Below are 67295 nucleotides of genomic sequence, written 5' to 3' on the forward strand. Positions count from 1 at the left end.
ATTACAGCACGCCTGCTGTTGTGGAAGTCATCTGAAGGTCTTCTTCACATCTCTCTCCCTCATTAGCCGCCGCGTCCACGAGCCCGGCAGATCGCCGTCACCCCAACAGTTCGCTGCACAGCATTTAGCGGACGCTCCGCTCCAGCGGCCGCCTCCGCCATTATTACTCCACCGGCTGCGCCCGCTGCACAGCTGGAGCGTGGCGAGGCCGGCCAACCGGTGTTATTAGGAGAGCAGCAGGACACCAACAGGGTTATTGCAACCCCCCCTCCTCCTCCCACAAGGAATCTACACATCTCCTGTGTTTGAGATTTCCTTCACTTGTTGCGCTTGACAACATTTAATATCTTTGTACCAGACTCTTTATAAATACAGACATGGTCACAAAAGAATAACGGCTAGAGGTTTGTTCTGAGCGAGACGAGGCCGTGTTTGCACGTCTCCTGGTGTGTGGTAAGACGTCAGGTGTTTGATTGAGACACACTTTATTTGAAATAGGCTGTGTGATGGATAATTGGGGACATCGGAGCTGTCAGCATTAAGTCGATCGACAGGAAACTATAATCGCGACCGTCAATATAATCAGATTTCAGCTTCTCCTCAGTGAGGATCGGATGCTTGTAAAAAGCCAAGAAAGCTTGAATATCTTTGGGTTTGGACTGTAGGTTAGTGGGAAACTGAAATGTTTTTCTAATAATTATACAGAGTCTTACATTTATAGACAAAAGACAAAACAATGATTTGAGCAGAGACTGAAGTGTTCAGTCAGTTGATTCTCAGTGGCATCCAGTGGAAGATAAAGTAACACTGTCTCCAAACCGTCTCATCGCAGCATCAACAAATGTCTATTGATTCATCTTCCACAGGCCAGAAACTACACTCACAAAGAAGCACGACTGCAGCGAGTTTCCAGACTCTCCAGTCTCTCTATACGTCTGCACACATTGATTTCCCGGCTCGAACAAGTTGTGTTCTTTTACAGTTTGCTGATCATGAAATCATTTGATGGTTCTGGTTTAGTTCCCCGTGGTTCTCTGTGTACCGCTTCAGAGGGCCGGTTCACTCTGGTTCTTCATCAATGAATGCAAAAAAAACTCTTTTGTGTGGGGAAAAAAAAGGATTCAAAGACGGACATTCACCAGACCAGCATGTAATGAGTTCAAATATATCTCACTTCTGGATCAAATTTAGTTTGGAATGACGCGATCCTTATTCTGTCCCTGATGACGCTGCATTGTGAACAACAAATGTATGTTGGAAACGGCAGCTAACGCTAATTAGCGCTCCTCCCGAAAGCGGAAGGGAAGCTGCATTGAGTTTAATTAAGATGCATTCATGCTCCATTAAGTAAAACAGAGTATTGCGATAAGATGAATTGTAACTGTATAATGATGTGTTCAATTATAATGTTTTAAATGTAGTTTGGCGAGGAACCTGAGATACTTCATACAGCAATATGAAATATAGATTACAGGGAGAATTATCACTTGTTTAACTTTGTGGAGTTACTGTTTTTTGTATTTAAACCAATAGATTAATTTATTTAAAGGTGCTAGGTTAAAATTCAGATTATTAATATAACAGAAAACTGCTATTGTCTATAAAAAGATATAGTGCAGTCATGTCTACCTGAGGAGAGCAAGAAGTTATTAATTATATAATTATTATTATATTACATCCACTGTTGCTGCTATTTTTTGTAGTTATAACTTTTTCATCATGCCTACTGCTATTATAATTACATGAATAACGTCTGTTATATTCATTGAATGTGTTTTAATTGTGTTACGTTCTTCATTCTGTACACATGACATCATCTGATAGAGGGATCCTCTTCTGTGGATTTTCTTTCTAGCTAATCCAAGATAACGCTGTTAGCTCTGTTAGCACTGTTTCCTTTGTTAGCATCGTTAGCTGTTAGCCGCTGACTCCGTGAGAGCCGTGTGGAGGCAATCCCTCAAACGTTGATATGATATGCTCTGAACTTGACTTAAACCACCCACAAAAAAAGAAGAAATAAAAGTCTGTATTTCATTTTGAATATGTAAATTTGCATTTCAGGTATTCAAATACAGATTCAAATTATTCATGAGTCATTGCCTGCTGCATCTTTAAACTCCGGTATCCGTGCCGGCCCGCTGGTTGAGCCCTGACACAGAGGGCAGTAACAGCTTCAGTGGATCATTCAGCCGTGAACGCGTGGAAGAGGTCTGTTTGTGTGCTGGCTGCGTCCGCGGGCTGAGAAGTCACGCTTCATGCGAGGACGACAGCGCTGCCACTTACGTGACTCAGCGTCATGTTGTGATATTACACCACAGTGATGTTTACCATAATTATGGACACGGCCGCGATGCGCCGCCGCGCGAGGCCCCCGAGGTGGATCAGCACACCTCACACCCTCCACAAGGTCAACTGGGAGATGGAACAAAGGATCCCAGTGGTTTCCCCGAATGCAATTGATTACTTTTAGACGATCATTAATGCGCCGCTGTAAACTAATACAGCCGCGTGTGCACGCTGTGCACGCATGCTCCTGTGTCACTCATCTCATGAAAAGTGGTTTGCGTGTTCACGGGTCTGATTTCCTCTCCCACAGTTCTGGCTGTGAACCTCTGACCCTCAGCATAATAGTAATAATAAAAATAGGGCTCTCAGGTGTCACACGTTAAGCGTGACTGTCACTCATTACGGTCTTAAGTCCCGCCCTCCCGCCACACATCGTATTTCTCACGCTGAAATAAAACTCCAGGCTATTTAACGTGCCGCAGCGCGCAGACATGAGCTGGCCGCGCTGCCCTCACCGCGGAGGAATCAAGCACGGCTCCCTCGAGTCCTCTGGAGTTCTGCCGTGAGGTGCCACTCATCAGCCATTAAAAAAGAGAAATGGGCTACACGGATAGCCAATCAGAAAAGCGTGTCTGTTGCATCCGGGTAAGATGTGATGACAGGCGGGACTGGAGCTGTCCGGCAGCGCGTATTTATCCTCGGCGGCGGCGGCGTTGCCCCTGCAACGACTCCCGGGATCAGATGTCACTCTTGCCTGTCTTTAAAACTTGAGCCCTGTAATAATAATAATAACTTTATTTGTATAGCACTTTTAAAAACAGAGATTACAAAGTGCTTTCACAGATTTGCAAAGCATAAAAGACCATACCATGAAAGCATCGAACACAACCAAACCAAACAAATAGCCAAAAAGAAAAGTAGCGAACAAACAAATATATGAAATATACAAACACAACCATGGGGACGAAAGGACTGCACTATAGATCATAAAAAATAAGAACATAAAAGGACGACATCACTTAAAGCTATTGTATAAAAATGGAAGAAGTGATTTAAAAGAAGTTATAGATCCTGTCTTTTCTCCTCCGGCAGGTTGTTGCACCGTCGAGGGGCCCTGATGGCTGAAGCCCGGTCACCCTTTGATTCAGAGATGACGTGTTGTGTTCACCGTCTCCACGCCAGCCTTAAACACAGACAACATACACACAGATTACACAGATTACACAGATTACACAGCGGCAGAACTAAAGTGCTGATGTGTGCGGCAGAATAATAATATACAGGCAAGGCAAGTTTATTTGTGTAGCACATTTCAACAACAAGGAGATTCAAAGTGTCAAATAAAACCATTAAAAGCACAACAGGGTTCAGATTTAAAAACAGCTAAGAAAAAAGAAAAAATAATAATAATATTTGCAGTGCACTTAAAGAAATAAAATGCAGTAGTGAGATGCAGCAATTAGTTTAACAATCAATTCTCTGATTATTTGTAGAGCACTTTTCAAACTGGAAGCACAAAGTGTTTCCATAAACAGGAAAATTATTATTATTAATAATAATAATAATAATCATAATAATAATAATAATGTGTATCAGGAAAATATAAACATGTTGAATTTTTTATTTGCTACTATGAAATTTCCGATTTCCAAGTTGTCTGGAACTTAAATGAAATACAATATGTACTTCTACTTGTGCGTCCTCATCAGTGTTAGTATCTATCAAGTGCACACAAAAGAACACACATGGCCTCTTCATCGATTAGATGATATTAATATAATATCCTCAGCGCCTCAGAGGACGTTGCCGGCGCTCAGACGTTTCGCGTCCTGACTTGAAACAGCGTTTCCTTTCCGGTTGAAGGAGCGATCGCTCCACTGAACGCCGCTGATGGGACCAACGCCGCCGTCGTGCCGGGTGCCCGACCTCTCCTCTCCACGCTTCAAACCCCAACACGACCAGGATGCTGTCGCATGGAAATGACGTTGGGTCCCCCCGGCAAACGGTTTTCCATGTCTATTATTGTTTTATCTTAATTATAATCTTATGATGTAAATTAATCCTGAAATTAACGCTAATTAATTTGGGAATATGCAGCTTTAAAAGACAATATCAACTGATTCAATGCAGGACCTGCCTCTTTGTTCATTTGAGGTGATAATGGGCTTCAGGGATGGGTGTCGTTGGGATTTTATCAATATTATACTTATCGATTATGATCGGTTCAGCACCTTATTGAAAGTCTCAGCCGGGTCCATTCCATTATCCAAACCGCTTATCATATTTAGGGTCATGGGGTCGCTGCAGCTGATCCCAGCTGACACTGGGTGAAGGCTGGGTTAACCTGGAGAGGTCAGCGGTTCACCTCAGGACTCATTAGTGCTGCGCTCACACCAGAAGCAGAGTGAACTATAGAGGCGCGAGTAGATTACATGCAAAGTCACAGGATGCAAATGGTTGCGAAAAAGCTAATTTCACACCGGGTAGCAAGCGCCGCATGGCTTCAGCCAATCAGCGGTGAGAAGTTCCCCTCGTCATCATCACCGCCGTCCTGTCGTTGCTGAATCAAACCGTTGCCGGTCCGTCTGAAGTAGCGCCGGTAGCGGCCGTCATTCAGACGCTGTTGTGGGACTACGGATAACATTATGAACCCAGACAAGATGGAGGGCGCGAGTAACATTCGCAACGTTTCAGCATTAGAGACAGCCAACCATTAGAGACAGACAACCATTAGAGACAGACAACCATTAGAGACAGACAACCATTAGAGACAGACAACCATTAGAGACAGACAACCATTAGAGACAGACAACCATTAGAGACAGACAACCATTAGAGACAGACAACCATTCACGCCGACGGGCATCTACAGTCCAATGAACCTGAGCTGCACTCTTAGTGGGGTTTTTTGATTATTTTGTGAGACAAAAATACATATTAATTTTAACTGCCATAAATATTATTTATGTTATTTTATAATCTTATTTTCATGTTTTCTACTTGTTACTTGAATATTGATTTGTTTACACGTAGGAACTATCTTTTCTGTTTATGTTGTACTGGGACGCATTTCTTTGTTACACAATCCTGAGGACACATGTAGCGGTAAACGGTTTTCAGTACTCTGCTAACGAATGTAAGACAAGTGTTAATCTTCCAAGTATTTCCAAGTATTTTTGTTTGCCAATTTGGACTCAATTTCCCTCTAGTTGTGTGCAGCCAGCGAGGTACGTTTTGTCAAGTTGGTAATTTGTCTCGCACATTTACGTGTTTTAGTTCATCGTGTCAAGTGAAAGCTAACTTGTTTTGTATGTGAAATGTATGTTTAAACAGTTCGACGGTGGATGGTGGATTGAGGATGGTGGCGTTACAAGTCGAAGAATAAATCCATCAGGAGCAGAGAACTATGGCCTCGTGTATTTCCTGGAGGGGAGTTATTTTAATGAATAAAAGAATGGACAGTGCTACATTGTTCTTCGATGTAAACGAATAGTCTTTCTTCAGCAGCAATACCAGAAGATCCCAAATCGTTAAAGACTGGCATTATTTTTTCACCTGAGTCTGTTCTTGCTCTCCAACTCCTCAGGGCAGCGCTGACGTTACCTGTAGAGGACGAGGACAGACGGCTGCTGCACCAACAGGAGATACTGAGCATGTCAGCTCTCCTGACATGCTCAGAGGTTGAACATCTCACTCCGTGACTTCTGGAGCACCGATACCAGAACCGTGTCACTTTTTACTGAATTAGAACCGGCTCCCCGTTCAGAACTGGGCTTTAGGGGCATCCCGAGCTTCAATGGCACATATTGCGCAACCCAGTAAGCGATCACAAAGCAGCAGTAAGAACTCATCGGTTATCACTGATGTCTGTCAGACAGGCTTCACAAAGACACACAGAGACATTTTGGACAATACAGAAAAGCAACGCAAGTAAAGCAAAAAGTAAAGAGCAGTTTCTAAAATCTACTTCGATGTTTCCTAGCAACAAGACAGTTCATCATGACAAAAAGTTGAGAAAGCCCTGCAGCGCTGTCACCTGTAAGAGTTGCTCACGAGCTGTATCATTATCTGATTCCAAAACAAATGAAAACAAACAGCGGCCTGTGACCTTTGGCCTTTGTTTGGTCGGCGTGGGAGTGAGATGGGTTCCCTCCTCTCGGCGCAGAAGCCGGCAGCCGAAGTGTCGTTCACTCTCTCAAAGAGAGCGAGCTGCTTGTCAACACACTCCCTTTCTGCCTTTCGGTGTCTCCCGGATGCTCGGCGGCGAGCCGGCCGACTGTGACGAACCCGTCTCTGACTCCGGCTTTCACAGAGCTCTATTCAACCAGCGTCGAGTATGTGCACACCACGCGGCTCCTCATTCACACGCTGAAAGAGGTCGTAATGAAAAGAAGTCGTCAGCGAAAAGAGGAACGACTCATTCATGCGACTGATGAATCCATGTTCGTTAGCGTATGTCATCTCAATCATTGTGCACCTGCTCCATTTTTTCCCTTTTTTTATTCTCCCTTTTTCCCCATTTAGCTTGAAATATTTCATTTTCAGAATTTGTTTGGCAATTTTTTGACAAATTCCAGATGACTAAACCCCCAAAGAGACCCCAATAACTTGACATGCGTTAATAAACCCAATTTGAAAAATAAAGAGGCCTTTCTGGCTCGAGGATCACATCCCTGTCAGGCAGCTCTTCTCGAGGAATAGAGCTGTTCTTTCTCACAGACCATCGATCCGTGAGGGGAGAGGGGGATCAGGTTTCCTCTTCACCGCTGTGCATTTCCTGGCCACGTATGAAGCAATTTCCATAAATGCAATTTGGGAATTAGTTGAAAGGTCCGCTGACGCTTGTGAATCCCATTTAGCTTTTAATGGAAGCCTCCACCGCAAACCCAACACTCAACACGAGCAGAGTGCGACTTCATCCGGGGAGACACATGCAACCTGAAGGGTAAGGTCAGGGGCCAACATGTTGCACAGTCCAACCAGGGCTGTCCACACACACACACACACACACACACACACACACACACACACAGGAAATAAATGTAGGCTGGGCATAAGATGTGTACCTAGTCATATAGTTTTGAAGCCTCGAGTTTGGCACTCTGGCCGTCGCCATCTTGTTTTTTGCAACCAGTGAATGGAACTGCAGAGGAGGGACGTAGAGGCGATGTTTACGTCTCTGGTAGCGACCTGTCAATCACAAGGTAGCCCTCCTCTGCTTGATGGTTTATTTGACTCTAAATTGATCATACTTTTACTAAATGAACATCCTGCTGAATTGCCAGTTACCAGCCCTGTATTCTGGCGTCTCGACGTCGCTCCTCCGCAGTCCGAACATGAACACTTCCGCTCACTGGTTGCAAAAAACAAGATTGCTACGGCCAGAGTGCCGAACGCAGGACTTCAGCACGACACAAACCCCAAACCAATGCATGACGTTTCTACTGCAAGCGACTGTACTTCCAGAAGACAGCCATCACCTGTCGATGAGCCATCTCACAAACAACATCAAGGACACGCTGTTGTTCGTTTTTTGGCTTGAAACTCTGTTGAAAGGTCCGTCAGGGCCTTCGAAGCCTTCTCTGGTGGCCTAAACAGAATCACAAAGTTAAAGCTATTTCATCATTTATTGTTTTTTTTACAAATACACTACATGTGGGTCGGTCTGTGACACTTTTTTCCGCCAGTCCGCCCTTGTGATTTGGACTATACGACACTCACAGAAGGCCTAGGTCTAAAACCCACGACCCGCCACTGATGTATAGTATGTGTATGTGTCTATATGCAGTATATGTGTTTGTCCCATTTGTTTGAATCAAAGCTAGACTCGTGAAATGAAAAGGAAGTGTGAAGAAGGCTGCGTTCACATCTTATTCATGGCTATTCCCTGTCGCGGGCGGGGAACAATGCGACCTGACAGCCGCGCTCTGAAGGCGAGCGACAGGAAGAGCAGACATCACATCTGTTTCTGGAGCTCGTCCTCTCGTCCCCATCGCACTGCGCTTTGTGTTCACCTGAGCCGACGCGTCTCCCCGAACACCAATCAAAGTCACTGTTTATCTTCGCCATCCCGCTCCATGGCGCCAGAAGTACAACGGTCTCAGGTGAAGAGACGTCCTTATCGCCGTGGCAGTGTTTAATAATACAAGTCACATGTGGGTCACATGCCTCCACGTGAGGATCTCCCTGCTTCTTCTTTTTTTTATGCCCACGGTGGTCCGACTATCTGTCACATGTGAGGGCATGAACATTTAATCTCGGGACAGTTGGATGATAAAACATGTCACATAGGAGCGTGACTATCCATCAGACAAGCGGGCCAAAGGAGCTGAAGCAGCATAGAAAGAGTCGATGATGGAGAGGATGAAAGCTGCTATTTACACCCAGGAGGTGAAAGGGAAACGTGTGCGTTGATCAGAGAAGTCCAACTCCTTCCCCTCCCTGTCGCCGCCTCGATTATCCAGAACCGCACACGCAAGACAGTGAAGGCAGGCGTTCCCCGTTCACACAACCAGAAATGAGGAGGGGGGGGGGGGCAATTACGATGACTGGTTACCATGCCGACGGGAGGCGGTCCCTTGCTATAAAAAGCCAGTAATGTGTTACTTTACATAATTCCAGTCACTTTGGATTTTCCACTTGGCTCCTCCAGACTTAAGGGGAGCGACGTCGCTGAAGCAGGTTTAAGGCGGCGCGTCCAATCTGCAGCGCCGGCAGCCCCGCGCCGCCAATTGAGGACGGGCCTTTCTATTCTGATGTCATTTGGCGGGCGACGACAGCAGAGCGGCTTTTTGAACTCTTTGGATTCATCGCACTTTGTCGAGGATCCCACATTCGGTCCACACATGATCCGTGCTTCATTATATAGCAATGTGACGGCATCTATCCTACATCTTTCTGAAAAAACAACACCAAGTTGTCTTAATTATATATCAGTGACGGGGAGGAGGGGGGTAATGAGAAGTGTGACTTCATATGTGGGCTTCTGATAGCCACTCAGCTGATGCACAGTGTAAATAGTAGCTAACTGGTTAATAACTTGAGAAGCTAACAGTTTACCCCACGTGTTGACGTGCACCTGTATTTGAACAATTATGTCACCTCTCTTCTTTTGTGGTGGTTAAATGTCACCGGACTGGAGAATAGGGCCACCGGATTTGCTTGTCAGATGAGCTTACTTTGAGCTGTAAAACATGGGAAGTGGTAGAATTGAACTCATGAACTGTCGTCCACAACAACTAGGCGTACGTGTGAAACCGTAACACATGTGGGAAAATTAGATCTTGAATCATAATCCAAATACGTATCTATGTAGCTAGCCGCTCTGTGAGGATAGCAAAGAAAAATTGGAGGAATGACAACAAACTTTTGTACCGATCCATTAAATGAAGCCCTAGCGTGAGTTCAGACAGGAACTTAGCTAAGAGTTAGCAGCCCTGGTGGACACGTGCAGCTTTAATGTCCTCTGCATCAGTTCATTTAGCTGTCAGGTCGTCAGCTGTTTGTCTGCCTGGCATACTCTTCAGGGTTTACACCAGTGCGTTGCAAGCTCGACGCCACGCTTGTGAGTGTCAGAGAGAGCGAGAAAGAGAGAGAGATAGAGAGAGAGAGAGAGATAGAGAGAGAGAGAGAGAGAGAGAGAGTGTGACAATGAGATTCAGTAGCATCATTTGTTGGTCACATAAACTCTTAAGTTCATGTATTTCATGTTGGTGGGCTGAGCTTTCTAATGCTGCGTTCACACCAAAAGCGTTGTGAATTATTAGCACAAGTAGATTACATACAAAGTCAATGCACAGACGTGAATAGTTGCGAAAAAGCAAGCGAGTTAGACGCTCCGCCTGGCATCACTGCCGTCCTGCTATTGCTGAGTTCAACTGGCTGCTGGTCTGGTTGAAGTAACGCTTCATTCAGACACATGTCGGCGCCGTGTGTGCCTACCAGTGGTGGGCCGTTAAAGCCTGCTAAGCCTTCTCTGCTGGCCTAAACAGAATCACAAAGTTTGTTGTTTTTCACAAACACACTCCATTTATTAGGATTATTTTCCCTATTAGTTTATTTTCTCATTGCACAGCTGCTGTCTTCCTCTGTTGCTCTGCTTCCAGCCTGCAGCACAGCTTGTTTTAAGGAGAGCTCTTATCCAATCAGATTTCCTCTCTCTATATCTATGGAAGGAGAGAGGAGGCCCGAGGCCTTCTAGGTAGCCTTTGTAGATTAAAGTACATGGCGACGTTATTGTTGGTTGTCATAGCCTTCAACCAATCAAATATTTAGTTTGACGAGCTGTCAGATCAACAAACACATTCGCTGGGAAATGGAGTTAAGAAGAATAGGAATATACTGAAAAGACTGATAGATAGCTGCAGTTTTGTTGGATTGTTTTGTCATGTTGTGTTACAAATAATGTGAATTTGCTCTTGTTATTGTCTTAATTACATTGATGTGGACTACATGCATTATCCGTGACGCAGCATCCAATCATGCGCGTGTTTATGTATCTCCACTCTGCAGTGTATTTGTAGGTGTTGCACTCTATGTACCATTTTATTTGACTCATCAAATGTTGCAGTTTCATGCAAAACAGTAACAGTTTTCATGGAGTAAAGCCACAGAAAAGCCACGCCGCCTTTTTCGCTGCGAAAAAGCAAAGAAAGCAAATGACATGAATTAGCCACATACACAGGAAGCCAGAGGAACTGGAGGGAACCTCAATGCCACTGGGAGAACCACACAGAAGACGCCTCCTGCTGTGAGGTGACGTGCTAGCCGCTGCGCCACTCAGCCTGAGCTGTAATTTATATGTTAACTAGTAAACTGAGAGCTCAGTTAAACGGTTAATCAATAACACCCCTGCGGCTCTGTTTGTATCAGGAAAACACAATGTTGAATAATAAAATGTCAGAAACAGCATCATAATTGAATTAGTTACACTCAGAAAGTGAGGACTATCTGAAAATAAAACCTTCTTTCAAAGTTATTGTTATAACTGCATTTGTATTATAAGTATTCGTCGGCATGTGCTCAAATGTAAGTACTTGTACTTGGTCTGAAAGAAAGTGGTATTGCTGTATCCCAAATATTATTCTCAGGTTTATATTTATCCCAGTGATCACTTAGTTATGATGGTTTCTCCTCGTTGCCGGATGTCAGGCTCGTTTGAAGCAGAACGAGCGGCCACACTTTCCTGCTTCCAAACTTTTTCCCCACTCGCCTCCGGTTGTGCGTTTTGATGATAATTTATGCATTATGAATATGTTGATGTAAAACACTCAGTGCTCTTTGTGTGGAACGCTAAAAATATGTGGAGCGTGCAGTACAAACTACTGGGCCACAGGAAGATTTTAAAGGTACCCACATGACCCGAAAGAGGCCCGGCGCTTACTTTGGATTAGAGAGTATTTGCACGTTAGCTAAAACGTGACTCCTCGTTTGATGATTAAAACAACACTGTTTTAATCATTTATTAAGACATTGATAATTGAGATAAGTTCCGTTCAACAAAACCACTGCCTTCTTTGTAAAATACATACAGATTTTTGTAAAATGCGGATCATAATACTAAAGTGTAATCGTCTGTGCGGAACGAGTGTCGGTTGAGCTAAGCTCGTGAAGCGGCGCTCTCAAGCTCGAGCTTGTCTTGTTAAGCAATACCGTGTTCCTACTCACTGTTATGGGCTTTTAGTAATTTTCCGGGGGAGGAAACAAAAGCAATCAGCAGTACTTGTGACTGTAGTGGAGACCCGGTGACTAATACAGCAGCTAATCTGGCTTCCTGGTGCTTCCTCTGCTGGCTATTTTTAGGACGGACCAGTCCTTTATTCATTAAAAAGAACAATACTTCTCTCTGACCTCACACTCAAGAATTGAACGAGAGACGGGCTTAGATACGGTTCATCTCTGAGGCGTTCTTACCTGCGTTCCTCTTCCTCGTAACAAGCCTTCGCGGCGGCCAAGCTGCAGCTGCACTGAAGCTGTGAGGCTTTCCCCACATCACAGACACCGAGCGTATTAATCTCACACTGGTGTCGGCCCCTTGGCAGTGATTTAATGAGCCAATTAACGTTAAACAGAGGAGTCGCAGAGATTAGGAGCAATTGAAATGAAAAATTATTCCATAATCGTGTTGAGCATACTGTGAGTGCTCATCTTCCTCAGCGGTTACTTTGGACGAAGACCACCGGACTGTCTATCTGCTCCGGTGCTGATAGAGATGATGCGAGACGGGATAACAAGTGGACGCCAGAGCAGTGAGAACAGCTGGTAAATGGACTTTTCTAGTCCTCCAACCACTCAAAGCTTTCACACTTGTCATCATTCACCCATTCATACACTGATGGGAGGGACTAAAAGGTGCTGGCTGCCCATCAGGAGTAACGAACATTCACACACCGTAGTCACAGCTACGAGGCTAAGTGTCTTGCCCAAGGACACATCAACGTGTGCTAGCGGCGCCGGGGATCAAAGCGCCGATACTCTGATTGAAGGACGACCCACTGAGTCACAGTCGAAGTAGGTAAGACCTTTGATTGGTGGTACGATGTAATCTCCCTTTCACATTGTCATTTCAGCCGGACATGTTCATGTTCGCAGAGCGGGGTTCATTCTGTTCTGGCCAAACCAAATAGTAGTGGGTGATGAAGGGCATCCCACAGCCATCACCTTGTGTCAGTGGACTTGCAACAGCCTGCACTGCCTTGGCCTATCTATTCATTCCTGCAGCGCTCTGATTGGCTCAGAGCTTCCTCCAACCAAGGGAACGACTGTTAATGAGCATAACTACTGACCCACAGAGATATATATATATATATATGCAGCTATACACAGAATAATAGTGGTAATGTTCTCATTGGCATTGGGTTTGTTTGCAAACTGTGATTGAAACATTATTTAACATGAGAACATTTTGAAAAGACGGCCACCATTTCACAGGTCGCAGTAAACTCCAGACAGAGTGGAAACCCAGAACTTTGTCTCTTCCACGCCGCCTCACAGTATGAATGATCAGCGACCTATATTCTCACTGATGGTGGAGATAAACGTGAGACATGTGCAGTGCCTGAAGCATTACGGGGCCGCGCCGGGACCAAAGCAATCCTCCCGGTCTGAGAGTCTGGCCGATTACACACCGGGCCACATAATAGAAATCCATAATGTGAGGCCAGAGAGGAACGACAGGGTTGGCGATGTCACCCGGCAGATTAATGAGCTCGCCGTCCCGTTCGAGGACAGCGCCACTTGGCCCAAGTTAAAACATTTAGCAGAGAGGGACCTGGAAAGAGAGACGTCAAAGGACTGGACACCGAAACCCACGAGATGCTGCTGGCACGGGAAGCGACTTTATCGCTGAGCAAAATGAAAACAAGAAACCACATTTCTGGATTAGCTGTCTTTACATAATCTCGCATATGTTTTTTATTCAGCAATTTAAAATCCGATGTAATTACTGTTGCTCATATTTTAAAAATTAATTCCTTAGAGTTTCCAGATTGATTTGCTTCGATCCAGGAAGCCATTTACTTAACTTGCTTCAAAGTAATCTACAGTGATATATATATATATATATATATATATATATATATATATATTACAGGGAGCGGGCCCGCTTAAGTGACTTTTGAATACCTTTTTCTGTACTTTACACTTGATGTAATAACAAATATACAAATATATCATTTCAGTTCTGCTATTCATTTCGAACATTTAGGTATTTAATCAGAACATTTTACACACACAGTTTAAAACCCCTCTCTCCTCCCTCTGTCTGTCTCGTGAGTGTGTGTCTGTGTGTGTATTGGAGGAAGCAGATGTGAGACGTTTTGCCAGCATTGCATTGCACATTACAAATATTGCAGCAAGCGTTGTCTTGCTGTGAAGTTTTGTCTGTAACTCATCTGAATGGTGTCATCTAGTTTGCCAGTGTGACGTGCGCAGTTATCAGCAATAATAGACGTAATAAAAGACGTGTTGATGGTCATATTGACACAATGTCATAAATTAAAACCCTCCAACAATTACATTTTTATTGCTCTAAAATGTTGCAGCTTGTCAGCAAATACAAACCAGAATAAAAGCCATAAAATGATTTTAAAGGATGTATTTTCTTTTTGGCTCCACAGAACTGTAACTCAACCATGATAATAATTTCTGCTTCTGATAAACATTCATCAATCTGACATTTCCTTTTGACTTATCTCCCTTGTGCCTCTCCTGTGTCCTTCAAGCAGGAAAAGTGAACACGGTGATGGAGTCTCTCATGGTGCGCTCATCCATCATTGATTCATGCGGGCACGCTATTTGTATGCAAATTAACCCACATTCAGCTCTGAAATAGACATTTAATTGTGTTCTCGGGGGAATCTGTCACAGTGTGTACTCGACAACGTCTCAATCGTGGACACGCGGTCCTGAACCGGCACATCGGCGCCCAGTCCCTCACGGAGAAGTGATCCTGTGTGTTTTGAAGCGCTGATCACGGCGAGTGGTCGATGCATCACCGTGAGGAGCTCACTCGCACCTTCACACACATTCGACACACACACACACTATAAGAGCAGGCAGAAAGCACCACAGCAGATGGACACAGGCTGGCTGATGGGCTTCAGAGGTGTTTAGAAAGTTTTCATTCTTGTGTCTGTAATCACAAACTATTAGAAGCATCTTTCAGGTCAAAGCTCAGCTCATCGCGGCCGGAGTGAAGCACAAGTGGAGTTGATCATTCTGAATCTTTGTAACTTGTGACTGTGACAAATAGTTCCCTGATGAAAAGCACTGTTTACATGGAGGGATCAGACAAAGAAGGACATCTTTGAAAACCTAAATGTCTTCATGATGAAATACTTGACTTCTTTACCGGGTTTGAACAAAGGTTATTATGTAGTTTATGAATATGAGTTGACAGGTTATTAAATCCCTCCTCGTCATTGTGGAGGTTGGTTTATTATACTCGCTATCTTTTTGATTCCACACACTTTATTTCGTTTGTGCACCTTTTGGGGTTTCTGAGAGTAACGCAGCTCACAATGAATAGTATCTTCATGACTTAAACCTGCTGTCATTGATTTTCTCCGCCACTAAACTTGATATATTCAGCATATTAGGAAACAGTGTCCTCCAGCAGACACAGAACATTATCATTCATTTGGACTGGAGTCGTGTTTTCCGGCCTTTGCGTTAATGTCAATTTTCTTTTTGCTCAATTTTGGACTCCACCCAGTTCTGAAGAAAATGTCTTACTCTTAAACTTTGACATCTTACATCATGTCTACCGGACTCTCGTTCTCATCTTGTGTACGTCACTTGGTCAGTGGCCGTACGCTTCAAACTACGACGCTCGAGCTGCCTCTCCAGCGTCAGTTCTAGTCCCATCGGTCATTACACGCAGTGTCTTTTCAACATAAACAGGTTTATCAAAGCTGTTTGGATGAAAACAGCTGCTGAACATGAGTTGGATGAATGCTGTGACAGTCAACCAGATCCTCAGATGCTAGAAACGCACACGCCTCTACGTCAGGTCACGTGGCAGCACATGCATCCCGGCTGACACTACACCACGTTGGCTTCTTCTCAACTCGTTGTATTTGGTTGAATTGCGTCCAGTCGGTGAGCTTGTTTGGTTGAGCTGCTGCTGACAGCTGCAGGTGTGTTTGCACGAGTCCATGAACAGGTTGTCATAACTTCTCAGCATGAAGTTGCTTTCAGAGATAAGTGAAAGACTTCCTGTCTTTAAAATCAGACTTCTAGGATGAGAAACTCATGAGTGTGTGGCTCAAGGTTATCCCTGTGTGTCGTACCAGCTCCAGCCTCACTGAGAACGTTCTGGACCGATGATCTCCAGAAGAAGAGATGGAGCCGCGACGCACCATGAGACAAATGTTGCTCGACAACAGTAAGTCTTGGGACTAAAGTGACATCATCCTCAGAGCTGACACACGTCATGAACGTGACCGTCGTCTCTTTTCTCCTCCCAACTGGGTCACCTTTGTTTTCGGTGAAAGTGATGAGTCACTGCCTGTTCCCAGCCGTCCTCCGATGATGTAATCTAACTCACCTTTGCTGCTGTTCTTCAAGGTCACATGAGACAAGGACACATTGGAAACCACATCCTCTCCTTCTGCCGGAGCATAGATCTGTGGTCTGGCGGCGGCGGCGGCGGCGTTCTGGCCTCCCCGTCAACGTCTCCGAGATTAGCCGTAATGGGTCAGCAGGAGAGCGCCAATAAATTTAGATTTGCTTCGGCTCGTGTGATCATTAGAGAGGGAGGAAGAAGTCTTTAAAGAGCATCTTCTGATTTCCTGATTTCTGGCATGGCAGGCGGGGAGCCGTTCATCCTCCAAACTGCTCGTGGACGGATCCCAAAGAGCAGACGCTCAGATGCGGCATCTGTCAGAAATAATGCTTATCTTCACCCAACAACAACGAAAACACATTAGCATTCTTCATTTGTTGTCAATCTGTCTGCACGCTGACATCATGCAGCCCCTCCCCTGTCCAAAGAAACAACTCTTTCAACCCCGGGCCTGTGTGCGATCCAATGGAAGTAAGAAACAGCGTGTCGTATCCAGGCAACAAGTTCGTTGCCAGGTGACAGATACAGAGGTCCTGAGACCAGAGACTGCGTGCAACAGTTCCACGTGAACGAGACGAGACAGAGAGCATCCGTCCCCTGCTGCAAACTCACACATGTTCTTTCATGGCCCATGAAAGCGAAGCCGTCGTGTGACCGCCGGCCCCGCGGCTCCCTTAATGAGAACAAACGCAATAAATGCTCAGGAGCACAGGAAGTGACCGGGGAGCGAGATTGCAGGAAAGCGATCACCAGCCTTTTATCAGCACGCCTAATTGCAGCGCGGACTCATGATGTACACACTGGCGACTTGTCAGAGACACATCTGCCAGCATATTTCAAAACAGAAAAGAAAGAAGAAGAAGGAAAAAAACAGCCATAAGAGGTGGGATTAAAAAACGTGTTTCTGCTTTTCATGTGGCAGCCATGAGCAGAGATAATGATCATTTCAAGGCGCAGCGGCTGACAAACCACCACCACCATTAAAGCCCGGAGCTGTGAGGAGACTGTGTACTTTTCACTTTGATTTAGCTGCAGCTGCCGATGCAGGCGGGGCATTTGTTTACCGAGCTCTGTTCAGCTCGAGTAAAAAACTCTCTCTGTAAGGCAAATACTGGGAGTTAAATTGTACGCTAGTTCACTGTTCCTGGTGCGCACTGAGCATGGAAGCTGCACGGGTCACATACGCACAGAATGATGTGGACTGTGAAAGGTCTACACACCACAAGACTTGTTCTCCTGGCTTTTACCTTTTTTTAGGGGGTTCATCACTAAAAAAAAGGTTGAGAACCACGTTCAGAGCATTAATATAGCCGGCCCAACGTGCACGTATGGCTCACGGCCGTAGAAAAGCTGCATGTCTCGTATCTCTTCTTTTAAAAACTATTTTGTATTCAGAAATTCTTGATTTTAAAGGACCGTACATTTTAGAGAAGGTGGTAAGAATCGTGCTGCTAAGCTGCCATAACTTCTTAAGACTCTTCGTACATGCACACGGAAATTACACAATTGTTCATAAACTCAGCATTCTTCACTAAAATAACCCTTTTAGAACATGGTCTTTATTTCCTCATAATGTGTACTAAATTACATAGTTAATACCAGGAAAGCGTCATGAAACTATTACATCCACACTTGACTGATTGTTTTATCAAAGAACACCAGAGCCATGCTGCCGCCGCCACTATCATCCTCATCATCATCATCATCATCATCAGACCTTTGCTGCCACCCACTTGTCATGTCTGGTAGGTGCAAGAACAAATACATCCAAAAAGATGGAGACGAGAAGCGACACTGTGCAAACCTGCCGTTCTCCGCCTCGCTCGTCTAGAAAAGCATGTTTCTGGAACCAGAACCACAGGATGTTTAACGCAGATGATAAGTGACTGGAAGTGGACCAACACCTCCATTTGATCAGTGCATGTGTTTGACTAAAGAGCGGGATGTGCCTGCAGTACATGGACACATAATAGTGTAGTAGGTCACACAAGGCCTCGCTATGATGGACACAGGACACGGACATGGATCATTTGAAACAGTTTTATTTTTAGATATCACATGAAGTGTCATAAGTGACAATACATCAAAACACACGTCTCCAACGCAGGGTGGTTAACACAGTCCTGTAAGGGTTAGCTAATGGATAGCAGCGTCTACTTGGGGCAGCAAAGCTATTTGCTGTCCTCCCATTCGTGGTGAGTTTAAGTTGTGAATAAATACATCACTTTATTGTGTAATTACAAACTAATTATTTTGGCCAAATGAATCCCAGAATAACTGTAAATATCAGCCTCAGTCTGACTCTCCATCATCGTACAGTCTGATCATTAATTTGACAAATGTGATTTTGCCTTTTGTTGGCAGATAACACATCAGATGGTTGACAGAAAGGTCAGCTGCGTTCACTGCGTCTGACTCCTTCTCTATTCTTCAGGTGAGGCCTTACCTCTGGCGTCGCTGCGCCTCCTGGTTCCTCCTTTCCAGCTCATGGCAGCCTCCATGTGGCAGGTTCTGAGGAAACGAGACGTCTTGAACTACTGGAAAGTGGCCGAGTTTGTCTCTTTGGTGATGGACGTGGTCCCAGAGCTGCTAATGTACAAGCACAGGGCGCAACTTAATTTGGGATTAAGAGCCAGGGTGGGTACCAGTGGATGACACGAGGCATTTATTGCTTATGTCATTTACTTCTTTAGGATGGAGGCAGTTGACTAAATTATTGACAGAATAATATTAACTGTATCGTGAACAAAGTATGTGTTACTAGTCAATCAACTCGTCGGCTTTGTTTTGCACAGATAAATATGCAGTAACTTCTGGACACGTTTAATGTGCAGCACCACGGTTGTAAGCATTTCTGGATAAAAACTAGAGAACTTGTGAATCCGGTATTCTGTGAGTAAAGCTATTACTGATGTTATTTCAGAATGAATGAACCAGTAGCCTTATTATAATTATTTCCCCTGCTTGAACAATTAAATAGGAAGGCCCATAACGAACTCCTGAAGATATATTTTAGTCCCTCAAAACTCCAGATTCATCGCTTGTCAACTAAACTGCACTTTTCAAAATGCAGAACCTTTTAAATCTTTTTTCTTTTTTTTATTTATAAGTTCAAATGTTGGACTGTAAATGCTTCGCCGGTCTTTAGACACAGTCCTGCCGGCCAAAGGAGGAGAGGCTTTCCTTCTCGGCCGTGTTGCAGAGGCAGGAGAGCTCGAGCATCAGGAGCTTCTGAAAGCTTTCTCGGTGCTGTGTTCATTGTCAGCTTCCTCAGAAAGTCTGGATTATTATAGTCAAGTGCTGTGCATGGTCCTGTTTTCACCAGGCCTCTCCTTCAGCATCCTATAGGTGTGGACAATACATTCAGTGAAATGAGGGTGAAGTGCTGTTTTGTAATGTAACGTCTCCATGAGGTCATCATACGTCTGAGTGAAACAAAGCCTTAGCAGAGAGGAGACTCACGCTCCACATCCAGACTGAAAATGAATCGCTCAAAGCCGCCGCTGATCCCACCCTGCCTGACAGAGCGGGATGTAAATGTTTCTTCACTGTCACACTAAAACATATCACCTCAGTCAGTCACTCGCCTCGTCCACTGTGTGTGTCTCTGTGACATGAACCAAACATCCAGTCATCATGTCTCAGTCTACGCTTAAAAATACAGGAGCGGGAATCAAACCCTGACTTGGAGCCGTTTATTGGAGATGATACACGGCCACACGGCCTGTAATGTGAGGCAGATTTCTATGTCAAACTTTAATATTAAAAAAACACCAGGCAACTCTCAAACATACTCAAAAGGCAAAACCTCATAACAGTTCCACCCAAAGCAAGCTGCTGTTTATATGTAAAAAGAAATGTTGATCTTAAAAAAAAAACAGTTAAAAAGCTGCTCAGCGCTGTATTCATTCAGCTAAATTGTGGTTTTTATTGCTTACTTTTAATGTGCTGCTCTGTATCTTTGTATAGTGTGTCTTGTGTGTTCTTCTCACCACAATGTTGTATTGTCTTTGATCCTGTACTGTTTGCTATAGCGTTATGTTTGTTATGACCTGCCAAAGGACCACAGATGCAAATTAGCTGAAGTTATAATCTAGTACAAGGCATCAAATGGTGACATTTAAGTTTGAACTGTACAAGGTCCCTTTTAAATAAAGATAATACAATTGTTCCTGTCTCCTACAGCTTCCATTACATTATGCAAATTAGGCAACTTCTCTTGCTGAAGATTGTGCGAGTTAATTTCCGTGACTGAATTGTTGTTGTTGACGTGATGATAAGGAAAGTGTGGCTGTGGCTGTGGTTGGTTGTCACACGAAATATCTTCAACTGCAATGAATTTGTAGTCCCAGTTTCTCCTGATAACTCAAACACAGTCAACAGTTTGGTTTGTCTGTTCCGGGCGACTGTAGAAAACATAGCGGTGTGTGAGGGACTCATCACGACAGCTTTAGTTTCAGTCGATATTACACAATAATAAAAACATACTTATGAATAATGTATTCCATTGATCCGAACAGATCCCCCTACATCCTACCCACTGGAACTTCAAGTGATAGTTTATCTTTCTAACGTGGCTTACTTTGAGGTTTACATATTGTGTGTCACACTTTTCATATCATGCTTCCTCTCGTTTATAAATTAAACTACTTTCTGTATTGGGATCAATCAACTGGCTCTAGATCACAATGCTTCTGCAATACTCTACAGTGAGCAGCATTGAAAAAACCCAGTGAACAATGCATTTTAAGTCATTTATTTATGTTCCACACAAATTGAGTTAAGAAATCAAGTTCTCGTTATATCCTAATGAACACGAACAAACAAAAAACAATATTAGAAAATGAAAAAGAGTGCTTCACTTTGATGAATAAGAATTGGATTTAAAGGCAAACACCATTTGTATCACACTCACTGTTCACATGTGCTGCAATCTACAAATCCATGCCGTACTGAACAAAACCAACATTTCCTCAAACGTGAACTGTTCTTGTATTGCTAAGGAAGGAAAAACAAAAAGAAACAGACAAAAAAGGACACAGCGGTGAGATTCTGGACGCAGAGGAGAACATACTTATGCAGTGCTTTGTTGTATTTGTAATCCTAAATGAACAATGTTCAAAACTTCCCAGAGTTCAAATGGGCATCCCTCAAAAGACCTCCAGGTCTGCAGCGTTGTAGACCACCGCTGCGGTCTCCTCGATGCCCACAGCGGCTTCCTCCTGAGCCTCCTCTTCGTCGTCCGCGCCTTCCTCCAGTGACTCCAAGGCCTCATTAGTGTCGCTGGCGAAAGTCTCCCTGGAGACGTCGTCGTGCTCCTGCAGGTTCAGCGTGCCGATGGCCTGCTTCATCTTCTTGGCCAGCATGTAGCGCCTCCTCTTCTGGGCGGCCTTCTTGCTCTTGCACTCTTTTTGGTGTTCGTCGAAGAAGATCTTCCGGATCTGGGACTTGCTGATGCTGGGCGTGTTCTTCAGCAGGTTGAGATACACCCCGCCAGGCGTCCTTCGCCTGCTGCCGTCCATGGTGTGCACGCCGCCGCTTTCCTCCAGTGCGGCCGTCTCTCCAAGCAGCTCGATGGCTTTCTTCTTTCCGATGACTGCGACGATGCGCTCTATCAGATCCTTTTTGGGCTCCTGCAGCCTGTGTGCAATCTCCTCCGTCACCTTGTCATCGGGGTCGTCCTCAGTGATCTCATACCGGCCCTTGATGTCCATCTCCGCCCTGGGGCCCAGCCTCTCTTTAGCCGGCCTCTTCCTCTTGGCGTCCCTCTCCTCCGAGCCCCGGTCCTTCATGTACTCCTCCAGCTGGGCGTCCAGCATGTTCACCTCTCCGTCATTATTCGCCTGTTTCTCCATCTCCCTCTCCTTCTCCATTATCTTTCGGGCCAGCACAAAGTTATACGTCTCCACATTTCTGCTGGACATGCTCACTTCACCTTCCATGCCGAATATGCCCAGCTCTGCAGCGACGGCATCCTGGCACTGCTCCTGGACCACAGAGCCCCAAATGTTGTTCACCTTGCGGCCTCCCGGCGCGCCGGAGACGGGCATGCGGGTCGGCTCGGGCCGGGCGGCGGAGGCAGGCCGCTGGAGGACGTTGGTAACTTTCTGTCGCTTCCGGCGCCAAACGGTCGCCTCCTCGTCGGACGAGTCCGGGTCACTGTCGCTGGACTCCACCGTCCTCCCGGTGCTGCGGTAGGCGGCGGCAGAGCGCTGTGCAGCGGCTCGGTCGTGGAAGGACTGGCCGCTGGACGCCGGAGGAACCTGGGGTCGAGCTGGCGCCGCGACAGCGGTGCCCATCTCAGTGTCCGAGCCGGAGCCGGAAAGCTCCCCGTCTTCCAGATCACCTTCCATTAGATTTTCGCCGCCAGCCACCTGGAAGCAACACCACAGATAATGGCTGTCGACTGCTGGTTTAATGCATAGGCTAAAGTTTAGGCTACGAGTTAGCAGCAGCTAACACACACGTTACTTGGAAGCTTGAAAAAGATACGCAACTTAATATTAAATTGAAGAAATAGTGCAAACGTTAGCTGACTACGTACTGTGCACGAAACCCTATTTTGTCCTCGCGTGGCCCTGCTACTCACTGTGAAGAGGTTGACAGTCTTGAGACCCTCAGAAGAAAATTCGCGGTAAGCTAAAACCACACTTCCGCCTCCCAGCTGTCAAACCCTTTCAAAATAAACCTGACCACGGGGTTCACTTAACCAGCAAAGCAGCAAAGTCAGTAAAGTTGTATGTTTAATTAAATCTAAAAAGTTGGAAATACATATTGTTTACGACGCCTAAATGTGTTTAGTTTTCATCAAGCCATCAATTTACTCGTAACATGTAAATATGCCTTTATTTTATTTGCAATCAAAACTGTTCTTAATACTATAACATCTGTAGGACTACTTTGTAGTTTTAAATAGTCCTGCGGCTTTTATTAAATAAATTTACATTTATAAAATGTAAATATGCCTTTATTTTATTTGCTATCAAAACTTTTCTTAACACTATAACATCTGTAGGACTACTTTGTAGTTTTAAATAGTCCTGCGGCTTTTATTTTCCCCAGCGGATGTTGTGTAGGAACGCGTCATCGGAGCCGGCTCCTGCGCAGTGTGACAGATAAACAATATGGCGGCGTCCTTGCAGCGCTTTACGTCTGCTGGGAAGTATCTCCTTCAGAGACATTTACTGAAGACAAATGCTTTACGCAGGGTAAGAGTACATGTTAACAGTCTTGTTTCTGATACAACGCTTATTTGGCAGGTCTCACGGTCCAGCGGAACGAAGGAAACCACCTCGTCATGGCCGCTCAGGCTCTGTTTGCTAACAAGTTAGCTCGCAGTCGCTACATGCTGGTCTATGGCGAGATGAGTTTTTAAAAAGTAATATCCGAAGTTTGACCTGTGAGCTCAGTAAAACGACGAAATGGGTTATTAATATGCCAGTTGACAACAATGTTGTGGCCTCTAACAGCTGACGTCACTGTCCCACTTTTTGCAGTATCATCATGACCGTTCATCGCCGTGTGTCCCCCGCCTGCAGCTCCCAGCCGCACCGCGCCGGCTGTTGGCCACGCAGGCGGCTCAGCAGGTGGCTCTGAATGTCCCCGAGACAAAGACGACCACTCTGGAGAACGGCCTGCGGGTGTCTTCTGAGGACGCTGGGCTGACCACCTGCACGGTGAGATGGAGCAGGTTACCTTAAAACGCACACACACGCACGCACACACAGACAGAATTGCTGTTTATTTGCTACAAATCCATAACTACAATTAAATGTCTCCTTTTTTTGGAAACTAAACCCTTTAAGCCAAAACTATAATGGTGTAATTCAAGACACAATTATCTAATTTCTGTTTTTAGGGGAGCAAATCAAAAGCCCTGATATAAAGACTAAACTGTGCCTCACTTACAACATTGTTGGCACCTTTTTAGATGATGATTCCTCTTAAATTGGTAACCAATGATAAGTTGCAAGTGTCGGCAATATGAAGTTATAATAATAAAAAAGAGCCCAGTTACATTCTGTGGTTTTGTTTCAATATATTGTAGTCTCGAGACCTGAGGTCAACTCTTCACAAGTTGGGCACATTTCAAGGGGTTTTATCCCAAAGCGTAATAAAGAGTTGAGCTCCGTCATTACAGAAGACATCACAGATCTCAGGTTCTGTAACAGCAGCCGTAGAGACTTGGTAGATATTAACCTGAGGATATTCATTGCTGATTTCGTACAGGTGGGCCTCTGGATAGATGCCGGCAGCCGCTACGAGAATGAGAGAAATAACGGCACTGCGCATTTCCTGGAACACATGGCATTCAAGGTGAGATGGTGACAGTGCAGCATTTATAAAGACAAAAAGGACTAGTGAACAAAATGGATACATTGACATGTTTAGGGTGATGTAATAAATCAAAACAACTAAAAGGTTTGTTCACCGCTTGCATGTGTGTGACAGGGCACCAGGAAGCGCTCCCAGTTGGATCTGGAGCTGGAGATTGAGAACATGGGGGCTCACCTGAACGCCTACACGTCCCGAGAGCAAACCGTGTACTACGCCAAAGCGTTCTCTAAAGATCTTCCTCGAGGTACGGTCCAGCAGGGCAGAGCCGCTGAATGTAGCGGTGAGGGCATGACCACACCGCCACCAGGGTGATGAAGACTGGTAGCATATCAGTTGTTTCGTTGCAGATAATTTCATATGAGATGACATAAACGTGACGCGAGGGGTTCTCTTTGGTGTCGCATACACAAATCATCGTAGATGAAGCAGCAAATCAGACGGAACAATCTGTGCAGCACAGGTTCACCAGAAGTTCCTTCAGACTGAGCTGCAGTGACGTGAGAGGGTTTCTAAAGTGACTCTGACAGCTGCAGATCTTTATGACTTAGTGGCGCTCATGGAAACACTACCGCTTTTGTCCACTGGGGGTCGCCCAAAACAAAATGAAAGTTCCATTTACTGTCATAGTTTTAACTACAGTTACATTTCAAGAAGCACATTCAGACTTCTCCTCTTGCCGAAATTTAGGAAATCATATACAGAGGTTGATGGAGGTGGTCAACCAAAAAAAAGCAAATTATAGCAAAGCACAAAGGTACGCTGAACTGAACCAGGCTGATGAGTTTGAATCATAAAAAGAAGTGATCGCTCCGTCTACCCAAATATAAAAAACGCTCCTGCTTTTCTTTTCTCCACCAGCTGTGGAGATCCTGGCGGACATCATCCAGAACAGCACACTGGGGGAGGCAGAGATCGAGAGGGAGCGAGGGGTGATCCTCAGAGAGATGCAGGAAGTGGAGACCAATCTGCAGGAAGTGGTCTTCGATTACCTGCACGCGACTGCGTACCAGTCCACGGCCCTGGGCAGGACCATCCTGGGCCCCACCGAGAACATCAAGTAAACCCAAACCCCAGATCTCAGGGTGCTTCATGTACTGCGCTCTCCTGCGTTCTCTTGCCTTTTCTTTCACGCTGTAAGTCGGTTGCGTTTCATTGCAGGACGATCAACAGAGGTGACCTGGTGGAGTACATCACGACTCACTACAAAGGCCCGAGGATCGTGCTGGCTGCTGCTGGAGGTCAGAGCTGTTCATCTCCTCGCATGCTTGGTTCTACTTTGATATGAAACGACAAACCTCCATCGATGCTGGATAGTTCTGTATGCGTCATCGGCTGATGTAGGATCTTCTGCTGACTGTTCATAACTCACGCCAGACCGAAGTAACGACATTGTGTGTTTTTGATCAGGGGTTTCACACGATGAGCTCATTGATTTGGCCAAGTATCATTTCGGAAAACTTCCTGGCGTGTACAGAGGAGAAGCCCCGGAGCTTCCTCCATGCCACTTCACAGGAAGTGAGGTAAGGTTGAAGTCTTGAGCCTAATGCCATGCATTATTGTTGTTTTTGAGTTTTTCTCTTTTTCTGAACAAATTTAATTTTGTCAAGTAAATCGACTGTTTATTTGAAAGAGATGTGTTGGAATAGCAAAGTAGGAATATGAGTTTGTGAGTTCTGCTGTCTCCTCAGATCCGTGTGCGTGACGACAAGATGCCTCTGGCTCACATCGCCATTGCAGTGGAGGCGGTTGGCTGGTCGCACCCCGACACCATCCCGCTCATGGTGGCCAACACACTGATTGGAAACTGGGACCGCTCGTTTGGTGGAGGAGTGGTGAGTACTGATGACGCCTCAACTCCCGTTTACTTTAGTTTGTAGTAAGAACTCAAAGCTGCCCGAGACAACTCCCAGACCGCTTGTTCAGTGATGTCACGCCAGTCAAGACGTATTGACCTCTATATCCTTTCTGGCTCAGTGTGTCGGTTATTTCTATTTAGCTCATTAAGGATTTCACGGTCTGCTACTGTGACAAAGTGAAGGATATTTCCGTATGTGGTAGTGAAGCCTGCAGCACTGGTTGGGCTTCCCATCCTGTAACCGTGTCTGTCGCATTGTGTCCTCTGTGAACAGAATCTGTCCAGTAAACTGGCTCAGATGGCCTGTCAGGGGAACCTGTGCCACAGCTTCCAGTCCTTCAACACCTGCTACACAGACACCGGCCTGTGGGGGCTCTACATGGTGTGTGAGCCCGGCACCATCGACGAAATGATGCATTTCACTCAGATGGAATGGTGAGGACACGCTCAGACGGTCCCTCTTTGTTTGTGCAGCTGCATCTACTTCCAGGTCCAAATGTAACGACGGATGATGAATCTTGTTGCTCCCTGATAGGATGTCTCTGTGCACGAGTGTGACGGAGGGCGAGGTGGCACGAGCCAAAAACCTGCTGAAGACCAACATGCTGCTGCATCTCGATGGTGAGGTCCCGCCCCCTTAATCCCAAAAGCAGAATGTAGCGCTTTGGTTTTGATCTATTAGATGGTGAAGGGTTCGGCACAAGCGTCCACTTGGTTCAATCTTCAAAGGTCTTTGTCCATCTCTGTTGTGACTTTTTGGATATTCTATGCAATGAATGTTCTTATTTGGTGTATATGACTTTAACTATAAACACTTACTATTCACTCCAGGATCCACTCCTATCTGTGAGGACATTGGCAGACAGATGCTGTGCTACAGCCGGAGGATCCCTCTCCATGAGCTGGAGGCCAGAATAGATGTGAGTGGATCCAGTCAACGGACAGAGGTTTTAATTCAGAGGCGTCCCAAATGATTTAATGAGTTTAAAGTAATGATGCATCAAGTGTAATTTCTTATATTAAGAGGCAGAGAGCTAGGTGAGGAATATTGAATGATTAATCAGGCATCTACATATTTTGCCAAAACATTTTAGGCCTTAGACTCCATGAAAATATTGAACAAGCTCTCCAATTCATAACTCGTATTGCCTTTGTCTCAGCCAATACATTGTTCACCAATTTAGAATGATTTTATGGCTCATGTCAACATCCTGTTTCCATGAAGTAAGTTATTGTATGCACGCTTTGCTTCAGGTGACTTTAGGAAGAAAGATCTATTGCTAAATGAAATGTTTTTTCCCGCCTGTCCAGGCTATCGATGCTACGACCATCAAGGATGTTTGTACTAAATACATCTTCAACAAAGCTCCTGCCATCGCCGCCGTTGGTACGTTCGTCCTGATCGGCAGAGCAAGTGAATAATAAAACCTATGATGAAATATTAAACTGTCCTCTCCCTCAGGTCCAATTGAACAGCTGCCAGACTACAACCAGATCCGCAGTGGAATGTTCTGGATGAGGACATGAACCGACACTGAGGACTAGTTACCCAACATGTACAGCACACAAAATAATTTAAATATCACATGTATTTCCTCCTCCTTTAATTTTTATTATAAAATAAAGACCAACACAATAATGTTAAAATAACACGAATACTATTCTTTGTGGTTCTTGTCATTTTTTACTCTTTCCTGCACCGTCCTGTGCGGCCTTCTTGGCTTTAACCATCTCCACCAGTTCCTGTCAGAAAGAGGGGGAGTGTTAGATTCTGCCGACACGGACAAACAGCGAGTTGCCGGTTGCTGGACTCTCTCACCTTGTACCGCTTCATACAGTCTTTCTTGCTCCGTCCCGGGACTGCGACAGCGATCTTCTCCCACCTCTCGGCTGTGCTGACCGGGTACGTCTTCAGGGCTTGTTCCAGAAGCTTCTGCTCCTCTGTGGTCCAGGAGGCGGCACTGCCGGTGCCTGTGAATGCGGGCGACACGTTATTGTGACAATACTTCCCTCAGCGTGACTTAGTCTTGTGTCACAGTGCAGCTGCACTCACCATCAAACCTCTCTGACGGCACGGCGTTGTCGATGGTCGGAGCCACGGCTCCGTGTTCCTTCTTGAACTTCTCAAAGGCTTTTCGGTTTATCTCATCTTTCTGCGTTGGGTCTGTGGAGATGACCAAAACAAAACTAGATATGCAGCCTTCCCGTCTACAAGGTTTTCTTCGCGTTAACCGACTGAATGCGGGACCCTGAACTAGATGTGAGCTCACCGAGCCGTTGTAGATTCTTGGCTTTGTTGATGACATCTTTGGCGGTCCTCTTCATGCCAGTGGTGGAGTGCAGGTTCATGTAGTTTGCAATAACCTCCCATCTGAAAAGGGAAAACATTCATAAAGTTACCAGAATTCATTTTGAAATTCATTTAATACTGATACCTGTTCTTTACAGCTGATCGTGGCAGACTGGCTACATATTTTGTGATTATTACTGAGGCAAACTCAGGAGAAAAATAAGCTAGAATGAAAATATGAGCCAACCTTAGTCACTAAACAAATGGTTTTAATACTGAATCGGCCCCGTTCTCCTACAAGAGGATGCGTACAGCTATTTTATTTAGGATAAACACTGCGAGGAACGAATTCACGTCACATAAAAATGGAAGTTGAATTATTCTATGCCATCAAAACGTCACAGTACAGTGATTTGGTTTAATCATAGTATCATGAAAAACAAGGGTCATAGTTTATTATGTATGTGGAAAAAGATGGTAGAAGTCTAAGTGTAATTGTTCCCAAGACAAAAGGTCATAGTTTAGTAGGTCAATTAAAACTATAATATACCATGAAAGTGTACCTATTTGTTGTCAAGGTTATTTAAAAAAATGATTTGAATTTGTAAAGCATGTCATATGAAAGTCATCGTATAGTGTCGCATGAAACGACACTAGGTCACAGCATTACATAACATATTCACACACTGGCATAAAACAGTCAAGAGAAATCATAGTATGCCATTAAAAATGATCACAGTATAAAATACCATTAAAGAAATATTAGGTCATAGTAAAGTGTCATAAAAAAAGAAAATGTTAAGTTAATAGTATTGTAGGCAGTAAAATAAAATCATAGAAAAGTAATAATTAGGCCCAAAAAGGTAGCATGTCATCACAACAACCCTAAAGTAAATGTCTAAACAAACAGGCGTGCGAGGCGTCGCGTGCGAGGCGTCGCGTGCGAGGCGTCGCGTGCGAGGCGTCGCGTGCGAGGCGTCGCGTGCGAGGCGTCGCGTGCGAGGCGTCGCGTGCGAGGCGTCGCGTGCGAGGCGTCGCGTGCGAGGCGTCCCGTGCGAGGCGTCCCGTGCGAGGCGTCCCGTGCGAGGCGTCCCGTGCGAGGCGTCGTGTACCTGGCGTTGGTCCCAGCGGGGAACAGGTTGACGGCCTTGATGAGCAGCTGCAGGTCTTCCTCGTTCCAGCCCTTCCCCCCCGCTCCTCCGGCCCCGCTGGCCTGCTCGGCGCTGCGGACCGTTTGCCTCGTCTGGATCTCGGCCTCCTTCTCCCTCTGCAGCTGAGCGTTCACCTCCTGCATCTGAGGGGAGTTGCATGTGAGCGTCTCCTGGTGGTCTTCGCTGTGCATCTCATCTTATCAAAAATACAAATGGCACAAAGAATCTTGAAAAAACTCAATTACCTGCTTCTCCACTGCGACCTTGCTATCCTCTTTTGAGCCCAAGGCCAGGATTTCATTCAGAGACTGCAGGCTGGAAACAAGTGCCATAAAATACAGTTAACCCTCTCATGCACCACATGCATGAGTGAAACTACATGTAGTACATGAAGATATCAAAGCATAGAGACCATTACAAAGATATATTCAAAACATTGTGCAGCAAAAACTGTCCAATAAAACAATAAAGAAAAAAAATAAAATAGAGATGCAATAAAATGCCTTTGAAAAGAATATTACAACAAATATATACAAATAGGTTCACATTATTATGAGTATATGTAAGAACGAATACTATAATTGAAACTAACGGATAAACATTGAGCAATAGTTGTACTTTGTAAAGTTGTGTTTATCCCGAGGAAAAATATAGATTCAAGGATGATTAACAAAGATGAGAAAGCGTCAGTGAGAAAGGTTGACAGACGCTCGATATCTGAGCTGCTTAAAGGAGCACTGGGTTGTTTATGAGTCTTATTTATGGTAAATATTGGGATCATTGCTTAGATTATGGAGCTGGGTTGGATCATATAAGTGTATACTTCATTCACACGTGTCAAATGGATTTACCGTGTAAATGAAAGGTTTGATGCGTTTGCCGTTGTTTTATTCGAGGGCCCGTTGCGACTAAAGACTGGATAACAAAACCTGTTCTTGATTCTTTTAGGGTCCTGATCTTTTTAGGAATGCCTCCAAAACCAGTTGGAGATCATTTCACTTCTCTACCTCGTCAGCTCCAGGCGGTCGCAGAGCTTCTCCACTTCCTCCATCATTTTCACATTCTCCGTCTCGTTGTCAGCAAAGTAGTTCCAGGTCTGTGGAGGGAGACAGAAACGACTTCAACCGAAGCGCTAAGACTCGTGCAGGTCTACGCGGTCAGACGCCACTCCTCCACATCTCAAGTGGTCCTGTGTGTGTGAGAGAGAGTGAGTGTGAGAGTGTGAATGTGTGAAAGAGTGAGAGAGAGAGAAACCTTGCAGGTGGTCCTGAGTTTCTGCCTCTCCTTCTTGATGGCCTTCTTCTGGATCTCCTTCTCCTTCTTGGCCTGCTGAGCTAACTGCTTGGCCTCCTCTTCCTCTTTCTCTTTCGCCAAGCGAGCGACCTCCAGCTCCGCCTGCCGAGCCTGTGAAGCACACGGGACACAGAGTGATGAGCTTAACGGGGACAAAACCATTCGATACTCGTCTACTGGTGAGGGGCTTATGGGGGTGAAGCAGTCCGTCAACCATATTACAGTCCAACTTATTTTCACTGCAGACATTTTAACAATATTTCTGATGACATGGTTCCATTTCGGGGTCACAGTAACTCTATCGGCAAGTTTTTACTTCCAATTGTTTTCACCCAGTTCACCAAAGACAGCGCCTGTAAGGCATGTGAGGGAATTTGTGCATCATGAAGGTTTCTGACCGTTTTTACTGCCATTTCCTCATCACCGTAGAATATCTTGGAGATATAAACGTTTGATGAAAACATACGTGTTGAATAAGCTTTGTTTTTTTTCCCTACCAGCCGAACGTCCTCTGGCCTTTTTATATTAGATTCAAAGTTATAAGCAGACTGCAAATATCAGAACAATACCTACAAGCAGCTCCCCTCTGTGGCTCAGTAAATGTTTAATAAAAGGCTTCATTATGCGCTCCTAATGAAATCTCTGGTCTTTAGGAATGACCGTCATACAGCACCAAACGTTGATTGATCGGGCGCTAGAAATAGTGCAACAAATGCACCACTTTCTCCTGTTTGAGTAACAGTTGTGAAAAAATGTAAATTAAAAAAAGGGACTGAATGGGACTTACTCGCTCCTTCTCCTCCTGCTCCCTCTTCTTGGCCTCCACCTTCGCCTTCTTCTCAGACTCCTTCCTGGATTTTTCGTCGTCTTTGAATTTCTTTATTCTAGGGTCATAACTGTAGGCGGTATCTGCAGTGAGGCCAAACACATCAGTCTCACTCATATATGTTCAAGAGGCCATTTCTTTGCATAGACATTGGGTTGTTTTTACAAAAACATTCAACATCTTGATGTAATGTTAATACATTATTAATGCGTTTCATTCATCTTGCAGTGTGTGTGTGTGTGTGTGTGTGTTTGTGTTGGCTAAGGGACTGTACCAACTAGTGTTCGTATTCTGTTCATCTCCTCCTTCTTCCTCTGAGTTCTGGAGGCTCGGTTCTGCTTGTCGATCCATCTCCTCTCATCTCGACTGTTTGACAAAGTGACAGCACGTCAAAGACATGGACTCTTTGACTCGCTTCAATGGAGCAGAGACACGTGATGGCTTACCATTCGGCCTTTTCCTTCTCCTCCTCATCCAGGTATGAGAATTCCCTCCATGAATCAAAGTTGTACCTTTAACAACAAAAATGACCAACAAGTTAAAACAACTTCTTTTTGACACAGCTCAATCTTTTTGTTCGACCAATCCCTGAGATCCTTCTAATCAAATCAAGTATTCTTGCTTTCTTTCCTTACCAAAAAGAGTAAAAATTGTCGACTTCTTCGAAGGTGGAATCAATAGTTCCAAGTGTGGGCACGTGCTTCTTGGAAGACCATCTGGCATTTCGCTCGAACACGGGAGAAAACACTTCCCAAAAGTTGTCTTTGCCTTCGTTTTTCGAAGGCACGGTGTTGTCAAACGTCGGGTCCACGCTGTCGAAGGCTCTCCTCTTTACGGGGTCCGACAGGGTTTCTATAGCTGAGGTTCACAGAAAGACAGAAAGCTGTGAGTTCAGCCTCCTCCAGTCATAACACTGGCATTTATTCATAAATCTGTGAATGCTTCGGTGCTGTGTCTGTTGACAGGAGACGGCTAGATTTACACAGGTCATTAATGAGTTTTAAAATGTCTTAATGTTCTGTTTCTTTTTTGCCTAATGCATGAGAGGATGGATGGATTGATACTGTACGTTAGAAAGGCATTATACTATTGTACGTAACGCAATATGCTCTAAACAATTAGAGGCGGTGCTTTACCTTTAGTTATACAGGTGAAGTAGTCGTTGTCTCCCTCCACAATCTGCTCTCCTGCTGCTTTTCTCTTGTCAGGATGGTGCTTCAGCACGATGGATTTGTCTGTTCAGAGACAGCCGAGAACGTGAGCGGGATTAGTCGCTGCCACCACCGCGAGGAATGAACCACACACGCAGGAGGAAAGGAAATGTACTCACGGGCAGCTTTGATCTGCTTCTGTGTGGCTTTATATCTCAGGTGTGGGAGCCCGAGGACAGCGTAGTGATCTTGATTCTGACAAAGTGAAGAGTGAGGAGAGGGTTCAAATGACAAGCCGTCTATTAATGAACTCTCCTGCGTATCGATGGTTTCTGCTCATACGAGGAAACCGTGTGTCCAGCTCAGGAATACAATATTGATCAAATGTCACAGAAAGTTGCTCAAGAGTGTCAGGCTGCAGATACAGAGTATTGTCATCAACAGTGAGGGAAAGTGTTGCGGGTGAGAGGGAAGCCTTGGTCGGCCTGCTGGGCCAGCTGTCACTGCATCCCGACTCCGGATAAGTGGCGGAAAACGGATGGATGGAAAAACAGTTAAGGAATCTTTCGGTCAAATTTTGATAATTGATTTAATTTAAAGATGTTTCTCTTTAAAATTCTGTAATTTTCTCATTCCAGCCACACAGATGTATTCCTTTTTTTGCAGTTTTATATTATTCTTAATTGAATATGTTTAGCTTTACGATTGTACAGACAGAATAAGCAGTTTGAAGATGCCACTTTGTTACCTATGATGGACAACTCTCACTATACTCTAATTTTACGCAGCATTTGTTGAAGCTCCCCAGTCAAACAATATAGGGATTACATGTCTGGCCCGTTATAGCGGTCACACATTTCTCTTTGTTACATTGTATTTAAGAGGACAAGAGGAAGATTATGTAGGAGGAGAGCTGATGCAAACCTGTGATTAACTGAGAATAAATAAGAAGCATTCAAACATTTCCTCAACTAAATAAAAAATCATTATAGTCCCATTTTGACCGATACCTTCCAGTCTTTGGGGTCAAGTGTTCGGAGCATGGCGTACTCCTGCAGCTGGAACTCCTCATCGTCAGACTCCTCAGAGGACTCCTGTTCCTCCTCCAGCTCCTGGAAGGAGGCTGATGCCGTCCTGTTCCTCCTCTTCAAGTAGGCCTCGAACCACCGACCCACAGGTTCCACCTCGATCTGCAGAGAGGCTGACGGCCGGGGACAGACAGGTGAGAAGAAAAATAAATAAATTCAATAATCCCGTACATTTTTATTTTATAAGAAGAAAATGTTGACATGCTGAGTGTTGTATTTTACAGTTGGAAAATGAGACTAGTCAACGCTCTTTGGTAAACTAACAAGTCGAATGTATTTCCCTACTGCCATAATTACTTGATATGCGGCTGATAATAATAACAATACAGTCCATATAAGCCATAAGTCACTGAAAACATTAGGACATTAAGGGAAAACGACCATTGACCCAAATTAGATTTGTTTTGTTTAAATGGAACATGTTTGTTTTTCCTATTTCCTACGAAAAGCTTCTTGCTAAAGTTTGACTGTGGTTTGGGGTGGACGCTTTAAAAAAAAACTACAGCTACTATTTTTTGACATCGTTAATAATAGTCAGCTGTCACACTATCTGAGGCTACAACAGGTGTCATACAGCAGTCCGGCACTTCATGGTTGGCAAGCAGACACATACGAGTCAACAAAATATCAACCAAGTGAAAGTGTTCAGCTAATTTCAAACGCTCTCAAAATCACTGCAGCAAGTGCAACCATGAGTGGGCAGCAGCTCGGTTCCATTATGAAACAGGAAAAACACAGTAGTAATAAAACAGGGAGAACATACATCACTAACAGTAAATGAGCTCTTCCTAGCTGATAATACTAAATAGCTCAGTCCTCACTCTGCTTTCTAGCTGCGCGCTAACGAGTGTAGCAATAGTGTTCATATTTGACGTTGGTAGCTAGCTAGCTACCTCCTCCTGGCCTCTTTCAGGGCTTACCTGCAGTGGCTGTGAAGACAACCGTTTCATCACCGGCCAGCGCTTCTAACAACATTGTAGAAAAACGGGCTACACCAACATTCACGTGCCAAAATTATCAAGCGAAAGGTTTCTGAAAGTGCTTAAGTCTGTCGGCCGCTCACTAACACACCACATGGGCCTGCCTCTCCAAGTGCCGCAAACGCGCTGCGTTGTAACACCGTTAAAGGCTCCGTGTTGCGACGACGCTTTCTCACTTTTGCAGTTCCGGATGCGCGTTTTACGTAGAACGCGTTTTTGCTGGAAACCCACTTATTGTGACACTTATTCGTAACATTTAATTGTTATTTACAATTTAGAATTATAATTGTATGAATATTTATTCCTTGACAACATGTATATTCTTATATATATCGAGTTATATGTTTTGTAAGTAGCGGTACAGCCTCAAAAGAATTCCGACATGTATTTCCGGTGACTGGCGGAAAGCGGCGGAAACCCAAAGCTGCTGTGTAATTGTACAATTTAGCTGCCGAAGCAGCTCGGTCTTTTTGTGAGAAACAGTTTGTCTCCAGATTTAAAATGCCGGACTATTTGGGAGACGACCAAAGGAAGACTAAGAAAGAGGAGAAGGAGGACGCACCTATCAGATGTATGTCCAGACATTTAAGGACATTCTTAAAAGCAACCAATGTTTTTTGCTGAGAAGAAACGTCGACATTAGCTACTTAGCTTAGCGCTGTTTGTTAGCTCTACTTTCTTACCACTGGCTATGGTAACCGATATGGTTTTCGCAAAGCTATTTGCAAAGCTTTTCATTCAAAGCAGTTAACATTACTCTAAAATGTATTGCGTTGAGAAAGTTAATAAACTGCTCCGCTCAGATCGACAACAATAGCGCCCAGTGTCAATGTGAGAAGTAAACTGATTACTGTTGTTTCTTCTTCCTCGTAGCTTTGGATGAAGGGGACATCGCCCTGTTGAAAACATATGTAAGTACAGCCCGAGCCGCCAGTGGAGGTCTCTAATGGAACTTGTCACGTTTGCGTTACTATTAATTTTTACGTTTTAATGCGTTGCTCGCTGTTTGTCCGCAGGGTCAAAGCACCTACTCCAGACAGATCAAACAAGTGGAAGATGACATCCAGCAGCTGCTCAAAAAAATCAACGAGCTGACCGGTGGGTGATAAAACCAGACACACGCTTCAATCACCACAAGGCCGTGTTTTCTCAGTAAACCACTGACTTCAGATGTTGTGACTGGATGGCTGCTGGGTTGTGTTTTGACGTTCCTGTTGTGTTTGTTTTATGTGTGTGCTATGACAGGCATTAAGGAGTCCGACACCGGCCTGGCTCCACCAGCCCTCTGGGATCTGGCTGCAGACAAACAGACTCTGCAGAGCGAGCAGCCGCTGCAGGTCGCAAGGTAAAGCAAACTGCAGATAAACAAGACGATCTATGGTTTTCAATAGACAATGGTATTGTGGCGCAAAACAAGATAATGTGATATTTTTTTCTAGCTTTCTGTTGCTGCTATATATTTGGTAGGATGGCGTGAGAGTTCATTTCTTAGCATTCCTACTGCATTCAACTAAAAAACATTGTTTCTCACCCTGTCAAAATAACAGTTTACGAGCTATCATTGTAGAATACGTGTACATCTTATTCTATGTTTTACGATGTTCCCCTCCAGTACAAAACACATCTTTGGTTTTTACTTTTGAATGAGCCAATGTTCCAGTCCCAAATGTGTCCGTGTGTTATTTAAACAGATGCACAAAGATCATCAATGCCGATTCAGAGGACCCCAAATACATTATCAATGTCAAACAGTTTGCCAAGTTTGTGGTGGACCTGAGCGACCAGGTGGCCCCGACGGACATCGAGGAGGGCATGAGAGTCGGGTGAGGCTGACGTGTTCTTGGAATAGCTCAAAGACGATTGAAAAGACACATTTATGAAACAATGTGCTAAATTTAGTGTGTCTCTTTTTCAGTGTTGACAGAAACAAGTATCAGATCCATATTCCTCTGCCTCCTAAGATTGACCCAACTGTCACCATGATGCAGGTATGAATCCAACACTTAGGTTGAAAAATCTGTGAAAAGTTGAAGCCACGCATTCATCTATGGCTCTTTATACATAGTCCTAATTCATCTTTTTTTTCTTTACTGGAATAACATGAACTATTTTTTAAATTTCCAGTTTAAGCTTCAGTAACAACGCGTTGTGTTGTAGGTGGAGGAGAAGCCTGATGTGACCTACAGTGATGTCGGTGGTTGTAAGGAGCAGATTGAGAAGCTGAGAGAAGTGGTCGAGACCCCTCTGCTCCATGTGAGTGTTCACAAATGAAGAAAATCCCAAAACCGGCAGATCTTTCCCTCGTCACAACAATCACCCAGACTCAATGACACACTTCTGTTCTTTTTAGTGAAGTTTACAGTTTAGTTTAGTTTGAACTGGCGCTGGTACGTCATCCTGTTTGTTTTTGTCCTCCAGCCCGAGAGGTTCGTCAATCTGGGTATCGAGCCACCGAAAGGTGTGCTGCTGTTCGGGCCACCCGGCACAGGAAAGACTCTGTGCGCCCGCGCGGTGGCCAACAGGACAGACGCCTGCTTCATCAGAGTCATCGGCTCCGAGCTGGTGCAGAAATACGTGGGAGAGGTGAGTGAGACGTGTCGGTGGAACAGCGGCTGTTGGATCAATGAATCCTGATGGATTTAAATGTTCATGTTTTTGGTTTTTGTCTTTTTGCTTGTTTGTAGGGAGCCAGGATGGTGCGTGAACTGTTTGAGATGGCCAGAACCAAGAAGGCTTGTCTGATCTTCTTTGATGAAATTGATGCCATTGGAGGTAAGGCTCGCCTCACTGGTCAAAGTTTTTATAGGTTTTTTTGTACCGTAAACTTTCTCAAATAGGTTTGTGTTGATGTTTACAACATGTCTGAAGCGACAGTCACATCAGGGTTACATCAAGAGACATTTGTAGAAATGATTGGAGATTCTAATCTTTGATATCTTTTAAAATAACCCATCAAAATATCTCTTTTCTTTCTTTTTGCCAGTTTTGGTGCAACATTTTTTTTTATCCTTTCACAAAATACTACTTTTTTTTTTTTTTTTTTAATAACCAGAAATTTGTCCTTTTTGTGTTTGAACCTGCCAGGTGCTCGTTTTGACGACGGCGCTGGTGGAGACAACGAGGTCCAGAGGACCATGCTGGAGCTCATCAACCAGCTGGACGGCTTCGACCCCCGAGGCAACATCAAAGTGCTGATGGCCACCAACCGACCGGACACCCTGGACCCGGCCCTCATGAGGCCCGGACGTCTGGACAGGAAGATCGAGTTCAGCCTGCCCGACCTGGAGGTGAGTTCATGCAGTCATGATGATGATGATGATGATGATACTTACTATTTGATATAGTGCTTTTCTAGGTACTCACAGACGCTCATGAAGTGGAAGGTGTCTGAGCTGGTTTTCTTTGATGAACCCGCTCGCCTCACACCGTGTGTGTTTTGTCTCTCAGGGTCGCACACACATCTTCAAGATCCACGCCCGCTCTATGAGTGTAGAGAGAGACATTCGCTTTGAGCTGCTGGCTCGCCTCTGTCCCAACAGCACCGGTAAGACGGAGTTTAAAAACTTGCCTTCAAATATTTGTCTACTGGTGGAGCGCTGGTGTGTGGCCACCAGGGTGCGCCGTAACATTTTGTCGGTCTAATGAAAACCATGCGCTTCCAAATTTAGTGATTGAGTTTTTTTAAAGATAAGCCAAAGGATTGTGTGTCTTTGACCTGTTCTTAACCTCTTTTTTTTTACCCTTTAAGACATGAGAAGTTGTTTTAAAGGTGCTATATGGTTTTTCACCACAGAGAATGATGAGGAAGGAGATATACAGAAACATAGCAGTCTTTATAAATCAGAAACATGACACGAGGGTCGAAATGCAGTTGAACCTGTTTGGTTGTCAGGAAGTTCAGGTCTGAAGACACTCATACATTAAAAGCTTTTTTTTTAAATTTTTTTTAACTGCGCCACAAAATGGCCATAGAAGCATCTCATCCAAAACCTAAACATGTGATTGAACATGACAGTTGTCTGTAAGCAGACTTTAATTTTGTGTGTTTGCTTCCAGGTGCCGAGATCCGCAGCGTGTGCACAGAGGCCGGCATGTTCGCCATCAGGGCTCGCAGGAAGATCGCCACGGAGAAAGACTTCCTGGAAGCCGTCAACAAGGTCATCAAGTCCTACGCCAAGTTCAGCGCCACTCCCAGATACATGACCTACAATTAAGCGTGTGTCTGTTTGTGTGTGAGGACTTCGATCGTGGCTTTGTACTGTCAAAAGAAGCAGAGAGACAATTCCCCAAAAAAACGAGTCCTTTTTGTTGTCATTGTTCGCTTAAAAATAAAGTTTATTCCAGATTTGAGTCCCAGTGATTTGTTACATTGTAAAAAGAACCGCACGCTAACGTTAAAGGCATCCTGTGTTCCTGTAACAACAAACATGACTCGGCTAATTGCTCAATGACGCTTTTGGCTGGTTTGAATCCAGAATTACAGCTGAAAATAGATCCTCATGAATCCATCAAGACACAAGATTTCAGTAACAAACGTTTGATACCAGCATGATACAGAGAGGCAGCTTCAAGTTTCACGTACATTTCCACCACAAACTGTAAATCTAACATATATATTTATTTTTTAAGTACACCTTTTCAAACAGCAGTGACTATTAAACTACAAAAAGGGGCATGTCCGTTGGAAACTCAGTCCTGAATCTCTGATTTCTTCCTCATAAAACTGACCTGTATTTCAGCACTTTAACGAGGCCGTCTGACTCCTCAGTGCTTCAAGAGGGGAGAGCGTCCACCAGTGCTCCCAATAGGGCTGGTTATATCGGACAAAACAAGCCAGTAGCAAGCGTTCGTTGCATCTGATCCTTTTTGGTTTTTGAACAGTCAAATCCCCACAAGTGTTTAATTTAATACGTGTGATTGGCCCACAAAGCTACAATCTGTCATGTGGTGAATTTGACAGTCTGCAGTTCTGTAACACCATCAAAACAAGGTATGGCTTCACGACACGCATTTTACAAAAAAATGAAGTACTCCTGGTATTGGTGTCATTTAACGTGTACTGGCACTGGTATAATCCTTTAAACTCTGCCCAGCCCTCTCTACAAACTCTATTCAATATGAATGACTGTTCGGTTCTGCTGGAGCAGCACAGTTCATCACACATCCGGTCGGGCGAAAGGCCTCCAGGCCCGCTGCCTGCGCTCCTCGGCTACAGGTGGATCTGTCGGAGCGGTCCGTCGGTCGGAGCGGCTGGTGTGCGGGGGTTCGAGCGCCGACATCGCAGCACGGCATCGTGGATGGTGGGGAACACCATCGCCGGGGTCGCGACCCCGGTGAAAAACTGTAAGGAGTCCAGCTCGGAGATCAGGCTTCCTAGTGGAGCAAAGCAGAGACTCGGGATCAGTCAAACTGTTCTGGTACCGTGACAGAACCAGATCCAATGAATATTATAACCTTTGCAAAATGATTCTTCTTCATGGGAATCGTTGGAGGATGTAGGTGAGTAGTAGTGATGTTGACCTATTGCCATAGTGGGTGGTGTTACTTAGTCTGGCTTCATTGATACAGATGAGATGGAGAAAATGTGGCCTGACACTAAATCCTCACGAATCCTTTTTATTATTTTCTGTGTATTTGGACAATATTAGAGATTGAGAAAGGATGAAATAAATGATACATTTTCCTCTGAAGGATTTTCTTGATCTCCCTCCCGCCCCATATTCAAATGTTTATGATGTGATTATACCATGAACGATAGTTTCCAAGTCTCGACCTTGTAGACAGAGTTGAAGCAAAAGTTAGAGCAGAAGCTGTTTCCACATCAGAGTAACCCGTTTAATCTGTGTGAGGCTTCTTCACTCGGCTCCTCTTGAATCACACACAATGTAAAAGAGGGAACCGCATGTAAATGTGGCCCTTGGTGAAGATGCATGTTGGTGACACTGAAGCTTTGAGGCTCATGGGAGTTGTTGTCTTCGCGTTCAGCTTCTCCCGACTAGGATTCCTTTAGTGTTCGTTCTTAGGTTTTTCTCCTCCTCTCCAAAGAAAACGGAAGCGGCCGCTCAGCTGGTTTCTCTGATGACCTCACCCGGTGAAAATGTGGTCAAAAAGGATTAAAGCTAAAAAAGTGTATTGTAAAAATGTGGCTTGAAACTGGATAAATGCATCTTGGGGATTTGACTTTATTGGCCAGCGACCAAAGTAACAAAGTACACAACTCAACAACATACATAACAACTGTCTAGTTCTTTCTAAATGCGTTAAAGCAGAAGAGTTACACCTTACAACACAGACAGAAGCGTCCTCATGATTACTTACTGCTGCAGCCGGCGAGCACCACCTGAACGTCCAAAGCTGCGTATTCCTTGATGACCTGCAGAGAAAACACTGACTTACTTCCGGATGTAAAATCCCTCTGACACACATTTCAGTACAAGCGCTCCTGAACAGACGGAGAAACTTCTGAGCGTTTCCGTCTACCTGGTGTTGAAAACACCCTCAACTAGAAGAAAAGAACCTGTTTGATGGCTTTGGCTCCCACGGAGTCGATGAAGGTGGCCGGCGTCCAGTCCAGGATGATGGAGTGGACGGCAGTCAGAGGCGGTTCCAGGAAGTTGGCCTCCTCTGAGAGGGACGCCCTGCGGTCCGCCCCCAGCTGACCGTTCCTCTGCTCGTCATAGGACACAACCTCATGGGTCACTTCCTGCTTCTTGTTCTGCAACCAATCAAATACAGGCACACTGTTGCGTTAGTCGTTAGCTGTGGGACTCGAACAAAACCAGCTAGCATAATGAAGCTGCTGCTAACATGTAATTGTAAGTCTATATAAGTGACTCCACTTCTCTCTTGATGTATTCCCTCAGTAAACATTGTAAACATGAGTTTATATATCTTCGTCTATACAGCTTGATGTTCATTTTGTAAATTATGATCCATTTAGAGTCAAACAGACCCTATAGCTATGCTTTAGGGCGGGGCTACCTTGTGATTGACAGGTCACAACCACCGCATTGTCAGGTCATTGACAGACCGTTTACACTTATTAATAATAATAATAATAATAATAACAATAATAATAATAATAATAATAATAACAACCTTTTGGTCCTCTGAAAATGTCTCGTACAGCGTTTAGGTGAATTTAGCTCCGCCCCCTTTGTTACTTCTGGTTCCACAAAAACAAGATGGCGACAGCCCAAATGCAGAACTCAAGGCTCCATAACCGCAGTCTACAAACTAACTACCTCTTTTATACACTGTATGCTTTCAAACTCTCGTTTTTTTTACAATAAAGATACATTTTCCCAGGAGACAAAAGAGGAATAAATACACAACAACAGGACATCCTTATCAACCAATTTCTTACTTTCAACATCAGAATCATCCCAGAATTACACGATTGGTGCACCAGGAGAGAGGAAAGGAGGCCTCACCTTGTAACTAGGGAGGAGAGAGGAAAGGAGGCCTCACCTTGTAACTAGGGAGGAGAGAGGAAAGGAGGCCTCACCTTGTAACTAGGGAGGAGAGAGGAAAGGAGGCCTCACCTTGCCACCAGGGGGAGGAGAGAGGAAAGGAGGCCTCACCTTGTAACTAGGGAGGAGAGAGGAAAGGAGGCCTCACCTTGTAACTAGGGAGGAGAGAGGAAAGGAGGCCTCACCTTGCCACCAGGGGGAGGAGAGAGGAAAGGAGGCCTCACCTTGTAAGTAGGGAGGAGAGAGGAAAGGAGGCCTCACCTTGCCACACATGTTCAGTGAAGGGTTGCGGTCGCCGTTTGCCTTCTCCGTCCATTTCTTTTGGGTTTTCCGGGCCGCTTGCAAGGCCTCAGGGTCGACCCCCGTCTGTGGAGGCGTCAGCAGCAGACACGTCAGTTCAACTGCGTGACGATTCAGCTGTTCTTGTTCTTGCCGGTTCAAAATGTGAACTCACTCGGGAATATGTAGACATGTATGTATCGCTGTAGCACTTTAACAACGTGCATCACTTCCTCCTAATGGTTTGCTGAAAGAACCTCAGCTGCGCACTCGGCACAATGACCGGTGGCCTCTGAGTAAATCTAATAATTTGTTGTACATCTACCCGAGCAGAAAGGGAGTAATGTAATCATGCGTTCCTCTAACTCATTCTGATGTCCTCTGTGACAACAAACTGCTGCTATTCCCGTCCAGGCCGTCACCACAGCCACTTGAGTTTAGAGTTGTTGTTTTATTCTCCGGGCTGCAGACTCCTTGGCATTTGTTATACTAAAAGTCATTATAAATACATGATTTGTATCACTTTATACAACGTGTTATACAAATAATCTGTGTTGCCATGTGGTGTAAATGTTCTCGGTAACGTCCGTATTGATCAAAGTACAACCTGTTGAGTTTCATAACGAGTTAAAAGTCCCTCACAGGAACTTTACAGTGGACAACATGTTTATCGACCCAAACAGATTGCCGTCTGGACTAAATCTGTATTCTTCATTCTTCAGACTCCTTACTGAGGCTAACGAGCTGAAATCAGGCTAAAATAACCCCGTTAGCTCGCCTCCTGAGAGCTCGGTTCATCATCACGGTTTCTAAATGACCCTCAGAGGCCCTCATCATGATATCTACACGCTTATATAAATAATAAATCCAACTGGAGCGGTTATCAGCGCTCTCTTCTCACAGCAACAAAATCATTGTGTCAATTTACACCGATGACAAGTTGTTTTTTGTCATTACGAGACTTTGGTTAGTTTGTAAGTGTTGTTGTGTGACTTCTTGGTTCTGAAGGGTTTGTTCGTAACCACCAATCGAGGCAGCCGTACACCAGAAGATCCTGTGTGTGTGTGTGTGCGTGTGTGTGTGTGTGTGTGTGTGTTAAAATTATTATTTTTGTCGAATGAGTCTCTTGGCTTTGAAACACACAACTGATAATCCATAATCCAGGCCTCGGTCTGGTCGTCATCTTTCTTATCTGGATAACTGAACTGTTGATCCACATCCTAAGAACAAGGCTCTGATGTCAGAGGATAACTGAACACATGCCGTCTTCCTCTTTAACCTCTGTGTTGTCATGTTACAACGGTTTGCTTACATCTCCACACAGGACAGCCACTAAATAGTTTTCAGTAAACAACATGTCGCTGGGTATCAACAGTAGCGATGACCTACACAGTCACAGTGTTCGTCAATCCCAGACATCATTGCACCTTAAACAGCTGATGAAAACAGCTCAATTTCACAGATATAAGTACTTCCAATATTCCTTTGTTCAATAGAAGTACATGGGATGGGGTTTCTTTCCCACTCTGCGCAGTACTTCATGAACATACAGCTGGGATTACCTTCTCCTTGAGGGTGTTCACATAAAGGTCACTGTTGGCAAAGTAGATTGAAGAGTTGGAGTGGAAAATCTTTATCCCGTCGTATTCAGCCGCCTGGGAGCGAAACACAAATCACAGGCGTTCAGCGTTGGGACCAACAGACCCGACGTTAAAGCCTGGCCTCAGACTTTGGTGTTCCTCTCACCTCTTCATACTCATCCACGTCACAGTACAGCCCCGTTCCAGCAACGTGGCCCAGAATGCCACTTTTAGGGCTGGAAGACACAGAGAAAAGGTGAGAAACACATCTGGGAACAGAAACAAAAACACACATTCGGACGACAGGCCGGCAGCTGCAGCATCAGTACCTCTGTGTTCTGTAGATGACTGTGAGTATGGCGAAGGCGATGGCCACCAGGAGGCCGTAGTCCAGGCCCAACAGCACGGACGCCACAAAGGCCACCAGCCAGATGGCCTGAGAGGGGAACGGCAAGACACAGAGTTACACCGACGTGACGTTTCACAGTCCAGCTCCAACCCGTCTTCTGCGGGAAGGAAAGATGACTAATGTACAATCCCGTCATGGTTGACTCCACGTGGCTCTCGCTCTCAGGTGGAACATGACATGAACCGGTGAAAGGAAACAGGAGAACCTGTTTGTGCTGTTTGAGCCTTATCAGCCGCAGAGATCAGCCGCACACAAAAACACACCTGCACACGCACAAAAACAAAGGATATCTTCATATCTGAGGAAGAACTAAAGGGATGATTAACAGAGATGGACCAGTTCAGGAAGTTGGAGGGAGTTTAGTTGGAGGAAGCAGCTCTGAAATCTCACTATGATGGGAACTCCCCAGTTTACGCTAAATGCAGATCATTAGCATGTTTCTGGATCACCATGGTAATAAAGGTGTTTGGAGCGGGGTACATAATTTCTTAAAAGATATTTTCAGATGCAATGTGCTCCTGGAGAGTAAGACCATATCTTTTGGACTCATACCTCAAGAAAAGAGACAAATATGTATTAAATATATTGCTGGGAGCAGGAAAAATGGCTCCTAAGAGGAAATGTGTTTTATGTACAATGTATAGCACACATGAATCATTTGGATTTCCTCTGAGAAAACTGGGCCGACTGCGTCCCGCCCCACATACTAGACTTATTTTTGTAAATTTATGATTATATGATCAATAGAAGATGCTTGTCAAACGTTAACATGGAGCATTTCAGACAAACATGAATGTCTGTATGCAGAGATGAATGGTGTCTGATGCTGAAAGCATATATGTTATAAAAAACAGGGCCATACATGTGTATAAATCATATCGTAGAGTTCCCTAACGAAGGACCAGGAAGTCTGTCATGTGTGTCCATGGCAACAGACTGTTTAACAAGAAGAGCTCCCATCCCAAAAGTCCCAGCAGACTAAAAAAGTGCAGCATGAGCCTGTTCTCTGCTTATTTATTTTGTATTGATGTGACAGACTGACCAGTTCGATCTTGCTGGTTCTCCACAGCGCAGGAATGTCTCTGAACTGTTTGAACATGCCCAACAGGTTCACCATGATGATGGCAGCCAGAGCAGTCTGGGGAACCGAACCGACAACAGAGCAAAACAACACAAGAAGACATTAGAAAAGACTTTGAGGTGAAACGTGAAGCATTAATAAAGGTTGTGACTGGGCTTCTGCATCAGTGGGGCCATCAGTTACTGTTTGTTCAACAGACCGGGAAGGAAGCAGAAGTGTCTGCGGCTCCACCTTTGACGCCGAGCTGCCAGACAGGAAGCTGGAGGCTCGGCGTCATCGGCGGCGGCCTCACCCACCTGAGGGAGCGGCTGGAAGACGAAACCGATGGCCACCACCACCAGCAGCACCATGAGCGACGCCAGCAGCCCCGCGATCTGAACACACAGCGGCGGTCACGGGGTCAACACCGTCTCGCTCTAATCGTGGTTTTACAACAGCAATTCAGTCGGGCGAGATAAGGCAATCACCACCGTGTCTGGGCTACCTGTGTTTTTCCACCGGTGCTCTCCTGCACCAGGCTCCTGGACATGGAGCAAGTGATGGCGAACGTTTGAAAGAAAGAGCTGATGAAGTTGCACAGGCCGAGGGCGATCAGCTCCTGGAGGAAAAACACAAAGGTTTCATCCCAGAACATTCAAACACATTCAAACGGAATAAAAAAGTGAACGTGGAGGTGGAGATACACCAAATCCTTTGACGTATGTGAAGTCGGCAGATCCTATCCATCTTCTGGGGAGAGCAAGAGAGCATTGCACGGTGGATACAACCGGATCTAATATTTGCATAACCAAGACTCTTTGGGCAAATTAAGTCCGTCTACAGCAAAACCAAGCCTCATCCAACCGCACCGCTTCGGGTTCCACCTCGTCTTTCCGCTTGTTGGCCGGATTTGGTGCAACTCCACCGTAAAGTGTGTGTGAGCGCACGGATTGTCAGGTAAGCGCCCCTGGCCCCAGATGTCCAGACCCACCTGGTTGCCATCCACGCTGTAGCCGTGCTTCAGGGCGAAGGTCTTGGCAAGCGAGATGCCCATCGAGAATCCTACGATGGCTATGGCGAAGGAGTCTGTGACCAGATTGGGGAGCAGAGAGAACTCCGGGGCGGCCGGAGGGAGAAGCCTGAGAACACAGAGGGGAACACTGCGATGTTACGATGGCTCCTTTTACGGCTTGAAACCTGAAAAGCCTGAAACTACTAAATCCATATAATTAGGATATGACACGTATCTAGTAAAAATCTTTGGGAGATCCGGATCTCCCAGTTGTAAACTCTCATCCATACACACTCTAAAGTCTAGCAATGAGACTGCAACAACCCACCCGGTTGGTATCTTCCCAACCACGTCCACTTTGTAGACGTCCGATAAGGACATCCCGTACGAGACGCCGGTTGACACGATGACCACAATGATCTCTCCGGGGATGGGGATGGGCAGCTTCTTCTTGAAGCGCTCGTTGAGGTCTTTGATCACGTACAGGAAGACGATGCACGACAGGCCCAGGATGACCGTGGAGACGTTGGTGCTGGTGACGTCCCAGAGCACCGCCTTGACGCTCTGCGGCGAGAGCGAAACCGTTTATGAGGCACAACAAAACCAGGCCGAGAAAAAATAAATAAAAACAAATTCTCCCAAATCCCCAATCGAGGCGGCACCTCCACTTACAAACCGTTGAAAAGCTCATGAAACTTACATAAATGACAGAGAGGGGCCCACTGAAGCGCTGGGTTTTCACCCCCAGCAGGTACTTCAGCTGAGAGACGACGACGTGCACCGCTGCAGCTGTGGTGAAGCCTCGCACCAGGGGCTCTGTGAGGTAGATCGCCACGAAGCCAAACCTGAGAAGACCAAAGGAAAACTGGAAGAAAGAAATAAAGAAAGGGTAAGGGGAGAAGAACAAGCCAAATAGTTCTGTTTCAAGTACAAACATTCATTTAAGGTGTTGATACGGCACCAGTGATTCAGACAGCCTGCTGCTTTCGGGTAAACATTGATTTCTGAGCGTGAGAAGATTTCAGCGAGCTGGATCGCTTTACTGGGAACTCTTAATAGGAGCCAATAGGAGGCGAGCTGAAGGCCGACCGGGCCAAGTCGACAGTTTCAGTTGCCGGCTGAGTGCGGGCGGCTGTTTTTCGAAGGCTCACCTGGATGATTCCCACCAGGGTCGTGAGCACGACGGCCACCTGCACCCTCCTGGCGTCCCGCGCCTCCACGTCCAGGACGGCAGACGCGTTGGTCCCGTTGGCGGACAGGACGTAGAACATGGAGTCTGGGGCCTCCCTCACTACAATGGCCCCGATCATGAGACTTATCACTGCAAAGGTGCCTACAAATCACACACACACACACACACACACACGTATTACATCAGTACGACAGTACAGTCCACTGTAACTGTGGATTCGGGCAGTGTCCCTCTGATGGAAAAGGCCAGCTTGTCCAGCCCTCAAACAGCAGCAGATCATGTCTTTTGTTTAAAAGGTTGAGGTCTGGTTTATCGCACCTATTCCTCAGATTGACTTAAAGGTTAGGGCTGACATTTGAGATCGCTTGGAAGCCCTAACTTTGGAAACAAAGAAGTCAGGTGGGTGAGTTTCTCCTTTCAATTGCGGCCACAACCAGCCGGTCGAACATTCCTAAAGCCTCGGTTATACTTTCATGACGGACGAGAGCTGACGTGGGATCGCAACGAGGAAATGTTTGGATCTTTTATACTCCTCAAAGTTTGTCTCCAGCTATCCAAACTTAGGTACTTTGAATATGTTGGATGAGCACAGACAGGCAAAAAACATTGAATTAACTCATACATCTTTGGCTAGTGTTTGGAGGTTCATCCGTAGATGCAGATAAAGCTCGGCTTCACATGAACTGAATCTGCGTCATGACTTGGTCAGTTGCCCAGGTACACAGTCTCTTATCAGTGTTCGCCCTCACTGCAGGAAATAAAAGGCGGAAGAGCAACACCTAACCAAACATCGTCGCGCTTGAATTATGCTGCGCTCACGGCAAACTGCATATCATTTAGTCATCCAGAGCGGGACGGTACAGTTAGGAGGCGCGAGCCGGGGAAGAGAAGGCAGCGGTGACGGGAGACGGCACTGCCTCGAGAGGGAAGATATTTAATCTCTATTTACTCCCTCACAAGAGAGCAGGTTGTAAACGTTTGCAATGGAATATGAAGAAAAAGCTGCATTTTATAGCGAAATACAATATGAGAATAACTGCATTAGATAATAGACACTCAATCGCTGTATTTAATAGATTCCATTCACATAGCAACACATGGTCAAGAGCGTTTTATTTCACACTCTGACCGGCCAGTCCATGTGCCGTAAGATGATGTACGGTGTGACTGTGTGTGTGTGTGTGTGTGTGTGTGATGTTGCCCAGCACTTGAACAGCAGCCCAGTTATTCCCTCCCCCTCTCTGCCAGAAGTTAAGGGGTCAACCACCTGCTTCCTGTCGATCACTTCAGATCAGATCTTATTTTCAAAGAGATGGAGTTCACTGTCCTCGTTTGTCAGATTGACTCGTAGCCGTGCGCTGACGCTCTGGATGACTTTCCTTTCTAATTTCCCCACACATGCCATCTCATAATTTGGATCGGTCTGTCGCTCGTGAACCTTCAGATGGCTCACTGAGTCGATACCCAGAGCGGTGCTGGAGCCCATGAGTGTTGGAGAGAGGCTGGTTTAGCTGATCCTAGCTCTAACTGGGGAACGCAACGGACAAGGGAGGTGAGAGAATTACAGGAACTGTATTCCTAAAAATATTGCTAAGCCTAACCCAAAGGCTGGCCAAGGTTCAAAGGTCAAAACCTGTGCCTGATTTACATGTAAGGAAGTCCATTTTTGAATTTCCCCACATGTTGAAACTGTGTACATGGAGCTGTGGTAAGAGTGACACTTGCATGAAGGGAGTTTGGAGAGTCATTTTTTTCTCAGTCTTTCCAAAGGAAAGTGTAAGAAATGAATGTAACGGTTTGTTTATCTGCTTCAACGTGAGCTACATTCAAAGATCAAGGATAACTCACTCTAGTCATTTTGAGGAGTTACAGGTTACGTTCAAGAAAAAGAGCCAGTTTTAGAGTTCAGGTGGGACGTTAGCAGCTCCGTAGCTAAACACGATAGCATTTCTGGCTTTTTGCTCCAAGACCTCCTGTTGTGGCTTAAGCCTCACTCTGATGAAATGTGTACATGTGGCACCGTAGTGCATCTTTAAAGAGGCTGTGACACTATTCTTAAAATGAGTCAACTCGGATCATTAAGAATTTGCGGTTGAAATTAAAAACTGCAGCTTTCATCACTGTCCTGCCCTAAACAGCCAAAGACACGTTTCTGCAAGATAAAAACACATAGAAATTGATCGTTGTGAAAGAAGACACGGTTTTATACCATTTACTTCAAGAAACTGCCTTCGAGCAGCCGATTGTCCATTTTGAGGGTTTCTATGTACAAAATAAAAACGCAGCTGTCATCATAACAATGCCATAAGCCGCTGTTCCTCTTTGAAAACTGCCGAAAACAAGTTTCACTATTCTTACTGGAAACTGTATGTGCCGTGTGGGAATATAAAGTCTGACTGGTTTAACGACAGTGACTTAAGGAGGGAGGGCTTAGGGAACATACGATTGCAAAATGCATTCACAAAAACCTTTGACACACATTTGGTATGTACAGTAGAACAATACACACATGGACATGAGATAGAAAGGTTCCCTTGAAGCAGCAGCCACAGCGGGAGGCCTCAGACACCAGCGAGGACATTTATGACCCAGAAGTAAAGCGGCTTTAAGTTGGTTTCTCACCGATGGATATGTGTCTGGACGTGCCAAAGAAGGTGTAGAGCAGGACGGGGTAGAATGAGGAGTACAGGCCGTAAACCGGAGGCACAGCAGCCAGCATGGCGTAGGCCAGACCTGTGGAGCAGAGGAGAGGGAGAGATAAACAAAAGGAAACAGTCCCAGAAGCCAAGTGCTTGCACCACAACACCAGAGCGACAGAGATACCGAGACAAAGACGGCAGGAAGCCGAAGGCATCCCCTCTGGAGTTGGCAGCCGGCCCTTCACACATTAACCCTCACGTCGTTCCACACGGAGCTCGTGGCTACTGAAATACGTAAGATGTCTGGCTCCATGAACATGTGACGCTGGTGTGTTTTTAGGGCTTTCTCTCACACACGCACACACTCACGGGTGACAGACGGAGGGACAAGAACAGCTTTACTGCTCATGGTCAAGACAAGTTTACATTTTCCCCTCATTCAATGCTTTAAGTGATTTGCGTGTCGAGAAAGGACTGCGGCACACTGACCTTGAGGGAGCTGCACGACTCCCGTGCTGAGACCCGAGACCACGTCTGAAAACAGATACTGCTTGACCGGATAGTTTGGCAGCCATGTTAAAATTGGCAGAAAGCTGAAAACGGCTGCTTTGGCCTTCTGTGATGAACACCTGTAAACGACGGGGACAAGCAGATTCACTCATCAGCTTGTAATCCAATAACAAGAATAAGAATAATAAAGCAGACTTCCCAAGGTCCATTCCAGAAAAGACTACAGAAAGTCTTCCTGGAAGCCATGTTGTTGGTGTTTTATACTTTTGTTTCTGGTCATACTTGGTCTGATAAAGTAAGATACTTAAGTTAAGTCTTCTTCTTTGCTCCACTCACCTAAGTTTTAATCCCCTTTACACCCGATGAGCTAGCACATCTTCATCAGGGATCAATGAACTGATACCAGTGTTTTATTAATAAACTCTTGCATACATGCATTATTTATTTTATATATATATATATATATATATATATATATATATATATATATATATATATATATATATATATATATATTTATATATATATATATATATATATATATATATATATATATATATATTTATATATATATATATATATATATATATATATATATATATATATATATATATATATATATATATATATATATATATATATATACACACACACACACACAGACATATTAAATTAATCAATCGTGTCAGTGTGGGACATTAAGGCCTTTTACTGATTTTAATGACTGTAAAGAAAAACAGTCAGTACAAATGTTGTGATTTTCATCTAAATGCTTCTAATAAAATATTGAAGCAACAAAATAACCACAAGTGAAAGTTGCAGTTCAAGTGACGACCAGTCATTCTGATTACATTGCATAAAGATGTGCAGACGTCTTACTTGCTGTTCGAGTGAAAATATTTACCCTTGCAGTATTAATAACGTAACCATCTATCTATCAATCAATCAATCAATCAATCAATCAATCTATATTAAATTGCTGCACCCACACTTTGCTCTATGGCTCCATAAACAAAAATAAGTAGACTTGATTGAGCCCTGCAGGATTATTTCCTTTTTCACCTCCAGTGATTTAGTGGTTTGCTCAAGAGCGCTTCAGCAGGACAAATCAAGAAGGCCGAATCTTCAGCATAAACTTACCGTAGCCGGTTCGCCAGCCTCAGTCGGAGGGTGGTGGAGTTCTCTCTGCGGTGGAGAAGCTGCGACCTGATGAAGGCTTCATCGTAGACCGGGCGCTCGATCCTGTACGTCGGCTGCGAGTCATCCTCTCCTCGAGCTGCAGCTTCCTCTTGCTGCATGATGGAGGCGGCCAGAGTGTCCGTCTCTCCGGAGGTGTTCAACTCTGCCATTGGATCCTCTCCCTCATCGCGGGCCGCTGCATCTGTCCCTCTGCACTTCCTGTCTCCAGGAGCATAAGGAGAGACGAGGGGATGATTCCAACACAAACCGCTTTCCCCTTTCTTTACTGCTTTTATACACGTGATCAGATAACGAGAGTGGAATGCAAACCACCCAGGCCTGAGCGATGATGCCGGTTTGTGCTGATAAGAGAGACTTTATTAAGGCCACCACCTTTCAGCAAATGTTTTATCCGATGTTTAGCAAATATTTGAATTTTGGATGGAAAACATTTCTCTGCAAAGTCCCGGAATCCCATTTCCAATGAATTTTATTTATTAACACCTTACTTAAGTAAGATGTAATGTTACTTGTCTGCCATTACTGCTTAATTGTCCATTTATTATTATTTTGACTTAATTATCTCTATTTCTTCCCCTCTGTAAAGTGTCTTGTTTTTTTTACTTATTTTATCAACGGCGTTATCATTTTAGCTATTGATCAAATTATTTCAGATGATTTTCACTGGATCAGATTGTGTGCTTACAATGATATCTCTTACGTGTATTGATTTACATGTTTTATTTTATAATCTTTAAATTACACGTTTCCTCTGCGGTGCTTTGTCGCTGTCAGATTAAAACTGAACACGCATCTGTGATAAAGTGTCGTCGGCCACAGCCTCATAGATTAGAGCACTTTATCATTCATCGAGGAAACGTGAGTCTAGTTAATCGATGCATGAGCAGATTAACCAGATTAAATAAAACTGTTTAGTGTCCTGACAGTCCCCAGCTCCAACACAGGCACATGCACGAGCATTCATATCTCACGCTTCATAACGTCGCCTGAGACGCACTTCACCAAGCATGTTCTGGTGTGTGTGTGTGTGTGTGTGTGTGTGTGTGTGTGTGTGTGTGTGTGTGTGTGTGTGTGTTAGTTTTTTTCTACTTTTCAGTGTGCTGTCTGTCAAAGGAACAAGCTCCTCTTTTGGCCGGCTCGCCTCGCTGCGTGACCCGGGAGACCCGCACGCACGAGCGGCTGAGAGCCTCGCGCTTCTTCCCCTTTTCCTTCACGGTAGCGCGCGTTAGCTCACGAGAGAAAGATGGACAAACCGGTGACCCAGTACGATTAAAAACGAGAAGAAGAAAATAATTAACAGCAACGTTCGGGCTGCCAGTATTAATACACTGTTTTCGCTGGTTTCTTAACAGTTCAGCATTTAAGCTAACATAAACACGGTAGTTCAGACAGGACTCGTACCTCCGCTCTCCAGCTCCTGCGGGATGCTGCTGCCGGCCGGAGGAGGATACGAGGTCCCGGCTTCACGCGAACCGGCTGCTTGAGTTGGTTAAAGTTTAACCAGCACGGCGTCCTTCGAGGAGGACAGCAGGCGGAGGAGACCTGTTAGGATTCAAAGATAGGCTATGTTGGAAGGAGTCGTTACTCCACAGGTAAAATCCTCTTCATCTTCCGGTCTGCGAATCTAAGCGTTGATCCCGACGCATGCGCTCTGCACTCGCTCTGAAACTGTATATATACATGTTTATATAACATAATATTGCGGACTTGGACTAGGGTCGGGAACCAAATAACATGCATACTTTAGATTAAACCAGTTTCCAAAAACGAGAACCCTCAATGCTGGTCACTACAAACAGTGGAGCTCCGATAATGAAAGCGGAGTCGTCCGATTACAACGAACTAACAGAAAATAGTCAGAGTGAGAGGTCTTTGTTGCGTGTGGATCTCTGGCTAGATAATGACAGCAGGACCGTGGCGTCATGTCGTGACGTGTGGCCCAGCGGTCACGGGGCTCCCTCCTGTGATCTGCTTTTCTTTCTCACATGGTCTAAAACGAAAAGAAAACGAGTTTCTCGGCAGGGAATGAATAACAAAACAAGTCATGGTCCCCTCACCACTCCTTGTGTTACCTCCTTCTACTGTAATGCATATCCCTCTGACAAAGACTTGGGGTCCCAACTTGATGAGGATGACGAGAGAAACTGTCCCTCTACTTGTATCTCATTCATTATTGTATGTTTTTGCACAATTTGCTATTAGACATAGTGAGGTCATCAATTATTTACATGTTCAATTATGTCCCCACATAAAACATCTATTTAGAAAACCCTGTGATCAAAATGATACATACTGTAAAGCTCACCCCAAAATAATAAACACATATGTACTTATATTTTACTGAAGATAATCTACATAACTTGTTGTGAGCACACATGGAGCTGCATTATAATCCTGTTATATTCAAGAGAATGCATACATCTATACTGCACATTCAATTCAACATTTAGGAGAGCAACAGAGAAGGAGGCAGGAGGCAATAGGTAGGAGGTAGGAGGCAGGAGGCAGGAGGCCAGAGCGGCTCCAGACACAGCCACCACGATCCATGGAAACTTGAGAGGTGAGAAAGCATAGAGGCTCCAGGGGAAGAAATGTTAGTAATGTGCAATGAAGAGACATGAATTCGTCCAGCGTGACATCACTCGGACAAAATGTGTATTTTAGGGTGAACTGTAACCTTTAAAGTCACTGCAAACCAACTCAGAGCCAGAAAAATATCACATTCACAAACAAAAAGTATGGAAACTACATAAAAGGTGGTGTTATGGTATTTAATGTTACATTTTCTTCATGATTTGAAGTAATAGACTGAGTATTTGATGTATTGACGACATCTGTCTTTCTTTATTAACACTTTGTGTTCTTTAGGGGGCAATAACAGTCAAAGAGTTAAATAACTCTGGCTTACTACAGGAGATACTGGAGTGTTATCATAATACAACTATTGCATGCTTTTAGAATAAAAACAATGTATGAGGACATACAAGATTGCTGCATCAGTTTCAGAAATTATATGAAAATGTTTTCATAACACACATACAACACAAAAACAACACTGATTGATACTTATTTTTGTATTGTTATTATTTTAGTGTCAAAGTGTGAAGAACTATAAAAACAAACTATTGAGCAAATCAATAAATATCAAGTTATTAAGCAAACAAAAAACTCTAAAGAAATGCTTCCATTGTCTCAATTTATGTTTTTTGTGTGTTATTTGTGTGGCTTTTATTTTTAAAATTCTTATAATCGCTTTTAAATTTGTTTTTATGAATACTTAATATCAAGCTAAATGATTTTAATGCAAGAACATACATTCGAACATGTAAACACTTTGAGAAGAGTCCGAAGGTTAATTACATTCAATTTAATATGATTATATAAAATAAATACAAGCATGCATAATGGACAACGTTTCAGTTTCCACACTTTCTGTACAAACAGGGCTTTTTAATTTTTAGATTTTAGAGTAGCATTATCACTGTTACAAGTTAAAGGTGCAGTCTGTTGGATCTTGTGCGATCTTGTCGACATCTAGTGGTGAGGTTGCAGATTGCAATTAACTCAAAATTTGCATTTTTGCCGAGCGTGTAGGAGAACTACGGTGGCCGACGCGTAAAAACGCTGAATATATATAAACGTCTCATTCGAAGGTCACAGAAACACGATTCCTATTTTCAGATTAAACACGAAATAAATGAATAAATATACTGTACCTTTAAGTGAAATAACATAAGTATTAGCAGCATAATATACTTAAAGCATCAAAAGTTATTAACAATAACATTATGTCTAACGGATCACAGGATAAATATGAAGGATTGTGAGGCCCCGGGAAGACCAGGACACGCTGGAGGGATTATATCTCCCGGCTGGCCTGGGAACGCCTCGGGATCTCCCAGGAGGATCTGGAAAGTCTTGCGTGTGAGAGGGAAGCCTGGGTCGGCCTGCTGGGTCGGCCTGCTGGGTCGGCCTGCTGGGTCGGCCTGCTGGGTCGGCCTGCTGGGTCGGCCTGCTGGGTCGGCCTGCTGGGTCGGCCTGCTGGGTCGGCCTGCTGGGTCGGCCTGCTGGGTCGGCCTGCTGGGCTGCTGCCGCCGTGACCCGACCCCGAATAAGCATCTGAAAATGGATAGAAGGATGGAATTGTACGATTATTAAAGAGAAAGACAAAAAACTAAGTTCTGGGGCACACATTTCTGTACTTTTTTTTGTTGAAATATTGGATAATTTGACGTCTTTTGGCCTTGAACAATTGATTGAATAATGAAAATAGAGAGTGAGTGCGTTCATCGAGGTCAGTAGGTGAAAAGAGAACGAGAGCAATCTTTTTGCTGGATGGTGTCAATGACCTCAGTGATCTGCCAACAGGACAACAGTGTTGTTGAACTCGTGCTGAGACTTTGCCTCCTCCTCCTCCTCTTCCTCCTCCTCATCCCTTAAAAAGATGAAGGTTCTGCTGCAGCGTTGCATCCAGCCGCTGTGTACCTTACACCGCTGTTTGCGTTTCAGCTCATGCGTTTAAACTCAAAATGTGCCAGCACAAGTTATAGTTATTAGTACTTACTTTCAATTGATCAGCCTGTTGGTGTCCAGTCGGATCTGCAACGACACTGATACACCGCTCTGTATCCTTTCACTGCGTTTCACTACTGCCTACGTTTATGAATGAGACCAGTGGGAGGTACACTTTATGGAGGATTACGAGTGTCTGGGAAGACTAAAACAGTGTAAACATGGAAATGAGTTCCGAGCAAGTTAATAAAATAATCACTGAGTTGAATATTGATTACAAAGCCTGTTGTAAATATATATTTTTACAGTGTTGTTTTGTTCTGCGAGGCAGTAAAAATCTGGATTTATTGGTCCTCGCATTAGAAGTGGGAGAATGTTGCTATCGTGACGGGTTTTCCCTTCGTCTTTTGGCCTTCAGGCTGATCACCACTTCCTGCTCCCTCCTGATGGAAGGTGTTAATGAGAAGCTGAAGATGGACTTGACGTGGCAGGTGAAGGAATTACAATCACAATGGTACCATTTCAAAACGTCTATTCTCAGTGTGCCTCAGTCGACAGCGATTGCTGTCTGGGCTACATGTTGTATATCGTGTCTTTAACGTGTACCCATCCCTCCATGTTTCTCCATGTTTCTCCATGAATGCTATGGTGATTGGACGGCCAAAGAATCAATAAGGAGGCAGATGAAGACATGTCCACGTTCTGTCTCGCTCTTGTGATTTCAGGAAGCAGCATTTGTTTGTCTGTTTGCTCTAGCAAGTGACCCAGATGAGAACATTTTAAGAATCGGATATATTTTTATTTATATATATTTTTGGGCCCCAACTGCATGTAGCAAAGGGATATTGTGTCAGGGGTGTTTCTCAACTATAGACTATAGACTATAAACTATCGACGTCCAGTGCAATAAAGCCAAAGAACAAAATCCCACCCTGGATCAGAAACAAGAAAAACTGAAATGGTTTTCTCATAAATGAGAAACTTGACAAATTGTGGGACTTTTGAGCCAGCAGATTGTGGTTTTAATATTTCTAATGCAGCAGGATAACGCACACAGTAGCTGGGCCGAGTTGAGCGTTTGTGTGTGTGAAGCAGCCCGTTACGAGCTGAGGGTTGAGGTGACGTGTGTGTGTGTAAGTAAGGGTGTGTGTGTGTGTGTGTGTGTGTGTGTGTGTGTGTGTGTGTGCGTGTGTGTGTGTGTGTGTGTGTGTATTTTTTTTTCTCACAGGAATTTGTAGACACATTATTGAAATGTACAGTGAAGAGAACAAAAACCACAGAGTTTTTAAAAGACATGTCTATTATAAAGAAAAATGTGATGTACAAGTTTTAATAAGTAAATGCTTTGAAAGTTTTCTTGCTCTTGTGTCTTCTTTTGTTTGAACATGGAACAAACATTATTTACAGAGTATTTTCTTTGGCTACAAACTGCAGTGTGTCTGGACGGCCACATGAGGTCACCGAGTGCGCTGGGAGAATATTCTTTTACAGGCTCTGCTACAGGAAGGTCAAAGGTCAAGGATAGCTGCTCAAAGGCATATCAGTACTTTGATCTGCATACAGAACATGTAGAAAGCCATGTCTCCAATATAATACATTTGAACCATCCCACAGTAATTGAGTGAGTTTCTAATCTAATTTCCTGCTGCTATTGGCTTACACAGATTTAATACGGTCTCAAGGTAGGCAGTATCTGTTTCAACGATATGACTTGATGGTTTGGAACTACTGACTAAGATAATAGCCCTGAGTCTATAAAATGTGACTGTATCACAATCACGTTTCCAAAACTCATTGCAAAATAAAGTTGTTAACAGCCTTCGTTTCCCCGTCTTGAAAACAGAAACCTTGAAGCTTTCAGGAAGGACATTTCCACGCTGGTATATTAGAAGATTACAGCTGCATCACTTTAATGAACCATGCTGGTTTTATGTGCGGTGAGTCGAAGTGTCATTTCTGGCCACATAAGGAAAAGGGGCAGCATTTCAACTCTACTCCTCGGTCCATTTGATCTAAATGTACAGTTCCCAGTTATTAATTGAGGAAAAAGGAGCCAACTAACTAATAGCATGGCCAGAATATGGAAATTTATGGATTAAATACAAAGTGGCAGAGAATAACAGCTTGTATGTATGTGTCTTCCTCCCATCGAAGGGCAGGTGGTGGCTCATGGGAGATGAAGATGGCTGTAGCGTCTCCATTCAGCTAACGCAAACCTCAGCTTCAAGGTGACCGACTCGTCCTCTGGTCCGCTCTACTTCCTCGTCCTCTCATGTCGGACTGAGGACAGACTGGACGCTACAGGGACTCACATCGCCTCTCCAGGCACAAGTGGTATTACAAGACAGGACGGGCGAAGCTAGGTGGTTAGCACGTTAGCAAGAAATATAGAGCAGAGCAGCACAGACTTTTTAAATCTCTGAAATACTACAATGACGTGACAGAAACAAGCTGAAACAGAATTACTCAAATGAGGAGGAACTATGATGAAGATGAGTGGAAAGATCACATATGAGAAACAGTTCTCACAAGACGCCAGACAAATGCTTTGTGATGAAAGCTTCTTTTATCTCGCCTTACACAAAATTTATTTCCAGGCCAAACTAGAAGAGCTGCATTTGCCCAAATCCAATCTATAGTGGTTACAAAGCATAAAAGTCATGCTTTTTACATCATTTATCCTGTAACAATGTATTGATGCCTAACGGGTAAATGTAGCACATTTGACTAGCCCAGTGGCTTCTACAGCAATTCAACTAAATAGCAGTTATTTTTAAAACAATCCATCTCAGTTAAGTTAGCCCACATCTTCTGGCCCAAGCTTGGATGTTGATTTCCTTCGGCCAACGTCCTACAACACTTTTTTGAGTGTGAGTCGAGGGCTTGGAGAGGAACAAAAGAATAAACAAGGAACACCACTTATCTCTGGTTGAGGGCCGCTCACCATGTGGCTGCGGTTGGAGGCATAAACACTTTGTTTCCTCCGTCTGATGCTCCACCGGACATCTGAAAACACAGCTGGCACTCAGGAGGAAAATACACTGCTACTGTCTTTTGGTCTGGGTTAAGAGTTATCTTTACCTTTTAGCAGCGTATAACTCTGACATAATTTGAAGAAACATATCTGATTGTCTTGCAGGTGGTGTCATTATAAAAACTGTAAAGGTCTTGCACACTTTTGCTTTCCAAACAACATACCTTCAAACATTTTTAAACACAAAAGCTCAGAATGAGCTGGAAAATGTTGCGGGTGAGAGGAAGCCTGGGTCGGCCTGCCGGGCCTGCCGCCACCGCGAGCCGACCCCGGATAAGCAGCTGAAAATGGATGGATGGAATATGGAGCTGAAGGCAGGAGACAATTAGTTTTATGTAGCTTAGCTTAGCATAAATACTGAACAGGAAAACACCTTGCCTGGCTCTGTTCAAAGTCTACCCCTTAGTTGGCTGAAAGAAAGCCGCTACAGAAGCAGTGCTTTTCAGATAAACGTTATTTAAAAGGTAACGTCACAGATCGCCATTGCGTTCTATCAATACCATGTTGTTTTACACAATATGAAGATACTTTGGTGTAATTTGACTTTGGATGGACGTCGCACGTTGTTATTTTTGACCAGGTCAGTCGGGATTAAAGCAACACAAGGTTGGGTCAGACAGCTTTCTGTGTAAAGCACCGTATGTCGTACCCATGGGAATTCTGGGAAGTGTTGTATACTGCATATCGGACTCATATGGGCCAGGAGGAAATCACTATTTTTATTCCTCAGACAAGTTTCATTCATAGGCAACAAAACTAACTAAAATAAATCCACTCATGAATCACAGGGGCTTTGCTGCTACAGCCATTCATGGTCTGTTATTACCGTTAGCTTAGCTTGGATATTAGTAAACTTTAATGCTGTCTACTTGACTTAACTGCTTGACTTTATGACCCCTTTTCAACTTGTGCAACAATAGCACTTAATGTTCCCATTTACAATACAGTTTCCACCTCCAAGGTAATGATGTATTTTATGGCTACCTGAGTTACGAGGCTACGATGTTTCCTGGAAACATGTTTTGTTTAGCAGTGTGTGTCCGACTGACGAAATGATATGCTTACAATTTACTGGAATTAATTACTGGAAGTTGGAAGAGTCCTGTCTCTTGCTCTGTTTCTTTTTTTAAGTCTCTGTAATTTACCCTGACATTTTGACAAGATTTAAAATAAAATGTAAAGTATATTTAAATACAAATTGTGTGGGTTTGAGGTTACATTGTAAGATGAACAACTTTACGATGCGCCCATCTTTGAAGCTATTCTGAACTGTAATGTTTGTTCGTTCCTGTTCTTATTGATTTCTTTCTCGGCAGCGTGTACATGTAAACTCTGTACCGCTTGTTGGCATTTGTTCCTGTGTGGAAAGCCCTGTGGGTCCAGCCATCAACATTGTTCTACTAATGGTTGAACAATGTTTACTCTGTCCTCAACACGATCGCTAAGGCCACTGTGCGAGGACATTGCTGCATGGTTAATAACATTAGTCACAGAAGTAAACATGCACATACACTTTCTCTCACACACACACACACACACACACGCACCAACACTAAGGATCCACACTAAATGAACTCCTGAGCTGTATGTTGTCCATAGTTAATGCTCATTTTGGTGTCAAAATGTACTTCCAGCGCGTCGGACATCAGCAAAGATGTAAAGACTACAGGAGGGAACATATTAAACATATTAGCACGACAACTTAAGAGAGGGGGCCGGATCTTGACTTGTCTGCATCCGAAAGTGACATTTTAACTGCTCAATATTTACAGTTTCTCTGCATCGTCATGTGATACTACAATGTTTGAAGTCGGGGAGATAATAATTATTAATTTAATTGCAGTTCGTTTCTCCAGAACTGGAAGTGTGGAGCCAAAATCTGCTGTTACCAGTCCGTTATCATTAATCTTTGATTGCATCTGCAATCTTTGTACACAAACCCCACTGGTGGTTGCTGCTGTTTATTGCCTGTGATGGGTTTAAAGTCTGTGCCATAAAAATTGTTTTTGTGTTGACCATTATAGTTTCTGAAAGGGTGTACGCCAAAATGTTTAATTTTACTGAAGGAAACATTTATTTTTGATGGATTTCCTGACTTTTGTTGTGAAATATGTATTGCAGGTCGGGATTCGTGGTCCCTCTAAAACAGTTAAACTTAACTATATATTCAACTTTTCTATGTTTTTAATAATAACTGTAAATGAACTTCTCATCCTTCTGTCAGAAGAGATGACGGAGTACAATGGAGTGATACATGTTGTTAAAACTTACATAGCAGACGTTTTACAACATCCTAGAATATATTCCCACGTGACTTTTGCCAATAATATCTTCTTGTCTATACAGTTAATATTTATTACATTTTAGCTGCTTCAGTTTCAGGGTAAGTGCAAATGATTATCTTATGCCCAACGATGATTGTTTACTCCTAGACCTCTCTATGGGGTTGCTAATGCAACATTGTTTTTGTGGTGCCAACACGTCATTTTAACACTTTCCGCGCCACCGCTAGCTTGTAGCACTGTTTGGAAGTCGAGGTCATTTCATGTATTCCTGTGAAATCCCTTTGTGGTTGCAGGAAGAGAGCAAAAGCAGCTCCGGGTTAGGACAAGCTACCTTGCTAACGAGCCAAGCGTTCGTCTCTGGAGTGGCAGGAAGTGAGACTGTGGGACACGGTTCTGACATCTGGTCACTTGCCGGCTAGTTAGCGAGCTTGCTAAATTACACCATGCTTTAATGCTACACTGGTTTCAGGAAAATGAGCCGAGCAAAGCGATGTGCTTTCCTTTGCTGTGACAATGTTTTGATGAAGCATTCATGTGCTATATGTTATTCATTTACTCTGGCTCTCTGCGCTTCGTAACACTACTTCTCAACTGCTCGTTGGAGTTGTTGCTGCACCTCAGGGAGTCTGTGACTTGCTCTGACCAGCCTCCTCGGTTTATTCAAATGGGAATTTCCATTTTACCTCCTTTACAATAAGGAGAGACTTGTTTAGAGTTTAACAATAATGTATTTGAATTGCATATAATTGAATACGGCAAAGTCTTTGGCGATGGGTAGTGTTGCTGATATCTGAACCCCGCTGGAGACCAGACACTGGTGGTGTTGAAGAAGGAAGCTGCTGTAACCTGATGGTGAATGATGAGCAGGACTGATGCTGACTGGAGGAGTCTGAGGTGAAGAAGAATCACTCTGTTGGAGCTGAAATGACAACCGACAGCAGCCGAGTGGAGAACCGATTTTAAAGTTTGACAACAACGCTGTGATTGGCTAACAGAAACTGTGCAGAATCTGATTGGTTAATTGAATGTGCATGCCCTCCAATCAGCTGATGGAGCAATGTCTGAGAGAATTGGAGACTTTAAGAGATTATGAATGAACAGGGGTTTAAAGACTCTCTTCCTTACTGAATTTACACTGCAGCTTCATTTCTATCACCCAAGTAACTCTGTTGTAACACTAAGCTGTCTTTCTACTTCTGGGTTTTTGGGTATACAATATAATGTTTTGTGTATGTAGAATACGTAACACATATATTTATTGCTGTTTGAGGATAATGCAATCATCAAATGACAATGCTTGCACTTCCTGTAACTGCTTCACGATAAAAAAAACTTCCTTTATAAGGAGCTTTAATGCTTTATGGCTTTAATTCCACTATGAAATGTGCACTTTGGTTCTCGGTATAAAGCAATTGATGTCACCAATGTGAATGTTTTCACCAGTAGACCCTTTTATACAATACTATTATGAAGAGGCAGTTCAGTAGTTTAGTTTCATGCTTTCATACTGTTATGAGACAGAAAAAATAAGACATTCAAATTCATCTTGACTGTTGCAGTGTTGCAATAATCACACAGGTTGCTTCACCGACTTCACACCCCCTTGTTCTGTCTAACCGCATCCTGCTCGTGCCAGCAAGATAGTCCAGGACACTGTGTGCCAAAGTTGCAAATGATTTCTTGCCCTCTGGATTCTGTTCGGCTGTCATTTGTTGTGAGAGTTCATTCTCTCCTGTCAGATAAAAAAGGAATTCGATGCATCATAATTTGAGGATCCACAAATAAACAAATTAAATTGTTAAACTGCAGTGTGATGACGATTCTGAGAACAGGGCTGAACTTCTCTTCGGGGCGCAACGCTTTGGCTGAATTTGAAAGATGCAACGCGTGTTGTTTGAATTTAAAGTTTACCACACAGTTCACACACACGTTCCTTCTGACGCTTATTCAATCAATGGAAATAAAACATTCATGCCAAGTGGAAAGTGGCTGACCTTGGTGTAATCAACAGCTGATCATTGAGAAGCGTTCCATCAGATATCAACCACCGAGCGCGGTGCGATAGAACAAAGGTACGGCCGAAACCACCTGATCAAAGCCTGCAATCAGATCAACGCTTTATTATAGTGGCTTTATGTGCTGTTTTATTCTTCGTTTGAGTTTGCGCAAACAGCTTTCTTCGAGAAGAGTATCAAAAGTCAAATGAATCTAAAAAGAATATCATGAAATAATTACTGTGTCAATGAGTAAGAAACAAACACCCATCCACGGTTTGGAAATTCACACACGGACACAAATATACACTTGTCAAGTGGAAAAAAGTGAATATGTTGGATATGTTATGTGTAATCCCCCAAACTGGAGATTGTATTTTCACAAAGAGATGTACTCATGTGTCTGGGTTTGAACATTTCCCATGAACCCGTCCAATGTGCTTGATCCTGGACAAACAACAGAGGCAGGTACTTCCACTTAACTCTGGATAGACACTTCGATAAGATTGCACTGAAACCAACAATGATCAACAACATCACACACACACACATAGACACACACACACATACACACACACACACACACACACACACACACACTGCAAGTTTCTGTACTCTAGAGGACTTTCTCTTTTTTACCACAAAAAAAGAAGCAACAAAACCTAAAAGGTCTGTCCGGTTTTAAGATGATCGACCTGTGATGCACCTGAGTGGTGTCGGTGTGTCTTATCTCACGCTGGGCTATATGAATCTTGTCCAACTCTTGGGTAACCTTGGTTGCTGCAAACTATTTTTACCCTTGAGGTGCACTGCAGAGCGCCCCCGCCGACCTTTAGAGGCATTTCCCATCCTGAAAAGCTACTTGATTTCCACTTCATAACAATGTCCTGATCCCCGTCACATCCTCCCTATCCTGGCCATTGGCACAATATCTTCCGAATGCTCTTTCGGGGCGGAAAGTCTCACTGAAAGTTGCAGGTTACAGATATCAGTAAGAACAATGGTCAAGGATAAGCCAGGCGTCCAGCCGCTGTGCGAAACGGGGACCTCATCATAATTGCTGTTAATAATTACAGTCGTGATAAGCAGCAGAGGTGGCATTTATTGATGGCAAAGCTGTCCCAGGTCTCAGTTGATCTCCAGGAGCAGCAGGAGGAAGGCGAGAGGAGTAGAGAGTCTGGACTGGATACAGATTAGTGCACCATCAGGTACGTTGGACATTCTGCTGTACTTGTACATGAAGGTATGAAAGTTACTGGGAAAAGGATGAATGTCACGAAATCAGAGGATCTTCAGAAGGAGCCGGGATTCCAGAGGTACTGCTGTTTTTCCGGGCTCCAGGTTGATCTTGGCGGATCCATTGCTCTTGTTTTCAGAGGGCAAACGGAGCCTGACACCCCGCCACGCCTCCCAGGACAGCGCAGGTCCCTACCTGGCTCTTGTGCCCTGCCTCCAGGCGGGGCGTCTGGACCTTTGTTGTTTGCCGTAATGTTGTTTGGTAAGTGATGTTCAAAGGCAACAAAGCCCGCTCTTCCTAACCCTAATGTGATTATTGGATTTCAGGGCCACATAGAGGGGAAGCAGCGGCGCTCCGGAGGCAGCAGAGCCAAGATGATGCGACGGGGAGCTCAGCAGTACGTGGTGGCCAGGCCGCTGTACTCGGAGGAGTCCTTCGCCGAGGACCGCGAGAAGGTCTGCAGGCCCCGCAAGAGCATGCTGGACCACGTCAAGCAGTACTTCACGTAAGGGGCGCAATGCTTTTTGATTGGTCATCGCCGTGTTAAACACTTGAGGTCAGGCCTTTTTGGAGGTTAAGATGATGGGAAAGAAAGGGGAGAGTGGGAGAAGTTAAAGAGTTCACCCGGTCTGTCTTTGGTTCTTGAGTTCTTCTGCTTTTCACACAGTATTGAAACTCACATTTACTTTTTCAGTTGTTTAAATTGAGGTCAAACTACGATGGTTGAGTAAAATTTTGGAAAGTCAAGTCAAACTTTTGCTCCACTTACTTGAACAGAAAGAGTAACAACACAGCACATTGCCGAGGTATGTGTAAACCACACACGACATGTTACTTCTGTTTGTTAAGCTGAAAGACAAACAGATCCACATTGTTGATCACCTGAACTCTCTTCAGCAACAATGTTTAGGTCTTTATTCTGGTATTCAGTATAAATCGATTGTGAGTTTTGTGTTGTCTGTTAATGTCAAGCAAGGTATGTATGCTAACAATGTATTTCTTTAGTTTGTCATAGTAGCAGAAACTGTGGTTCACCTGACCCCGGTCTGCTTTATTTTACCCCAATTCTTCCTCTTCCTTTCCTGCCTTCACTCTCACCAAGAGTCAGCCTTTGATTTGAACTTCTTGTCTGTGCAACTGATCGTGACACCATGATACTTTCAGTATGACAGACTCTCCTCTTCAATGACCGATAGACCACTGACTCTCAGAGACAGATTTAAGGAACACTTAGCAATACCTCTCATTTTATTTAGATCTTCAGTCTGTTTTCTCACAGGTTTCACCAGGTGTTCCACACATTATCTGTCTTACGTGGACTTACCATAGCTTTCTGTTTCTGCAGGTGCGACGCAAAACGAGCCAAGAATGCGGCGCTCTCCCTCCTGCCGATCATCGGCTGGATGAAGATCTACCAGATCAAAGAATGGCTGATAAGCGACATCGTGTCCGGCGTCAGCACCGGACTGGTGGCTGTCCTGCAAGGTGGAGATTTAACTCCTTCAAACATATCTTTGGAGCTAAAATACAGTTTTCTATTCTCACATCACTGGCGTGT

The 67295-nt window shown here is 44.4% G+C and overlaps 6 protein-coding genes across 10 annotated transcripts in view; 3 read left to right on the plus strand and 3 right to left on the minus strand.

Moving 5' to 3' along the window:
* Positions 1 to 21091: 21091 nt before the first annotated feature.
* Positions 21092 to 23001, minus strand: phax (phosphorylated adaptor for RNA export). Its single transcript, XM_068586614.1, has one exon. It carries the CDS (start codon positions 22702 to 22704, stop codon positions 21502 to 21504), a length of 1203 nt encoding a protein of 400 aa, XP_068442715.1. The 5' UTR covers positions 22705 to 23001; the 3' UTR covers positions 21092 to 21501.
* Positions 23002 to 23421: 420 nt separating this feature from the next.
* pmpcb (peptidase, mitochondrial processing subunit beta) lies at positions 23422 to 28199 on the plus strand. 2 transcript variants are annotated; one of them, XM_068587031.1, is made up of 13 exons: positions 23422 to 23559; positions 23848 to 24027; positions 24581 to 24667; positions 24803 to 24932; positions 25547 to 25745; positions 25847 to 25926; positions 26096 to 26208; positions 26377 to 26520; positions 26818 to 26978; positions 27079 to 27164; positions 27375 to 27463; positions 27855 to 27930; positions 28006 to 28199. In XM_068587031.1, the coding sequence occupies exons 1-13, from the start codon at positions 23476 to 23478 to the stop codon at positions 28068 to 28070; spliced, it is 1494 nt and encodes a 497-aa protein (XP_068443132.1). In that variant the 5' UTR covers positions 23422 to 23475; the 3' UTR covers positions 28071 to 28199. The 2 variants fall into 2 exon arrangements, with proteins under 2 accessions (XP_068443132.1, XP_068443133.1); XM_068587032.1 differs by having other exon boundaries at positions 23471 to 23559; positions 23890 to 24027.
* dnajc2 (DnaJ (Hsp40) homolog, subfamily C, member 2) lies at positions 28139 to 35454 on the minus strand. Its single transcript, XM_068587030.1, has 16 exons — positions 35263 to 35454; positions 34265 to 34455; positions 33434 to 33509; positions 33240 to 33338; positions 32739 to 32961; positions 32550 to 32615; positions 32378 to 32469; positions 32065 to 32186; positions 31239 to 31388; positions 30992 to 31080; positions 30230 to 30299; positions 29946 to 30127; positions 28814 to 28914; positions 28597 to 28707; positions 28363 to 28514; positions 28139 to 28286 (listed from the first exon to the last, which is right to left on the minus strand). Exons 1-16 carry the CDS (start codon positions 35315 to 35317, stop codon positions 28221 to 28223), a joined length of 1845 nt encoding a protein of 614 aa, XP_068443131.1. The 5' UTR covers positions 35318 to 35454; the 3' UTR covers positions 28139 to 28220.
* Positions 35455 to 35729: 275 nt separating this feature from the next.
* On the plus strand, positions 35730 to 39667 carry psmc2 (proteasome 26S subunit, ATPase 2). Its single transcript, XM_068587034.1, has 12 exons — positions 35730 to 35893; positions 36196 to 36233; positions 36339 to 36420; positions 36568 to 36667; positions 37014 to 37145; positions 37238 to 37310; positions 37480 to 37575; positions 37741 to 37905; positions 38007 to 38094; positions 38407 to 38609; positions 38770 to 38866; positions 39379 to 39667. The coding sequence occupies exons 1-12, from the start codon at positions 35824 to 35826 to the stop codon at positions 39534 to 39536; spliced, it is 1302 nt and encodes a 433-aa protein (XP_068443135.1). The 5' UTR covers positions 35730 to 35823; the 3' UTR covers positions 39537 to 39667.
* slc26a5 (solute carrier family 26 member 5) lies at positions 39639 to 54235 on the minus strand. Of its 2 annotated transcripts, none has more exons than XM_068587029.1 (18): positions 54077 to 54235; positions 52616 to 52873; positions 51455 to 51594; positions 50949 to 51059; positions 48286 to 48467; positions 47835 to 47999; positions 47463 to 47698; positions 47114 to 47261; positions 46628 to 46741; positions 46440 to 46517; positions 46105 to 46200; positions 44983 to 45089; positions 44820 to 44889; positions 44636 to 44728; positions 43056 to 43160; positions 41840 to 42037; positions 41641 to 41695; positions 39639 to 40695 (listed from the first exon to the last, which is right to left on the minus strand). In XM_068587029.1, the coding sequence occupies exons 2-18, from the start codon at positions 52822 to 52824 to the stop codon at positions 40532 to 40534; spliced, it is 2271 nt and encodes a 756-aa protein (XP_068443130.1). In that variant the 5' UTR covers positions 52825 to 52873; positions 54077 to 54235; the 3' UTR covers positions 39639 to 40531. The 2 variants fall into 2 exon arrangements, with proteins under 2 accessions (XP_068443130.1, XP_068443129.1); XM_068587028.1 differs by having other exon boundaries at positions 52616 to 52877.
* Positions 54236 to 64446: 10211 nt separating this feature from the next.
* LOC137791399 (chloride anion exchanger-like) overlaps positions 64447 to 67295 on the plus strand; it is a 12747-nt gene continuing 9898 nt past the window's right edge. The window contains exons 1-4 of one of the 3 annotated variants that reach the window (XM_068586315.1): positions 64447 to 64578; positions 65626 to 65708; positions 66064 to 66242; positions 67083 to 67222. In XM_068586315.1, coding sequence (XP_068442416.1) covers positions 66112 to 66242; positions 67083 to 67222 — 271 coding nt within the window. In that variant the 5' untranslated portion in view covers positions 64447 to 64578; positions 65626 to 65708; positions 66064 to 66111. Of the gene's footprint in view, positions 64579 to 65576; positions 65709 to 66063; positions 66243 to 67082; positions 67223 to 67295 lie in introns of all 3 variants that reach the window. The other 2 variants (XM_068586317.1, XM_068586318.1) reach the window with 2 other exon arrangements.

This window comes from Clinocottus analis, unplaced genomic scaffold, assembly GCF_023055335.1.
Source record: "Clinocottus analis isolate CAN_PGR_092001 unplaced genomic scaffold, fCliAna1.0.p SCAF_20, whole genome shotgun sequence".
NCBI lineage: Eukaryota > Metazoa > Chordata > Actinopteri > Perciformes > Cottidae > Clinocottus > Clinocottus analis.

Coding starts and splice junctions, on each gene's coding strand:
- phax (XM_068586614.1), bottom strand. CDS start 22,704: ATGGAAGGTGATCTGGAAGACGGGGAGCTTTCCGGCTCCGGCTCGGAC.
- pmpcb (XM_068587031.1), top strand. CDS start 23,476: ATGGCGGCGTCCTTGCAGCGCTTTACGTCTGCTGGGAAGTATCTCCTT. Junction 23,560..23,847: donor AGACAAATGCTTTACGCAGG/GTAAGAGTACAT, acceptor CACTTTTTGCAG/TATCATCATGACCGTTCATC. Junction 26,521..26,817: donor GCTCGTTTGGTGGAGGAGTG/GTGAGTACTGAT, acceptor CTCTGTGAACAG/AATCTGTCCAGTAAACTGGC.
- dnajc2 (XM_068587030.1), bottom strand. CDS start 35,317: ATGTTGTTAGAAGCGCTGGCCGGTGATGAAACGGTTGTCTTCACAGCC. Junction 32,187..32,377: donor CAGAATACGAACACTAGTTG/GTACAGTCCCTT, acceptor GCCTCACTGCAG/ATACCGCCTACAGTTATGAC. Junction 31,389..32,064: donor AGCAGGAGGAGAAGGAGCGA/GTAAGTCCCATT, acceptor TGTGCTTCACAG/GCTCGGCAGGCGGAGCTGGA.
- psmc2 (XM_068587034.1), top strand. CDS start 35,824: ATGCCGGACTATTTGGGAGACGACCAAAGGAAGACTAAGAAAGAGGAG. Junction 37,146..37,237: donor GAGGAGGGCATGAGAGTCGG/GTGAGGCTGACG, acceptor TCTCTTTTTCAG/TGTTGACAGAAACAAGTATC. Junction 38,610..38,769: donor TCAGCCTGCCCGACCTGGAG/GTGAGTTCATGC, acceptor TTTGTCTCTCAG/GGTCGCACACACATCTTCAA.
- slc26a5 (XM_068587029.1), bottom strand. CDS start 52,824: ATGGCAGAGTTGAACACCTCCGGAGAGACGGACACTCTGGCCGCCTCC. Junction 48,468..50,948: donor GTCCAGACACATATCCATCG/GTGAGAAACCAA, acceptor TGTGATTTGTAG/GCACCTTTGCAGTGATAAGT. Junction 43,161..44,635: donor TGAACACCCTCAAGGAGAAG/GTAATCCCAGCT, acceptor ACGCCTCCACAG/ACGGGGGTCGACCCTGAGGC.